Source organism: Oncorhynchus tshawytscha, linkage group LG08 (genome assembly GCF_018296145.1).
Source record: "Oncorhynchus tshawytscha isolate Ot180627B linkage group LG08, Otsh_v2.0, whole genome shotgun sequence".
Lineage (NCBI taxonomy): Eukaryota > Metazoa > Chordata > Actinopteri > Salmoniformes > Salmonidae > Oncorhynchus > Oncorhynchus tshawytscha.
Window position 1 is genome coordinate 35,162,223 of NC_056436.1, and position 72,089 is coordinate 35,234,311.

The following is a 72,089-nucleotide window of genomic DNA, read 5'->3' on the forward strand; positions in this document are numbered from 1 at the left end:
CCGAAACATTTGACCCAAGTTAAAGAATTTAAAGGCAATGCTACCAAATACTAATTGAGTGTATGTAAACTTCTAACCCACTGGGAATGTGATGAAAGAAATAATTTTTCAAATAAAGTAGTGATCAGACAATCAGACTCATCTGAAGGTAACCGGTATCGGTATAGAGGGTAGTTTTGTGCAACAACAAAAAAGATTTGTAACTTTGCAAGCTAACGTTAGCTTTGTTAGATTACATTAGTTAACCATTAGCTAGCTAACATGACTGTGTTTTATTTAGAGTCCAATCCCATCAACATCTGCAGAGGCATCAACATCAAGCTATGCACCAGACTATTGCAGCGAAGTCACCTTCTAAAAATCTTAATAAAATCGACAAAATCTTTCCATGACTCCATGATGAGCAAGGCATAAACATGGTCTTGTTGTTACGGTTGATGTGTTCACAAGTCAGCTACAACTACTACTGTAGTTCTCTGTATTATAGAGGTTTAGCTGATTGTTCCTGCAAGGCTTGAAGTGTAAACTGGAGAAAAGGAGGGATCAGTAAGGAGGGGATGGTGTGAGTCACTGAATGGTGTCTGTTGGGGTGGGTATTGTGTGTGAAGGTTAGTATGCATGATCTGTTGACATGAGGGGGGTAGGGGGGGTGAATATAGTATGAGTGTTTATTGATGGGACAAAGTAGTGACATGTAGGCTAATCACTGTGTGTTCAACAGACTAGTCCTGCTGTTGCTGACAACGACGACCTTGACATTAGCTTCAGTAGTACAGAGCCTGTAGACCCATTGGATGAAAGCTTTCAGCCGGGAATAAGCTCAAACTCAACATCATCTGACTTTGAAACAAGCCAGGACAGCCAAATGGATTTATGAAAGCACACTACCCTCTTGAGAAAACAAAATCATGAATAAACTACTGTGTGCAAGACAAAAATATATAAATGTAAGTGCTTCTCAATTTTTCACACCATTGCAGTCAGTTATTTGGCATGGAAGAGAGGGGCTGTTAGTACACTCTTCTACCCTATCCACTCTACTGTTGGCAGTGCTTGTCTACTTAACAGCACAAGTGTAGGTGCTCACCCACAACAATACACGACTAGACTGTCTAGAAGTCAAGCCCTCCTCAAATGTTTTATATCGTTGCCAACAGCCCATCTCAATGCCCCATTATTGAGTGTAACAAAACACATACCAGTTCTACTGTACCCTTCCTCGTTTACAGATGAACATGGTTTATTGTATGGTTACACATTCTCATGATCAGTCTTCATGTCTTTCCAGGAGACTTGCAGTACTGTACAGGCATACAAATCTTCTGCAAGAGGTCTAAGTAGTGGGTGGTGAAGAACATTGCCACAGCGCCAAAGCCTGCTAAACCAGGTGCCATTACCCAACACAAGAAGAGGTTCACCAGCTGAAGAACATTCTGGAACCTGCCTGGAACATTCAACCAATACGATTTAGTTAGACTGATGTTGTAGTATAGTATAGAGTGCCTAGTATGCACATAACTGCATTGTGGTATAGATATCGCTAGCTGTTGTACATACAGGGGTATGTATATAATGGTGTTTTATATAATCTTTTTTGAAGTGTACTGACATGAATAAACGATTCTAGCTGCATCAGTCTCGACTTCACCTTCTGCATCAATTCATTGTGATATTAATGAAATGCTAAAACAAAGGATGAAGGGAGTTGATGTATCATTTAAACTTTAATTTGTTGGCAAGTTAACATGTTTAAATAAAACAATAGATTAGTCTGTCAATGTAGCCAGTAAGCAGACATGGCTTATATTCAAGACAAAGTCTATTTGCTCTAGAGACCGAGTTATGGCAGTATATGAAATACAGTGCCTTCGGAAAATGTTCAGACCCCTTGACTTTTTCCACATTTTCTTACGTTACAGCCTTAGTCTAAAATGGATTAAATAAATACAAATCCTAAGCAATCTGCACACAATACCACATAATGACAAAGTTAAAACAGGTTTCTACATATTTTTGTTAATGGATTAAAAATAAAAACAGAAATACCTTATTTACATAAGTATTCAGACACTTTGCTATGAAACATGAAATTGAGCTCAGGTGCATTCTGTTTCCATTGATCATCCTTGAGATGTTTCTACAACTTCATTGGAGTCCAACTGTGGTAAATTCAATTTATTGGACATGATTTGGAAAGGCACACACCTGTCTATATAAGGTCCCACAGTTGACTGCATGTCAGAGCAAAAACCAAGCCATGAGGTCGAAGGAATTGTCCGTAGAGCTCCAAGACAGGATTGTGTCGAGACACAGATCTGGGGAAGGGTACCGAAACATTTCTGAATCATTGAAGGCCCCCAAGAACACAGTGACCCCCATCATTCTTAAATGGAAGAAGTTTGGAACCACCAAGACTCTTCCTAGAGCTGGACGCCCAGCCAAACTGAGCAATCGGGGGAGAAGGTCCTTGGTCAGGGAGGTGACCAAGAATCCGATGGTCACCAATTGAGCTCTAGAGTTCCTCTGTGGAGATGGGAGAACCTTCCAGAAGAACAACCATCTCTACAGCACTTCACCTATCAGGCCTTTCTGGTAGAGTGGCCAGACGGAGGCCACTCCTCAGTAAAATGCACGTGACAGCCCGCTTGGAGTTTGCCAAAAAGCACCTATAGACTGTCAGACCATGATAAACAAGATTCTCTAGTCTGATGAAATGAACATTGAACTCTTGGCCTGAATGCCAAGCATTACGTCTGTAGGAAAACTGGAACCATCCCTACGGTGAAGCATGGTTGTGGCAGCATCATGCTGTAGGGATGTTTTTCAGTGGCAGGGACTGGGAGACTAGTCAGGATCGAGGCAAAGATGAACGGAGCACAATACAAAGAGATCCTTGATTGGGGCCTCCCGGGTGGCGCAGTGGTCTAAGGCACTGCATCGCAGTGCTAGCTGTGCCACCAGAGACTCTGGGTTTGAGCCCAGGCTCTGTCGCAGCCGGCCGCGACCGAGAGGTCCATGGGGGCGACGCACAATTGGCCTCGCGTCATCAGGGTTAGGGAGGGTTTGGCCGGTAGGGATATCCTTGTCTCATCGCGCACTAGCGACTCCTGTGCTGGGTCGGGCACAGTGCACGCTGACCAGGTCGCTAGGTGTACAGTGTTTCCTCCGACACATTGGTGCAGCTGGCTTCCGGGTTGGATGTGCACTGTGTTAAGAAGCAGCGCGGCTTGGTTGGGTTGTGTTTCGGAGGACGCATGGCTCTCGACCTTCATCTCTCCCGAGCGGGAGTTGTAGCGATGAGGCAAGACCGACGCCATGAAATTGGGCAGAAAAAGGGGGTAAAAAAAGAGATCCTTGATGAAAATCTGCACCAGAGCGCTCAGGACCTCAGACTAGGGTGAAGGTTCACCTTCCAACAATTTTAGAATAAGGCTGTAACTTCACAAAATGTGGAAAAAGTCAAGGGGTCTGAATACTTTCCAAATAGAAATATACTACTAACTAATAATAAATACTACAGTTCTACAAAGGGAATACTTGCATATGGTGTGTTTGGGTTGTACAGCGAGGTGTTCGAAGTCCCTTTGATCCAACGGCATATTGTTCTTATGGGACCTTTCACATCTCTTCTTGAGAGTCATCAACTTCTTTGTATCCAAACGGTATTAGACATCCATGGACAATCGTTGTGCCTGTATTCCTACTGCAGCAGCACGGTGTTGAATATGAGACATCCCACAGACACAGGTTAGCTAACTACAGTATTTTTTATTTTGTTACAACCTGAATTCAAAAACGATTAAATACTTTTTTAGCACCCATCTGTACGCAATACCCCATGATGACAAAGTGAAAACATGCTTTTAGACATGTTTGTCAATTTATTGAAAATGAAATACTGAAATATCTCATTTACATAAGTATTCACACCCCAGAGTTAATACTTTGAAGAAGCACCTTTGGCAGTGATTCCAGATGTGAGTCTTTCTGGGTAAGTCTCTAAGAGCTTTCCACACCTGGATTGTGCAACATTTGCCCATTATTCTTTTCAAATTTATTCAAGCACTGTCAAATAGGTTGTTGATCATTGCTAGACAACAATTTTCAGGTCTAGATTTTTCCAGTAGATTTAACCCTCCTGTTGCGTTCCGGTCGAATTGGATCGTTTTACAAGTTCTCTCTCTGGAAAATGTAGTTAATTTAATCTGATTGTCAGATTACTTTGTCCACACAGGGCATCTGAACACACAAAATACATTATGATGATTTTCATTACAGGATGTTTTATTTTACTTTTGTACACCTGTGGTGTTCCCGGTTAAATATGACTGGTCATTAGAAATGAATGGGTGAGACTACAATTAGTGTATAAAATTGAGTTCAGGCACATGTCCATTCATCAGATGGAAACACTTCCTCTCCCAGAACCCCACATGCATGTGTGTTTGAGCGCACACACACACACACACACACACACCTCACTCCCTTCTTGGCTTGCATGGCAACCCCCACAGGAACCTTTCCCCAACCACACCTGTTTGGCATTCTCACAAACAATCGCTGCATTGTTTCAATAATATATAGAACTTTTCTCGCAGCTCTGGTACAAAGCTTTTTTTGAGGCCTTGCTCACAATTCATTCTGTGGCAGCACAATGACCAAGCGATATACTGTATGTGAGGCTCTTGATCAATCTTTGATCATGACTCTGGTGAGGAGGAGAGAGGCCGAGAAACTGACAGTGAAGATGCATTAGAGGAGGAAGTGTCAGAAGTTGAAGACAACACAGAATATGATCCAGACCAAGAGACAACCGATGTGGAACAATCCAGTGATGAGGAAGAGGGGCCTGCTGAGGTTGTTGTTACATTCCGGTTGAGAGGAGAGGTCTGCTGTTGGCTGAAAATATTATCAGGATGACCCCAGGGCCAACGAGATACGCTGCTTTGAACTGTTCCTGACAGAGTCAATTGAAACTATAGTGATAAACATGACCAACTTGGAGGGGAGACAACTGGAAGGAGGTAGACACAGACAACTGGAAGGAGGTAGACCAGACAGACATCCAAGCATTCGTGGGTCTCTTGATTTTGGCTGGTGTGTTCAGATCCAGAAACAAATCTACCACCAGTTTATGGGATAGAGAATGTGTCAGGCAATTTTGGGTGCCACTATGTCACTCCAGACATTTCACGTGTTGTCATGATTGAGTCGCTTTGACAACCGTGATACAAGACCAGGCCACCATCAACAAGACAAGCTGGCTGCGATCAGAGAGGTTTGGCACAAGTGATGGAGCGCCTGCCACTCATCTATAACCCAAGTCCAGACATCACAGTGGATGAGCATCTGGTCGCTGCCCATTCAAACAGTATATGCCAAGCAAACCGTGTAAATATGGAGTAAAGATATGGGCAGTATGTGATGCCAGGACAAGTTATGCCTGGAACATGCAGGTTTACACTGGGAAACCTGCTGACGGTGTTCCTGGAAGGAAGTAGGGGAAGCGAGTGGTCCTGGAAATGACTGCAGGTCTCCAGGGGCACAACATAACATGTGACAATTTCTTCACCTCATATGCTCTTGGTCAGGAGCTGCTAAAAAAATGACCATGATGGGGACGGTCAGAAGGAACAAGCCGGAGTTGCCTCCTGCCTTACTCACTACCAAGGACAGGGATAGTTTTTCCTCTCTGAATTTGCCTTCACCATTACACACACTCTTGTGTCCTACTGCCCAAAGAAGAATGTGCTCCTGATGACAACTCTGCACAGGGAGGACAAGAAACGCAACGCTGTCCTGGATTACAACAGGAACAAAGGGGGAGTTGATAGCCTTGATAAGGTATGTTACTTTTTATCTTTCAAGTCTCATGTACTTTTTTTCTATTACCAGATTGTTTTATCTGCACCATAAAAATAAGACATGTTGTTTGGTGAAATGCTCATTGAATTTTTGAACTGTATGGAGTCAATTCTATTCATTTGTTAGCTAGCTTGCTAAACTTGACTTGTAGTGGTATTAGCAAGCACCGTTATGGCCACATTCATCACCAAATTGTACTGTATTGAACAACTGCCTCCTGTAAAAAGAGAGGTCATATTGCTAGCTAGCTACCGACAGCAAAACAACTTACTAGTTTGTCATTTGCCCACCTGAGTCCTGGACTAACTTGTCTAAGCTGCCCCCGCTGCCTGCTGGTCTCGCAATTTCTTTCTCTCACTATCTCAACTCCTCTTCCCTGTATTCCGGCTCAAATAAATAGGGCTGTATGTTTCCATGTAAAATAACATTTAAAAACATAATAATTGTTGTCCAGCTCATCTTGGAAAGAGGAATCATCAGAAGCAGCCATTGTAGCTAATTATTTAGCAATCTCGGCGAGACAGTGCACGATAACATAGCTCCAGTAACTAGTAACCAGTAACTTGAATTTACCTGCAAAAAAATGAAATGCTAATCAAGGCAAAGGTAAGAATCTCTGGATTAATTGTCTAATGTTAGCGAAATGTAGTAATGAATAAATTGGCTATATTTATTTTAATTGGCAATTCTGTGAACTGTCTTTAAATTGACAATACCTGTTTAGCAAAGGTTTCAGCTAGAGATGATGTGCAGGAGCTTGCAGGGATTTGTAGTTTAGCATGATATCTACTCTGATGTTAATTAGCATTTGAATATGAGAGTAAATAGAGCCGATATATACTGATAAAAGTCACCTTGTCCAAGAAAGATTTATATGGTTATCAAAACGTCACATGTAAGTCTACATGAAACACAGCCCTTGTTTTTTATGTTTCTAAAATCCCCTGGGAAAACTGAATGGTGTAAAAAACGATTGGAACCATTTCCCTGTTTAACCGCTAGGTTTTATGGGTATTATGACTCATGCCGTGGTACTCTATGGTTCTATTGAACAAGGACAACCATATCTACTCTCTGCTAGCGTGATCGTGCAATCTGCGAAACACAAAGACACAATAATTGCTACAAAACATGACCATTCAGTTTTAGATCTGACAGCAGGGTCAATCAACCAATGACGTCATTGATTGAATTCTACCGGCTCGAACATTCTAAAACACAGCTGTAGTGCATAATTATGTCTGAAACACCCTCCATCAATCATAATTATGCAGGGAAACTGGAAAAACACCCTACATTATGTCTAGCAGTGAAGTTTCCCTTTAAAAATCTACCTAGAACCATGATTAAAAAAACAACAACATTTAATGTAAAGCCCAAAAGGTAGGCTACCATTATGTCAGATCGTGAAATGGTTGTTCAAATACGATTTTACCTGGCCAAATTAGATGGCCTGCAAAAAATAGGAACAACATTTTTTATGCACAAAACATCAACGTGGACCAGATTGACAGCTCTCTATTCCCACTCTTCATTGTCTGCAGTGAGAATTCACTTTCTTTCGATAATTATTTTGTCATTTATCTGCAGAAAAACGTTGTTTTTGAGCTCAAAAAGCAGTAGCAGCAGTATGCAAATCAGGGAGCCAAATTAACGTCTCTTTCACCGATGCTATTATTTTCCCTGCGTTCACCAAAAAGATCCGTTCGCGAACGACCAAATCACTATTGCATGCAAATAGAAGATCGCAATTATGCTCCTAGTGGCCATGGCCAGAATTGAGAGTTTACTGTATCAGAGCAGAATGGAGGAAAGTTAGGTGAAGTTGATAACGATGAAGATGCATTAAGTTCTGTTATAAAATACTTGTGACATTACATATTGGGGGTTCTCATGAGAGAAACAAGTGTATAGGTCTACTTCACCTTGAACAAGCGGAGTTGGTGCGTTTGGCTACTTCATCCTCTTTCGTGGTACGCACTCCCCGCATTGACAAAGAGGACAGATCCAGTGCGCGGTAGGCTACAGCGGGAAGGTAGGTGAGGAGGAGATACGATTGATTATATTTGCACGAGGAGGAAAAGAAAGGGATACAAATAAATAATTATACCTTAAAGTTTAAAGGGTGTGTAGGCCTACAGTTAATTTTTTTCTCTGATTAAAAAGCTTGATAAATGCGTCGCTGTTTGGATAGAAAGACGTGTGTCTCAGCTAACTTTCACATTTCTTTGAGACGGGTTTCGTGTTGGTAGAAAAACGAAATATTTTCTATTCTCCTCCCTTGTGTAAATATATACGTTGAGTTTTAGTATTTTTGATGGGACGACTGAGTTGCGCCTGTAAATTCATTGTAGGGGAAGGTGCGGTTCTGTAACTCTAGGGCTACATGCATTGAACTTAATTTGGCTATTAATCATCCAATTTAGATATGGAAATGGGCCTTCGTGTCTATTTAACATGGGAATCAATTCAAACGCCCAAAGCCACTGAGGTTTGAATGATCTCCGTCATTAGTCAGCTACAAATAAGAATAATTAAAGTTGAGAACCACCAGCACCCCAGTCACGTATTGGCACGCTTTGGACAGATCTCACTGACAGATTAAACGACCAAATTCATGATACGGGCACTGTTTTACTAAAGCTACAAAAATTGAGTTGTGGGATTCTATTGTCATCTGTTCTATCCCTCACTAAAATGTGCTTTGGTTTGTTGCAGACTTTTTGTTTTCCCCCGAAGGTGGTGCAACATTCAAATGAACATGGTGCAGAACTAAGACGTCTATCTAATGTTTAGTCTGGATATACACTCATGTCCTCTCTCTCTTACTGGGCATATGCAGGAGGGTCAGATACAAGTGACTGCTTTCCATGTGAAACAAGTAATATTTTCCCATTGCAGTTCTCTAATCACTTTTAATATAGATTGGTGTCTCACCAATCTATATCGAGGGGTGTCGAATTGCTGTGTGCGGGATGTGTTATTCATTGGTGCATAATTTCCTTTGTGGAACATTACATAACAGTGCAGTGCCATATTAGAGATGATTAATCGCACTGATTGCTGTTGTGCAGGTCTCCTCTGCAGCCTCAGCTCTGTCCAGAGAGCCAAGAAAGGCCAGGGCCACTGGCGTGTTGTCTACTTTCCCACTGCATCATGGGTAACTTCTCCAGCAAGGACAGCCATGGACCCACAGGTACCCTCTGCCCCCCTTACACACACACACTCCTCACTTAACCTGTCAACCCTCCTGATGTGCTGAACAGCTGCCTCTGAAGTCTTTTGACTTTTCCTTCAGAGAACAAAGACGGCATACCCAGAGGGATGCTCACATACCTATTTCAGCTTTTAGTCAATGGTGAAAAGACCGAATGGGGATGGACAGAGAGAGGCATTAATAGAGAGAAGGAATGAGACAAGAGGGAGTGAGGAGAGACTGGATCCATCTCTGCATTTGTGTTCCCCAATCTCCAGAGTGTGTGTGGGTCAGGGGGTAGGAATCTTGGCTTGGTTCCTGTGTGTGTGTGTTGCTCGGTGGTCATTCTCCTCGCGTCCCCTTGCGATTTGTCAGGCTTTGCAACCCAAGCTGTGATGAATCTGCAGAATTCCCCGGCTCAGCACAAGGGCAACGGATTAATCATGGGAAGCCTAATGCTGGCGGACTGACGCATACACACATTATGGCTTGGAATGGGTGAATAGAAGTCAGCAGTGGAAGTGGGAAGTTACGGCCAGTCACTGAATTTGCTGTGGGTTAGATTGACATGATTATGATGCATCACTTTCCATAACTTGTATTGTGGAACTCTATCAGGAATGATATGAATTAAGCCTAGAGAATATCTGTTTAAACCAAGGACAAAGGAGGATTTAGGGTCAGTGGTGGTATAGATCAGCAGCACAGAGCAGAGGAACGTCTGTCTCCTGACAAGCAATGGCCCATTCATCCTGAGAATGACGGCCTGAGTATTGTGGGGGGGTTGACGGTCCGGATTAGTCATCAAGGCAGCATTGCATGCCATCACACGATACATGCCCAACCAGTGACCACTGCACTCAATCTCTCACCCTCTCGTTGGCTGTCTGTCTGGCTGTGTCTCTTACTCACACTTGTGCTGTTGCTCTTATTCTCTCCAGGGCCCAACTTGGATGTGTTCCACACCCCCCCTACTTCTCCAGTGACCTCCACCCTGCCTGCTCTCACTCAGATCACACCCTCTACACCAGGCCAGCCGGTCCCAGCCACAGCTCCGGCCCCAGCTCCAGTCCTAAGTGGGAAGAGACTACTACCCTCCCTGCCTGTTAGCCCAGGCTACTCTGTGATTGGTCCTGGGCTTATCTCCCTGCAGGGCAAGACAGGAAGTGATGCAGCAGCGCCTGAAAGGCGGGTTGTGATGGGGCGTAATGGAGGCCCCACCTGCTCTACTCCCAGGAGTCCTGTATCCCAGGGGAATAGCTCAATGATTAGCCCCACCAAGAGTCTTCCATCTCTGGATAGCCCCTTGTTTTCACCCGGCCCGGTCAGCCCCTCTGACCATAGCTGGAAGGAAAAGGACAGTGGACTGAGCACATCCATGCTGGAGGTCCGTAGGACTGCAGACAACCAGGGAGAGCTGGAGAGACTGGTGGAGGAGTGTAGGACAGCACTGGGTCTCAGCCCCAGTCAGTATGCTGCTCTGAGCAGCACGGGTAAGAGCAGCACATACTGTACGTAGACATTAACAGACCCTCTTTCTAGCAATGCCTAAAATAATCCCACAATGCCATATTTCTGAAATGCATGATCCCATACCTCTGAACAAACACATTTTTCTCTTATCCCCTCTCACTTTCTTTTTCTCTCTCCCCATCTAGTAGATGTATTGAAGCATCTGCTAGTGGAACGTCAGAAGTTGACCGTAGAGGTCCAGAGTCTGAGGGAGACCATGCAGGTGAGAAAGATTAACAAGACATTCCAGTAAACAATGAACTGACCTGTTTCCAAATCAGGAAACAGATTCTACATAGTGTAACCCTTCAGCTTTAGCCTAGTCCCAGATTGACTTGTGCTTTAGCCAACTCTTCTAACTATTGTTGTCATGCCATGGACTACCTTTGGCATGACAACAAAGGAACACTGCAGAGAAGAGTTGGCTAAAGCACAAACAGATGTGGAGCGAGGGCCACCATTGCTACAAACTCAGACAATAGAACATGACAGAATCCCTTCCTTTAATCTAAGTACTAAGCTCAGGTGTGTTTTTAGGTTGGACAACTACTTTGTTTTAGGTGTTGCTACTGTTCTTTATTTAGCATTTGTCTAAGTATACTGAATAAAAATATGAATGCAACATGCAACAATTTCATTGATTTTTACTGATTTACAGTTCATTTGAGGAAATCAGTCTATTGAAATAAATTCATTCTTTAGGCCCTTATCTATGGATTTCACATGACTGGGCGTATAGATATGCACAATTGTCCTCTCAATGGATCTTGTCACTGTATTTTTGGGCATTCAAATTGCCATCGATAAAATGCAATTGTGTTCGTTGTCCGTAGCTTATGCCTGCCCATACCGTAACCCCACTGTCACCATGGGGCACTCTGTTCACAACGTTGACATCAGCGAACTGCTTGCCCACACAATGCCAAACACGTGGTCTGCGGTTGTGTGGCTGGTTGGACGTACTGCCAAATGATCTGAAATGACATTGGAGGCGGCTTATGGTAGAGAAATTAACATTACATTTTCTGGCAACAACTCTGGTGGACATTCCTGCAGTCAGCATGCCAATTGCACACTCCCTCAACTTGAGACATCTGTGGCATTGTGGTGTTTGACAAAACTGCACATTTTAGCGTGGTCTTTAATTGTCCCACACAAGGTGCACCTGTGTAATGATCATGCTGTTTAATCAGCTTCTTCATATGGCACACCTGTAAGGTGAATGGATTATCTTGGCAAAGGAGAAATACTTATTTACAGGGATATAAAAAATGTGTGCACAATTTTAGAGAAAAAAGCTTTTTGTGCGTATTGAACATTTCTGGGATCTTTTATTTCAGCTCAGGAAACATGGCACCAACATTTTGCATTTACAGCTGAAGTCGGAAGTTTACATACACCTTAGCCAAATACATTAAAACTCAGTTTTTCACAATTCCTGACATTTAATCCTAGTAAAAATGTCCTGTCTTAGGTCAGTTTTCCTGGTCATTATGGCCAAATAGTTTTTTATTTTGTTTCATCAGACCAGAGGACATTTCTCCAACAAGTACAGTCTTTGTCCCCATGTGCAGTTGCGAACCATAGTCTGGCTTTTTTATGGCGGTTTTGGAGTGGCTTCTTCCTTGCTGAGCGGCCGTTCATGTTATGTTGATATAGGACTCGTTTTACTATGGATATAGATACGTTTGTACCTGTTTCATCCAGCATCTTCACAAGGTCCTTTTCTGTTGTTCTGGGATTGATTTGCACTGTCGCACCAAAGTACGTTAATCTCTAGGAGACAGAACGCGTCTCCTTCCTGAGAGGTGTGACAGCTGTGTTGGTCCCATGGTGTTTATACTTGCGTACTATTGTTTGTACAGATGAACGTGGTACCTTCAGGTGTTTGGAAATTGCTCCCAAGGATGAACCAGACTTGTGGAGGTCTACAATTCTTTTTCTGGGGTCTTGGCTGATTTCTTTTGATTTTCCCATGATGTCAAGTAAAGAGGCACTGAGTTTGAAGGTCGGCCTTGAAATACATTCACATGTACACCTCCAATTGACTCAAATGATGTCAATTAGCCTATCAGAGACCGCATTATCTACCAAGAGAATTCTCTTCGATATATAATCACAGCCGATATATCAGACACATCGATGGCTCTGTACCATCACTTTATTTAACTCTCTGCAAAGCTGCATGTAGGCCCTGCCCCGCCCCATTGTTACTCAAATGAACTTCCTACAGACGCTAAAACTTAAAGCCATGACATACTTTTCTGGAATTTTCCAAGCTGTTTAAAGGCACAGTCAACTTATTGTATGTAAACTTCTGACCCACTGGAATTGTGATACAGTGAATTATTAGTGAAATAATCTCTGTAAACAATTGTTGGAAAAATGACTTGTCATGCACAAAGTAGCTGTCCTAAACGACTTGCCAAACTATAGTTTGTTAACAAGAAATGTGTGGAGTGGTTGAAAGACCAGTTTTAATGACTCCAACTTAAGTGTATGTAAACTTCCGACTTAAACTTTATTTTTGTTCATTGTACTTGGAGAGGTGTATTGGGGAGAGTTTTTGGTGGATAAGTTTAGAAACATAAACAGGAAATTACACAATCCCAGAGGTTGCAGCTGGGGTTTACCGCATGTAACCTCTTAGCTCAGGAGATAACAACAAAAGACATCCTGTCATCTCCACCCAGAAATGGAACAGAGCAAGGGCCTCTGGGAGACGCAGTCCTGCTAAATGGCCTCTTCCTGTCCTAGACCCCTCCTGAGGAGTCAAGGAGGAAATGCTCTAAGATAATCTTGATCTCCCCTTTATGCACAAACACACACACACTGTACATACTGTATATACATACAGTGCCTTCAGAAAGTGTTCATACCCCTTGGCTTAGTCCACATTTAGTAGTGTTACAGCCTGAATTCAACATTTATTTAATAGATTTTCTTGCTCATCTACTCACAATACCCGATAAGCACAAAGTGACATGTTTTTAGACATTTTAGAACATTTAATGAAATACAAAAATATCTGATTTACATAAGTATTCACACCCCTGAGTTTATACATGTTAGGCTCACCTTTGGCAGTGATTCCAGCTGTGAGTCTTTCTGAGTAAGTGCTTTGCACACCTGGATTGTACAATATTTTCACATTTATAAAAAATAATAAAAATCTTCAAGCTATTAAGTCTGTTGTAGATCATTGCTAGACATCCATTTATTTTCATGTCTTGCCATAGATTTTCAAGCCGATTCAAGTCAAAACTAACTAGGCCACTCGGGAACATTCAATGTTGTCTTGGTAAGCAACTCGTGTATATTTGGCCTTGTTTTAGGTCAGTGGTTCCTAAACGCTCTTGGTTAATGTACCACCAATGACATTTTTGCTCTGCATGGAGTACCCCTGAAGTACCCCATCGTGCATTTTACCAGTAAGCCTATGGTCTCATGAGTCTTCTCAAGTACCCCTGGTTGGGAAACACTGTTTTACGTTATTGTACTGCTGAAAGGTGAATTTGTCTCCCAGTGTCTGTTGAAAAGCACACTCCTCCAGAAATGTGCCTGTGCTTAGCTCTTAGCTTTGTTTTTACCCTAAAAAAAACTCCCTTCCCAGTGACAAGCATACCCATAACATGATGTAGCCACAACCATACTAGGAAATATTTAGTGGTACTCAGTGCTGTGTTGGATTTTCCCCGAAGATGAGGCTTTGTATTCTTTGCCACATTTTTTTGCAGTTTTACTTTAGTGTTTAATTCAAACAGGATGCATGTTTTGGAATATTTTACTCTATCAAATAGGTTAGTATTGTGGAGTTACTACAATGTTGTTGATCCATTCTCAGTTTTCTACTATCACAGCCATTAAACTCTAACTGTTTTAAAGTCACCATTGGCATCATAGTAAAATCCCTAAGTGGTTTTCCTTCCTTTCGGGCAACTGAGTTAGGAAGGATGCCTGTATCTTTGTAGTGACTGGGTGTATTGATACACCATCAAGAGTGTAGTTAATAACTTCACCATGCTCAAAGGGATATTCATTGTCTTTTTTTTTTTTTACCCCATCTACCAATGTGTGCTTTTCTTTGCGAGGCATTGGAAAACCTCCCTGGTCTTTGTGGTTGAATCTGTGTTTTGAAATTCACTGATCAACTGATGATTGTATGTGTGAGGTACAGAGATGAGGTAGTCATAAAAAATAATGGTAAACACTATTGAATCAAATCAAATGCAAGCCATTTTTACATCAGCAGATGTCAAAGTGTTAAACAGAAGCCAGCAAGCAATGCAGATGTAGAAGCATGGTGGCTAGGAACAACTCTTCTGGCTGTGTCGGGTGGAGATTATAAGACTACATGGCCATTAAAGCCAGATTGTTCTTCAAAATGTTCAAACGTTCATAGATGACCAGCAGGGTCAAATAATAATCACAGTAGTTGTAGAGGGTGCACCAGGTCAGTACCTCAGGAGTAAATGTCAGTTGGCTTTTCTCTCGCTTTCCTGCTCTCTCCCCAGTGCCTCTCGCTCTCTCTCGCTCCCGTGCCCGCCTCTCTTGCTCCCGTGCCGCTTTCTCGTGCTCTCGAGCGGCACTTGAGGGAGAGCGTGCTTGCTCCTGTGCTCTCGAGGCTCTTCTCACCACCCCTCCCTCCCTCACACTCAAACGACCTCACAACTGTTGCTCCCTCCTGATCCCACCTCTGCCCTTCGTCTTCCCTGTCTAGCTCCTCTTTCCTGTCCTTTACGTCCACTCCTCCTTCTCACCAAACCAATGTCCCGTTCATCCACCCGGTCTCTTTCCCTGTCTATTGCGTCTGTCCGTGTGGTTGGGTAGGTGGGCTGATCTTTTCCCGTGGATTAAATAGCTCTCAGATCTGCTCTGGGATCAGTTCCAGTTGGACAGTGCTGCAGTTTTCCAGGTTTGAGCTGGTTTTGGCTCTGAAACTGAGGTTGAATATGTTTACATGCCAAATGAAGGTTGTGTGTCAAATTTGCAATGCAGAATAAATGGTTGCGGCTGGGGAGAAGTTAGATATCCTGTGTGGGGGGGTAGAAGCACTGTCTTTGATCTAGATGTGTCTAGTGTGGGTGAGTGTATCCACAGGCCTTGTAGGGACTGCTGTTGAACTGAGTTGGTATCTTAATGAGTATCAGTGTATGGGAACTGGTTGTTCAATACACCCAAGTGAGTGTGGAAAGTTGCAGAAAACCCACGGCGAGTGGGGACACAGATTAGGGGGTCTGGGTGTGGAAGTGAACGGAGGCTTGGGGACAGACGGATGGTTCTCTCTGTCTCTCTCACACATACACCAGCTGAGATAGACACACAACTGGAATAACCACAACCCTCCTGGAGAGACTATGCGGCATGTGTCGGTGCATACGAGTCTGTGCCTGTGGAGGATTCCCGAGAGGGACTATGTTTGTGTCTAAGGGAGAATCAACAGTGTTATCTCTCTGTGTGTGAGGAGTGCCCCCTCCTGTTTCCCGTCTAAGACGTGCCCTATTTGGACACACTGACAGTTAGCTGTACAGGCAGGATGCAGATCAGAGGCTACTACAGGACAGGGTGGTTTAGTCTAATGGTTTCCCATTGTGTTCTTGTCTCCCATCTGGCATTATGAGTTGCATCATGTGTACTAATAAAAATCACTTTGTGTCTGCTGCCATAAGGCAGTTTAAACTCTGAGGCTTTGAATCAAAGAATGTAAGAACGGGTTGTTCAGTGGCCTAAAGTTTACTGTGTTAGAGAGAGCGGTGAACTTCACTTTGTGCTTGTGTTGGAAGAGAAATGACCAAGGAGAGGTGTGTGTCTCTGTCCAATGACGACATAATAGACCCCAGCTGTGGTCTAGAGTCGCTGGTCAGATGAGGAAACGAGCTGGCTCCAGTCTCTCCTCCTCCGCGTCTCTATCCATTCTTCATTTAATTACCAAACAAGGCAACCCCTCCACTCCTCCACACTCCCACATTTCTCTGCGGGGTCACATTGCAATGCTCGCACCCATTCTGCACTGATTCCATCTGTGCATGTTACTTTATGTGCTGTTGCATGTTTGGTAACTGGATAGTGCTGTATTTCGGCTGCTCTCAACAGATTTTTCTCAGTGTTCCTTATCATTTTACCTTTTGGCTCAGCAACTCTGCTTGAGAGCCTGTGTTTTATTTCTACCTTTTATCCACAGGGCAGTGTTTGTGCATGCTCTCAGGGTGTACATTTGTCGATAGTGGCGTTCTCACCTGGTCTCCTCTCCTGCATCTGCACTCAATAGAAAATAATATGTGAAGAAGACATGGTGGAAGTTTAGTGGTATGTTACGTCGGTGCAGTTCTTTATAATATCAGTGCACGCGAGGTAACACTTACGGACTAAACCGTCTCCACGCTTGCATCCGCCGGTTCTTTTTTTTGTCTATCCCCACCGGAAATGTTCGTGACACGCAAGTTAAAATAGCAAAACCAACTGTGAACCATCTGTATTACGCCTAACAAAAGATATAAACACAACATGCAACAATTTCAAAGATTTCATAAGGAAATCAGTCAATTGAAATAGTCATTAGGTCCTAATATGTACGGTGCCTTCGGACCCCTTGACTTTTTCCACATTTTGTTACGTTACAGCCTTTAAAATGTTCCCCATCAATCTACAAGCAATACCCCATAATGAGACATTTTTGCAAATGTATTACATATTAAAAATACATCACATTTGCTTAGGTATTCATACCCTTTACTCAGTACTTTGTTGAAGCACCCTTGGCAGCGATTACAGACTTAAGTCTTCTTGGGTATGACGCCACAAGCTTGGCACACCTGTATTTGGGGAGTCTCCCATTTTTCTCAGCAGATCCTCTCATGCTCTGTCAGGTTGGATGGGAGCGTCGCTGCACAGCTATTTTCAAGTCTCTCCAGTGATCTTCGATCGGGTTCAAGTCCAGGCTCTGGCTGGGCCACTCAATGACATTCAGAGACTTGTCCCAAAGCAACTCCTGCGTTGGCCTGGCTGGGTGCTTAGGTTCGTGGTACTGTTGGATGGAGAACATTCGCCACAGTGAGGTCCTGAGCGCTCTGGAGCAGGTTTTAAATCAAGGATCTCTCTAAACTTTGCTCCGTTCATATTTCCCTTGATCCTGACTAGTCTCCCAGTACCTACCGCTGAAAAACATCCCCACAGTATGATGCAGCCACCACCATGCTGAACTCTAGGGATGGTGCCAGGATTCCTCCAGACGTGACGCTTGGCGCTCAGGCCAAAAAGTTAAATCTTGGTTTCATCAGACCAGAGAATCTTGTTTCTTATGGTCTGAGAGTCCTTTAGGTGCCTTTTGGCCAACTCCAAGCTGACTGTCATGTGCCTTTTATTGAGGATTGGCCTTTGTCTGGCCACTCTACCATAAAGGCCTGATTTGGTGGAGTGCTGCGGAGATGGTTGTCCTTCTGGAATGTTCTCCCATCTCCAGAGAGGAACTCTGGAGCTCTGACCATCGGGTTCTTGGTCAACCTCCCTGACCAAGACTCTTCTCCCCCGATTGCTTAGTTTGGCCGGACGGACAGCTTTAGTAATAGTCTTGGTGATTCCAAAGTTCTTCCATTTTAAGAATGATGGAAGACACTGTCTTCTTGGGGTACCTTTTTAAAGCTGCAGAAATGTTTTAGTACCCATCCCCAGATCTGTACCTCGACACAATCCTGTCTCGGTGGTCAACGGACAATTCTTTCCACCTCACGGCTTGATTTTTCCTTTACATGCACTGTCAACTGTGGGACCTTATACAGGGGTATGCCTTTCATCACGTCGAATCAATTGAATGTACCACAGGTGGACTCCAAGTTGTAGGAACATCTCAATGATCAATGGAAACCGGATGCAGCTGAGCTCAATTTTGAGTCGTGTCGCAAATGGTCTGAATAGTTCTGTTTTTATTTTTGTGCATTTGCCAAACAATCTGTTTTTGCTTTGTCATTATGGGGTATTGTGTGTAGATTGAGGAAAAACAATTTTAATCCGTTTTATAATAAGGCTGTAATGTAATGTAATGTAATAAAATGTGGAGAAAGTCAAGAGGTCTGAATATTTTCCGAATACACCGTATTTCACATGACTGGGATTACAGATATGCATCCGTTGGTCAGATACCTTTTTATAATAAAAAAAAGTAGGGTCGTGGATCAGAACCAGCCAGTATCTGGTGTATCCACCATTTTCCTCATGCAGCACGACGATCTCCTTCGCATAGATCCGTTCTATTTTAACGCTTGGCTACGCATACTCGTTTAAGCAGTTAGGTCATGTTTGGTTTATTTTGCTATGCTTGCTTCACGCAGCGCTGTCAGTTTGGTTAGCATGTTAGTTGACGAAGCTACTTTGCGACGCACAATCTGGTATTGGTATCTTTTCTATCCACACTTTCTCGTGAGTTTACTGTATGTGATAGACTGCTGCATTGCTGTGGTATGATTTCTTCTCCCTGTGTTCAACTTGTGTGATTCATTAGAAATTCAGCAATAACCTCTGAATCATAGCCCCTTTTGAGTAAGGGCAGTAAACAACTCACACATTCCAGGTTAGTGGATCTGAGCCAGTGCACCTGAATGGGGCCAGGGCTGTTAACAGCAATGTGTTTGCACGGGTCTCGATGTGGCTCATTTGATTTGCTAGATCCACTCCTCTAAACATGCTAAGACTTGCCTCCGTCTCATCCCATCCAGCTGTTAGTTTATGAAGGCCAAATGGACATTTAATCATTTAAATCGTATAGTCTCTAGAGGTGCTGTGTATGATGTGATGCTGGCAGACAGGGCCTGATTAAGAAATCTTTGGCAATGTGGCGTAGGCTACAGTTCAGCAGAGGCGTTTTTAGGATTTCCACACATGAGGATTTTGATTTTAGTCTTAGAAAAAATCTGATTTTTAAAAATGCATTTCATGCAATTCTATGTCATTTACATGACAGGAGACATTAGCTGAATATTTTTTTAATACCACCTAAATGAGTGGCTACTCTGACAAACTGAGATCAATCTGGTCTTGAAGCGACACAACATTAGGAGGAGAGATATATATATATATATATATATATATATATATATATATATATATATATATACACATATACACATATATATATATATATATATATATATATATACACATATACACATATATATATATATATATATATATACACAGTTGAAGTCGGAAGTTTACATACACCATAGCCAAATACATTTCAACTGTTTTTCACAATTCCTGACATTTAATCCTAGTAAACATTCCCTGCTTTAGGTCCGTTAGGATCACCACTTTATTATAAGAATGTGAAATGTCAAAATAATAATAGAGAATTGATTTATTTCATCACATTCCCAGTGGGTCAGAAGTTTATATACACTCAATTATTATTTGGTAGCATTGCCTTTATGTTGTTTAACTTGGGTCAAATGTTTCGGGTAGCCTTCCACACCTTCACACAATAAGTTGGGTGAATTTTGTCCCATTCCTCCTGACAGAGCTGGTGTAACTGAGTCAGGTTTGTAGGCCTCCTTGCTCGCAAACGCTTTTTCAGTTCTGCCCACAAATTTTCTAAGGGTTTGAGGTCAGGGCTTTGTGATGTCCACTCCAATACCTTGACGTTGTTGGCCTTAAGACATTTTGCCACAACTTTGGAAGTATGCTTGGGGTCATTGTCCATTTGGAAGACCCCATTTGCAACCCAAGCTTTAACTTCCCGACTGATGTCTTGAGATGTTGCTTCAATATATCCACATAATTTTCCTTTCTCATGATGTTATCTATTTTGTGAAGTGCACCAATCTCTCCTTTAGCAAAGCACCCCCACAGCATGATGCTGCCACCCCCGTGCTTCACGGTTGGGATGGTGTTCTTTGGCTTGCAACGTTCCCATTTTTCCTCCAAACATAACGATGGTCCTTATGGCCAAACAGTTCTTTTTTTGTTTCATCAGACCAGAGGACATTTCTCCAAATAGTACGATCTTTGTCCCCATGTGCAGTTGCAAACCGTAGTCTGGCTTTATTTATGGCGGTTTTGGAGCAGTGGGTCCCTCTTTGCTGAGTGGCCTTTCAGGTTATGTCGAAATAGGGCTCGTTTTACTGTGAATATAGATACTTTTGTACCTGTTTCCTCCAGCATCTTCACAAGGTCTTTTGCTGTTGTTCTGGGATTGCACTTTTCGCACCAAAGTACGTTCATCTCTGAGACAGAACGCGTCTCCTTCCTGAGCAGTATGACGGCTGCGTGGTCCCATGGTGTTTATACTTGCGTACTATTGTTTGTACAGATGAACGTGGTACCTTCAGGCGTTTGGAAAATTCTCCCAAGGATGAACCAGACTTGTGGAGGTCTACAATTACTTTTCCGAGGTCTTGGCTGATTTCTTTTGATTTTCCCATGATGTCAAGCAAAGAGACACTGAGTTTGAAGGTAGGCCTTGAAATACATTCACAGGTACACCTCCAATTGACTCAAATGATGTCAATTAGCTTTAGAAGCTTCTAAAGCCATGTCATCATTTTCTAGAATTTTCCAAGCTGTTTAAAGGCACAGTCAACTTAGTGTATGTAAACTTCTGACACACCGGAATTGTGATACAGTGAGTTATAAGTGAAATAATCTGTCTGTAAACAATTGTTGGAAAATGACTTGTCCTAACCAACTTGCCAAAAACTATAGTTTAAGAAATGTGTGGAGTGGTTGAAAAACAAGTTTTAATGACTCCAACCTAAGTATGTAAACGTCTGACTTCAAGTGGGTATGTATGTATTGGACAGATTTCCACCGGTCTAATGTCCATTGCGCGTGTTTCTTGGCTGAAGTAAGTCTCTTCATCTTAGTGGTGTTATTTAGTAGTGGTTTCTTTGCAGGAATTCGGCCATGAAGGCCTGATTCACTGTCTCTGAACAGTTGATGTAGAGATGTGTCTGTTACTTGAACTGTGAAGCATTTATTTGGGTTGCAATCTGAGGTGCAGTTAACTCTAATGAACTTATCCTCTGCAGCAGAGGTAATGCTGGGTCTTCCTTTCCTGTCCTCATGAGAGCCAGTTTCATCATAGCACTTGATGGTTTTTGTGACTGCACTTTAAAAGTTCTTAATGTTTTGAATTGACTGACCTTCATGTCTTAAAGTAATGATGGACTGTTGTTTCTCTTTGCTTATTTGAGCTGTTCTTGCCCTAATATGGACTTGGTCTTTTCCCAAATAGGACCATCTTTTGTATACCACTCCTACCTTGTCACAACACAACTGATTGGCTCAAACACATTAAGAAGGATAGATTCCTTAATTCCACAAATACACTTTTAACCAGGCACACCTGTTAATTGAAATGCATTCCAGGTGACTACCTCATGAAGCTGGTTGAGAGAATGCCTGGAGTGTGCAAAGCTGTCATCAAGGCATAGCTGGCTCCTTTTGAAGAATTTCAAATATAAAATATATTTGGATTTAACACTTTTTGCTTACTACATGATTCCATTTGTGTTATTTCCTATTTTTGACGTCCTCACTATTATTCTTGAATGTACAAAATAGTACAAATTAAGAAAAAGCCTTGTGTCCAAACTTTTGTCTGGTACTATATGTAGGAGCCTCCACTGCTCAGATGAGGAAGGGGAGTTGTCCTTTTTAGTTAAAACTATACTAAATATATTCACGTCACCAAATAATTGGTTAAAACACAGTTTTGCAAAGAAGGTCTACAGTAGCCTCAGCAGCACTCTGTAGGGTAGCACCATGGTGTAGCTGGTGGACAGCTAGATTCTGTCTTCTGGGTACATTGACCTTAATGCAAAACCTAGGTGGCTCATCATTCTCATCCCCTTCCATAGACTTACACAGTAATGATAACTGCCAGAGGGTGTCCTCCAACTTATTAGAGCTCTTGCAGGGTGAACTGACATCTTGTCCACCCAATCAGATCATTAATCTAGTACTGAAAGCATAAGCTAAAGCTAGCTAGCAGTGCATAAAATGTTGTGAGTAGACTCAGATGGAGGGAAATTTTATCGCTACAGCATAGAATAACAATTCTGTGCTTCCAACTTTGTGGCAACATTTTGGGGAAGGCCCTTTCCTGTTCCAGCATTACAATGCCCCGTGCACAAAGCGAGGTCCATACAGAAGTGGTTGGTCGAGATCGGAATGGAAGAACTGGACTGGCCAGCCGGAGCACTGACCTCAACCCCATCGAACACCTTTGGGATGAATTGGAACGCAGAGTGCGAACCAGACCACTAACTCTCTTGTGGGTGACTGGAAGCAAGTCCCCGCAGCAATGTTCCAACATCTAGTGGAAGGCCGTCCCAGAAGAGTGGAGGCTGTTAGAGCATCAAAAAGGGGACTCCATATTAATGCCCATAATTTAGGAATAAGATGTTTGATGAGCAGGTGTTCACATACTTTTGGCCATGTGTATGTTTGTTTCAGCCCATCCCTAACACACCCAATTCAACCTATTGATTGTTCTTCATAGTAGGTCACTGTCTTCCTTTCTGCAGACTGAGAGAGGGGAGTGGCAGCAGTTCCAGTCTGACCTGCAGGTGGCAGTAGCGGTGGCCGACCGGCTGAGGGCCGAGGCCGAAGAGGAACTGAGCGTGCTCAGAACGGCTCAGAAGGCTACAGAGCGAGAGCTGGCGGCAGCTCAGCAGAGATGGGAAGAGACTGATGGGCAGCTGGTCATCCTGCGAGGAGAGCTGAAGGAGAGCAGGCAGAGACTGGCCCACCTCACCCAGAACCAGGGGCCAGGACAGGCCAAGACCCAGGGCAAGGAGGGTACCACTGGGGAGATCAGCACATCTGAGCCCCAGGAGGGAAGCCACCGGGGCAGGGAGAGGGGAATCAGCAGGGTGGGCCAAGGAGGAGATGGAGAGATGGGGAAGAGGAGCCAGGAAGAAGTGAATAAGAATGTGGCTGTGGAAGAGGCTAGGACTGACACTAAGGTCGTGGCCAACCGGTACTTGATGAAGGTGACCAATGAGGAGAGGAGTGCAGAGGAGGGGTGTGATGTGAGGGAGATGCGACGGATCCTCACACAGGAGAGGTCAAGGTGAGTACCAGGATGACTACCTGTTTGAAGGATTTCAACTATACATGAACTTAAATGAGTGTTAATGTCCATGATTTTATATAGATGGCTATTCTAGCTACAGTTGAAGTCGGAAGTTTACATACCCTCAATTAGTATTTGGTAGCACTGCCTTTAATTGTTTAACTTGGGTCAAACGATTTGGGTAGCTTTCCACAAGCTTCCCACAATAAGTTGGGTGAATTTTGTCCCATTCCTCCTGACAGAGCTGGTGTAACTGAGTCAGGTTTGTAGGCCTCCTGGCTCGCAAACGCTTTTTCAGTTCTGCCCACAAATCTTCAGTAGGATTGAGGTCCGGGCTTTGTGATGGACACTCCAATACCTTGACGTTGTTGGCCTTAAGACATTTTGCCACAACTTTGGAAGTATGCTTGGGCTCATTGTCCATTTGGAAGACCCATTTGCGACCAAGCTTTAACATCCTGATGTCTTGAGATGTTGCTTCAATATATCCACACAATTTCCTTTCTCATGAAGCAGTCTCTTTTGTGAAGTGCAGCAAAGCACCCCCACAACATGATACTGCCACCCCCATGCTTCACGGTTGGGATGGTGTTCTTCGGCTTGCGAGCGCCCTCTTTTTCCTCCAAACATAATGATTGTCATTATGGCCAAACGGTTCTATTTTTGTTTCATCAGACCAGAGGACGTTTGTAAATGTATGATCTTTGTCTCCATGTGCAGTTGCAAACCGTAGTCTGGCTTTTTTTATGGCGGTTTTGGAGCAGTAGCTTCTTCCTTGCTGAGTGGCCTTTCAGGTTATGTCGATATAGGACTTGTTTTTACTGTGGATATAGATACTTTTTTACCTGTTTCCTCCATCTTCACAGGGTCTTTTGCTGTTGTTCTGGGATTGATTTGCACTTTTCGCAGCAAAGTATGTTCATCTCTAGGAGACAGAACGCGTCTCCTTCCTGAGCGGTATGACTGCCTGCTGGCCCATGGTGTTTATACTTGCGTACTATTGTTTGTACAGATGAACGTCGTACCTTCAGGCGTTTGGAAATTGCTCTCAAGGATGAACAAGACTTGTGGAGGTTTACAATGTATTTTTTGTCCTGAGGTCTTTGCTGATTTCTTTTGATTTTCCCATGATGTCAAGCAAAGAGGCACTGAGTTTGAAGGTCGGCCTTGAAATACATCCACACCTCCAATTGACTCATCTTGTCAATTAGCCTATCAGAAGCTTCTAAAGCCATGACATTTTCTAGAATTTTCCAAGCTGTTTAAAGGCACAGTCAACATAGTGTATATAAACTTCTGACCCACTGGAATTGGAATATAGTGAATTCTAAGTGAAATAATCTGTCTGAACAATTGTTTGGAAAATGACTTGTGTCATGCACAAAGTAGATGTCCTAACCGACTTGCCAAAACTATAGTTTGTTAACAAGAAATTTGTGGAGTAGTTGATAAATGCGTTTTAATGGCTCCAGCATAAGTGTATGTAGACTTCCCACTTCAACTGTAAATCCAGACTGATTTTTGACTGCCATAATTTGTAAATCATAAACAGAGTTGCATAATCAGACGAATCGTTTGGAGGGTTGAGCGGTTGTTGGAATGGAACTTGTGTTCAGGCTGGACCCTTGAGGACATTGATGTGTAAAGAACCATGTTAAGTTATTGTACTACTGGTACTGAAAGCTGAGAATAAAGTGTTTCAACAATGGTTAGCTTTGCTATCATGTCTGACCCCTGATGAGCTGAACAACAAATGGTTCTTCTCTGATCAGTGTGTCTGTGTGAGTTGAGTTCATCCAGTAATATCAAAGGGCATTCCATGATTTCACAGAAGCCTTTCCAGACTACCTGCGTCTTCAGACTCTCCCACTGTACAGAATGGAACATCCCAGTCCAATACTGCCACAATAGTTGGGTCTACATTCAAGGTAGACCACTTAGAATTTGGGGTCCAACTTCTAGTCTGTCTCATAACCCTGCAGATATATAACCATTACTATTCCAGCAGGTGGCGTCACTGCAATAGTTAGAATGTGTTTCGTGATCGACTAACGCCTTCACATGCTTTTGAAATATTGAGGCACAACAATAAAATGTAAGGAATGTATGGCACAGTATGTAATAGCGTATGAATAGATATGGTCTATGTTCTCTCACTTCAGAACCAAAGCCAAACCAGAGGAAGAAGAGAGTTGGAAAGGCAAGGCAGCTGGTCCAGCACTCACACCGGTGTGTTTTGTGTTCCCCAATCAACCACGTGTCAGTGCGTTCGTTCCTACCACGACCCCGTGATCAGTAATATAGCAGGTAAAATACATTCTACTGTCGTTTGTGTGTTTTACAGGGATACAGGAGGAGGCATTGAACCAGTACAACTCTGCCCTGACAGACCTGCCCCCTAACAAGGCTTCTAAGACCAGGTCTCAGGACAGCTTCAGTCTGCTGCTGCGCCGCCATGGCGGCTCCAAGAGGAACTCTCTGCTGCGCTGGTGTCAGAACCGCACTCAGGGCTACAAGGTACCGTAACGCGGTGTTTGTGTTTTTGAACGGGGTCAGGAGAAAGGACGTTCGGTAAAGAGAATGTTGGAAAATTCCATATGTAATCAGTAAACACTCATTATGATACTTTCTTCACCCTTTTTCTGCCCACGCTCACTCTATTTACAGAATATTGACATCACTAACTTCAGCAGTAGCTGGGCAGATGGTCTGGCCTTCTGTGCTCTGTACCACACCTACCTCCCCTCACGTATTCCCTACTGCACCCTTAGCCCTGACAGCAAGGTGGGTAACACACATGCATAGCACACTTGAATGCATTGCACACACACTTATTGATTAGCCTGTCAATCATGGTGCTAATTCTTTTATCCATAGAGGGAGAACCTCAGCCTGGCATTTAAGACTGGAGAGAATGTTGGAATCACAACATTACTTGTGAGTCGAGTCTCCGTTAATCAGAAGCTGTGTTAGTGTCATGACTCAATAGTGAATGAGATGCTGGTGTATTGAAGTCCTCTGTGTTTTACAGACCATGGAGGAGATGCTGAGGGCTGGAGGACCAGACTGGCAAAGGGTTCTGGGATATGTGGAGAGCATGTACCATCACTTTGAGATGTAATGACTGTGTATGAGGGAGTTACACTCCCTCTCCTTCAACCAGTAGTAGTGAACTGTAACTCACCCTTCTACTAGTTGAGATGGTCATTAACCAGGTTTCCATCCAACCAATTCATGTGGATGAATTGCCTGACGCATGAAAATGACCGGGTTGATGGAAAGAGGAAATGTTGGTACAATTTCATAAATTTCGACAGACAAGTTTTGTTCAACATGGTGGGATACTTTTGTGTCGGTACAATTTAATTATGCGAGAAATGGTGTTAGAAACACTTTTTCTGTTCTAATATTGATATAATAATCAATCAATCATATGGTAAACATGGTCACGAAATGATATGTGGTGTGGTCGTCCCACTACGACTCGGGAAAGCATGCAGTTTATTAAGCTACAGATGAAATCAGTTATGAACTTCACAGGGGGGGTGAAAGTGCACCGTGATAAGCCTGATGCTCCTTTCCAATACATTTCGAGGGTCTTATTCTGATTGATGCTTGGCTGCCGTTTTGACAAATAATCTCGATCTTACCCATAATAATCTCATCATGTAGGCCTAGGCTAGCCTATACCCGCACTGTGTCTGCCAGCTATTAGCTAGCACACACGTGCCAAAACCAGAGTGGGTACTTTTGCTATATAACGCAACAGGTTTTGGACAAAACCATCGGTAGAGTTGAAAATGCAATGGGAAACCCATTACTTTTTTAAATTCAGTACATGGGAGTTTAAGCGCAAAATATATTTTTATATGTACTAAGGTCATCACGCACAGCATGTAATCCGCAACAAGTCAGTTTGATGGAAACACGTCTGTGGTGAGAAAATGTGCCTATTGTTTTCATACAGATTTTATAATATTCACATGAAACTCTGTGGCCAATTGGATGGAAACCTAGCTAGTGATTGGTATCTAGTGAAAGTTAGGGTTTGTTGGCACAACAGAGCCCCGTTGTGGTCAGGAGTGCAGGTGCCCTTTTTTCAGCAGTACCTTCTTAAGCTGCTGATTTGTGTGCAGTGCCTTTTTTAAAATATCAGTTTTCCATTCCAAAGATTTTCATGTTTTCTATCAGATTTTAGCACTCTGTAAATATGCACTTTTTATAAGCACTTTGATGATTGTAATTTAAAAGGAAAGGAATGCATATACACAGTCTGTCTTGCAATCCGTGGATGCTTATATGTAACTAAAATGTGATCGCTGACTACGTTGCCAAAGACTCAGAATAAATAAAATTGTCAATATAAAGCTAACATTGTTTGTTCCGTACAGTCTCCACGGAGACTGAATTGCTTTATCACAGTGATTTGACTTGGGATATCTAAATACATCTAATTATTGCAGGCTTGGTCCTCCATAATCAAAGGTGAGACCTTGTTTGGTCTTGCCTTTGTCTCCATCTACTGGTGTCTTCAAAGCTGACAAGCTGTACCCATAGGCGCACACACACACTGTACACACACGCAATGACCGTCTAGGACAACGTCACACATAGCCGCTGCCCTCTTGTCATCAAGATCACATCCATTAATTACTTATTTGAATTAATCATGACAACCTTGAGACATCTGAATAATATTACTCAATAAGTCATCCGCAATAGCTCTCGGCTAGGGAGTTGTTTTGCGCCAACCTAACATTCGTTCCAAGTGGGTGATACTGAAAAAAAGTTGATTATAATGTGTGCAATAAAATATGCTTTGATCAAATTCTTACAAGCCTATCAGAATTTGGCATTACGGGTGGGGTTGGTACATGACAGTGATGCAGGTTGGAGCCATAACGACATGTTGGTCTGGACTACAACACAGCAGAGAAGACATGGAGAGGATTTGGCTCCTGGGAGTTTGTGTGGCGCTGGCTGTCATTTCTGCTTCTGCCCAGGTCTCCTCCAGGTAATGCCCCTTGAATTTGAGCTGATGGAAACTAGACATATCTGTGATTTATTATTTGAAATATTTTGCCATGTCCATAAATTGCATTTCTCTGTCATGTAGTCTAGTCATTATTATAGGTACTCATTTCTGATAGTCATAACTCATAGGAGCCAAGAAGCAAACATTTTGGAATTTCAATCATGTAAAAAAAACATGTTGACATTTTACTGGTTGCTTGAACACTTAGTGTTTGTATCCCAGCTGATGTAGAAGTCTCTTGCTCTCTCTCTCTCTCGCTCATATGAGCACTACGTACCTGATCTCAGACCCCAGTGTGTTGTGTCCGGAGACCCCTACCTCCCTAGCTGTCACCATCCTCACGAACGACCCAATCAGGGTCGCAGCAGAGCTGACCAACTGCAACACCGGCCTGGTCCAGGCAGAGTGCGCTTTCAGAGGATGTAACAGAGGAATGTTATCAGTCTATAACATCTTTCAAGTTATCTTGAACTTTCTCTTTAAGCAACAAACATGGTTGCTGTTTTTTTCAAAGGTGTGTTCTTGATCTTTTTTTTTTTTTTCCGTGTATCAATTAATATATTGAGGTAATATCTGAGCTGGTCAGTGGTGGGTAAAGGACCATTGATGACACAAAGTATACATGTTAGGCCAAGTATGACTAATCTAGGTTATTACAGCCTAATTACACAGAAATAAGATGAACTCAATGACGCATGATAGTTTGTTTCTTTTCAATTTCCCACATGTTCTGAAGCCTTTTTTACACATTTCAACATGTGAGTGTAAATATCTATAGGCTTGGAATTTTCAACTGATTCTCCACAAGACAAGATGTAGGACATAGAATGCAAGCGACGCTTGACTCTCCCAGTGCCTGAGGGTCGAAGCAAATCAACTTTGATTTGTCACATGTTATTGCTGGTGTAGCGAAATGCTTGTGTTTCTAGCTCCGACAGTGCAGTAATATCTAACAATTCACAATACACAACCTAAAAGAATGGAATTAAGGAATATATAAATATTAGGATGAGCAATGTCGGAATGGCATAGACTAAATACAGTGGAATAGAAAACAGTAAATACATATGAGATGAGTAAAGCAAAAATATGTAAACATTATTAGTGACCAGTGTTCCATTATTAAGTGGCCAGTGATTCCAAATCTATGTATATAGGGCAGAAGCCTCTAAGGTGTAGGGTTACGTAACCGTGTAGAAGCCGCCCAGTGATGGCTATTTAACAGTCTGATGGCTTTGAGATAGAAGCTGTTTTTCAGTCTCTCGGTCCCAGCTTTGATGCACCTGTACTGACCTCACCTTCTGGATGATAGCGGGGTGAACAGGCCCTAGCTCGGATGGTTGTTGTCCTTGATGATCTTTTTGGCCTTTTGTGTGACATCAGCTGCTGTAGATGTCCTGGAGGACAGGTAGTTTGCCCTCAGTGATGCGTTGGGAAGACCGCACAACCCTCTGAAGAGCCCTGCGGTTGTGGGCGGTGCAGTTGCTGTACCAGGCGGTGATACAGCCCGACAAGATGATCGCTTGTGCATCTGTGAAAGTTTAATGGTTTTAGGGGCCAAGCCAACTTTCTTCAGCCTCCTGAGGTTGAATAGGCGCTGTTGTGCCTTCTTCACCACACTGTCTGTGTGGGTGGACCATTTCAGTTTGTCAGTGAAGTATACGCCGAGGAACTTGAAGCTTTCCACCTTCTCCACTGTGGTCCCGTCGATGTGGATAGGCGGGTGCACCCTCTGCTGTTTCCTGAAGTCCATGATCATCTCCTTTGTTTTGTTGACATTGAGAGGTTATTTTCCTGGCACCACACTCCCAGAGCCCTCGCCTCCTCCCTGTAGGCTGTCTCGTCATTGTTGGTAATCAAGCCTACTACTGTTGTCTGCAATCTTGATGATTGAGTTGGAGGCGTGCGTGGCCACACAGTCATGGGTGAACAAGGAGTACAGGAGGGGGCTGAGCACGCACCCTTGTGGGTCCCCTGTGTTTAGGATCAACGAAGAGGTGTTTCCTGCCTTTACCACCTGGGGGTGGCCCGTCATGAAGTCCTGGATCCAGTTGCACGGGGGGGGTTCAGAACCAGGGACCTGAGCTTGGAGGGTACTATGGTGTTGAATGCTGAGCTACAGTGTATGAACAGCATTCTTACATAGGTATTCCTCTTGTACAGCTGGGATAGGGCAGTGTCCATCGTCTGTGGATCTATTGGGGTGGTAAGCAAATTGAAGTGGGTCTAGGGTGTCGTCAGGTAAGGTGATTTGATCCTTAACTAGCCTCTCAAAGCACTTCATGATGACAGAAGTGAGTGCTACAGGGCGGTAGTCGTTTAGTTCAGTTACCTTTGCTTTCTTGGGTACAGGAATAATGGACATAATGAAGCAAGTGGGGACAGCAGACTGGGATAGGGAGAGATTGAATATGTCCGTAAACACTCCAGCCAGCTGGTCTGCGCATGCTCTCAGGACGCGGCTAGGGATGCCGTCTGGGCCGGCAGCCCTGCAAGGTTTAACACGCTTAAATGTCCTTCTCACGTCGGCCACAAAGAACGAGAGCCCACAGTCCTTGGTAGCGGGCGAAGAAGGTGTTTAAGGAAGATGTCTGTGTCCTCGTGGCTGGTTTTGCCTTTGTAGTCCGTGATTGTCTGTAGACCCTGCCACATACGTCTCGTGTCTGAGCCGTTGAATTGCGATCGTACACACAGAGTTCTATTTACACAAACAAGTAGATGCTTTTCCTCCCGGTGAATAGCGACTTTTCAATGTGCTTTTCTGTATACCACAGGAATGTCCATAGACAACAACTTTCAGGAACACTTTACATAGTAAGGGAACCACAGATATTCCTCTCAACAGACTGTAGCATAACATATCGGCGTCCATTTTACGTCACCAAAACTTGACATCAATGTCTCTATATGAATCTGATCTTTCACCTGAGGTGTACAGATGAAAATAAAACTGTTTTTATTTAATTTGATGTTCCAGATTGGAGAATCTCCTCCTATATCTGTAAAGAGCACTTCCCACCTTCATGAGCTTCATTATTTGGTAGGTTTTTCTCTTGGTTGGTGAGAGTGAAGAGTTGTAGTGATTCCTCTCTGCTCGTTGCGATAACCTTTTGACATCTGACCCCTGACCTCTTGTCATTGACTACCAGTTGACGCCCAGGGGTCAGGTGGTGGCTGCAGGGACAGCAACCTCTCCCTCCTCTCTAATCCCTGCAGTGTCTTGGTCAGCAGAGGCCTGTATCGCTGTGTACTACCTGATGGTGAGGACATCAATGCACTGCACATCTTTATCAAGCCCCATGTAGTCCTACAAAACAAGGTAACTAACTCGTATCACTAATAATGCTAATCTTTCTCATTTTTGAAATTACTCAGTGCATACAGTGATAGTATACTAAATGAATTATTGCAGTATGATGAAATGTATTCTGTTCTCCAGGTATGTCTCAGCTGGAGCCATCTGACGGCAAGGACAGGTGATGAGGTATTCCTCCGTCAGTGTGCTTGAACCTGGCCCTCTGGTCAGAATCATGGCGGTGGCGTGGAGGACAAAGACTCTGATAGTGTCATCTCAGATGAGCTCTTCAAGTGGTTCATCTTGTGATTGTAACAGTTTTAGGTCAGCAGTCAGGCTCTGTCTGTATCAATGGCTACGTGGTAAACTTCTGCGGCATCAGAACTGGCCCAACCTGCTGTAATGTAGCTAGTTGTTTTTGTTATGTCTAAGTGGTGGTGGCATCTCTAGTGTTGTGGGTGGGGGTGTGTTCAGTTGCTGGGGGAGATGACTGGATAACTCAAGGAGATAACCCATCACCACAGTGGAATGACTGGAGGGAAAGCTATCACGCTCTCCATTTTCACAGTACTGATGGCACACATTGTGCCTTGCTGAATAGACTACACTGAGCCTGGAATAACCCTAGGTCTCACCTCACTGTATCCCTGGGTTGATGTGGACTTATATCATGACTGTGACCTGACCCACTTCTTCATAGATGATAGTTGACTGTGATGTGGGGTTAACTGTATACATTTGGCTATGAAACAAGTGTTCTATTCTATTAATATTTTGCAGATAAAATTCCATAATGCAGGACATTTACAGCAAGTACAAATAGGCCTATAGTGTTTTGTGTACAATGTTACCAAAACTTTAGCTTGCTGCTTTTCAAATCTTAGACTTGTAACCTTGTGGTATGAACAGACACCAGTTTACATTAAACAGAAGACTGAATTGGGTATGAAATTAATTACACACACCACCATGTTTGGATAACTTAACATTTAAACAACTCGTAAACAAGCCCATATTGTGAGATCTACTTTCTGTTCCCGAAAGGATTATGAAATCAAGGGGTCCCTCTTGTGGAGATGTGGCATACTACATAAAGATTACATTACATTTAGGGGCGGTTTCACAGACATAGATTAAGCCGAGTCCTAGACTAAATTGCACTTTTAAATTGGACTAAATGAAAATGCATTTCTCAGACATGGTTTAAAATAGTCTCAGACTTGCCCTAGTCTAGATTTTTAAAGTCTGATTTCCAGAAGGACGATTAGAGTTCATTTAGATCTAAGTGTAGGCTTAAATTAAACCTGGCCAGAGGCAGGCTTAACTTCAGATTAATGGGTGTTGGTCCCCAGGTTGACCCTGGCAGTGGAGGAAAATTGATTACCTGGACTATTTTAATGATGATCAAATAGCACCACCAAGACATGACAGAATGGCGGTTATAGACAGGAGCAACCCACTGAATGATTTTGATGAAATCAATTACTGTGACCTTTTCTGTATTTACAAAGAAAATGCAGCTGACAAGAGTTCGCATCAGCCAAGGCTTTCATCTGACTCTCTGCCGGGAAGGCCCATCCCTCCTTCCCTACAAGTACTGATCACCTTGAGGTTTTTGGCACCTGAAACCTTCCGTCGTGAAACAGAAGATTTGGGTGGTCTAAGTGAACCGACTGTATGCAGAATAGTCCACAAAGTCTGCAGTGCTATATGTGAACTGAAAGACAATTGCATCAAGTTCTCTGATGCTTCTGCCCAAGCCAACTACACGGTAGAGTTAGTGTTAGGGTTCTGAGAGACAACGGTACAACCAAGCTCATATCCACACCAGAGGTTTAATGGAGCACATGATTGGTGTATGGAAGAGTCATTTCCAGTGTCTCAAACACATTGCGCTTTCAACCAAGAAGATGCTGCATTTGTCATAATTGCAACAGCAGTGCTTCACAATGACCTCAAACAGCATGGCTGCCCAGATCAATTACTTCAAACAGCATGGCTGCCCAGATCAATTACCTCAAACAGCATGGCTGCCCAGATCAATTACTTCAAACAGCATGGCTGCCCAGATCAATTACCTCAAACAGCATGGCTGCCCAGATCAATTACCTCAAACAGCATGGCTGCCCAGATCAATTACCTCAAACAGCATGGCTGCCCAGATCAATTACTTCAAACAGCATGGCTGCCCAGATCAATTACCTCAAACAGCATGGCTGCCCAGATCAATTACCTCAAACAGCATGGCTGCCCAGATCAATTACCTCAAACAGCATGGCTGCCCAGATCAATTACTTCAAACAGCATGGCTGCCCAGATCAATTACCTCAAACAGCATGGCTGCCCAGATCAATTACTTCAAACAGCATGGCTGCCCAGATCAATTACCTCAAACAGCATGGCTGCCCAGAACAATTACCTCAAACAGCATGGCTGCCCAGATCAATTACCTCAAACAGCATGGCTGCCCAGATCAATTACCTCAAACAGCATGGCTGCCCAGATCAATTACCTCAAACAGCATGGCTGCCCAGATCAATTACTTCAAACAGCATGGCTGCCCAGATCAATTACTTCAAACAGCATGGCTGCCCAGATCAATTACTTCAAACAGCATGGCTGCCCAGATCAATTACTTCAAACAGCATGGCTGCCCAGATCAATTACTTCAAACAGCATGGCTGCCCAGATCAATTACTTCAAACAGCATGGCTGCCCAGATCAATTACCTCAAACAGCATGGCTGCCCAGATCAATTACTTCAAACAGCATGGCTGCCCAGAACCTCACATTAAAGATGGGAATGACCCAGATGTTCCCATGGTTGAGACAGACAAATGGACAAGCCTGCAGAGATGCTTTTATTATGCAGCATTTCTCACAACAAAGATCGCTCAAGTGATCGATGCAAACAATATCCATAATTCACAAATGTAAATATCGGGACTGTGAACTGGTGCTGGTTGGAGAAGAACATGGGTGCTGCTTCATGTTTCCCTCCTTTACCAGCCAACTCATATCATGCTCTCCTTTTAAACAGTTTGCGCTCATGAAATTCCAATTCCATGGCTCCCTACGAGCAACAGCATTTGTCTTTTTGTGTTTTCGACAGGACCTTTTAGAAAGACAAGAAAATCTATAAATATATTAGTAATTATGTATGATATTGTTTGTGTTTACATTTGTCACGCAAATACATTTTGGCCAAACTGTGTTGCACAAGAAAACTAACATTTCAAAGTGACTCTGATTTGTAAAAGTGAGCCAACAATAAATACAGAATCTGACCTGAAGTAGTTGTAGCGTCCTTTCTGTTTACTTTTCATTTGAGTAGAATTCATTACAAATGGTAGTCCAGGCATTATTCTTGTTTTCTATTGATGAATCATGCTGTTTGTTTTTGATAATTGAGTGCTTTGAAACATTACTTTTTTTTTTCAAAGTCATTCTTTGAACATTTTCTTTTACTTCATTGTTTGGTTTAGGTGACTTGCTCCAAATCCACACAATAGTTATGTATTAGTGTCCCATCCCTGGTTTTTGAAGCCTTCTCAGGTCAGCACCAAGTGCACGTCGTTAATCTAATCAGACTCCCTAGTCTAGAACTAATTAATCTGAAGTTAAGCAACGTCTCAGAAACATTTATAAAAATCTGGATTCATTTAAGAAGAATTAGCCTATTCCTGATTTAAATTAACTCTATCCGTGAAACCGCCCCTTAAAGTTTAAAGAATGGTATATTTCATAGAAATTTGGAAATACTGGCCAGTTTTTCACAACACCATTTAAAATAACTCTTTAGAAAATGTCTTGGATCATTAAATCTTTTACTTTCTTCATTCTACTTCTTCCTATACTCTGCATCTCCCGTATCAAACCGCTTCTTGGATGTAAGTGACCCATCCTTAATTGTTTTCCCATTCCTCTTGTACTCCACAGGTCATCTTGGTGGTTGCTGAGAGTCAGCTCTTTGTTTGTCCTGGCAGACAATGCCCTTGTTTCTACACTGAACGCACATACGGTGGCTGTACAGAGCCAGGGCGGCGCTGCTGCTCTCTTTCCCATCAGGCCCCTTGTTCGTGGAGAGATAACTGTGTCTGTGAAAGCAAAGACTGGACTGAGAAAATTGGTCGTAAAGATCCTTGTGAAGGTACAACGTGGCTGATTAACTTCATAATACATGAGTTTTCTTAGTTACAAAGTGGATTCTTGATGGACGTAAAATTATGAACTCAGTCAGTCTTTTGATACAACCCCCTCGGTACCCCTCTCCCCTCAGAACACCCCAGACCATGACTAATTAACACTATATTGCCTCTTAGTACTCGTCCCGTAACCTCTCTGTCGGTCTGTATTCTCTAAGCCCCGAGGGCAACGAACGGCCTTTCTCTGGGACAGTGTTTCTGTCTGGACAGCCAGCTCCACTTCTCCTTCCCTCCAGATGTGGTGCCAGGCCGCGAGAGGGCTCACGTGGCAGTGGTTGGTATGTACCGTTCAATACTGTCTACCATCCATCTTTTGTTATCACCAACACAGCTCTGTTTAGGTTTACATGTCGTTAACTCAACCGCAGCGTACGCCTATGTTTCATTTTGTGTTTAGACAATGGGCATGATGCAGGCACGTGGTTGGCCAGTAAAAATCTCTCATTTTGGGTTGGGTGGTAGATGAAAGTCGACTCAGAGCAGCTGTGGAATTGTTTATGTTTACCAATCAGATCCAGGGATTTGTCATGGTAGAATACAAACCTAGCAACTTTTGTCGTTCAAGGCCAAACCGTGTGGTCTCTATTCATGTTATGTATATTATACAGGCAATCTTTTCTAAACACCAAGAGAATTCCTGTCTCTTCATCTCTGTCCTTTTGTCTCTCAGCCATATTCTTTTGTTTCCCCTCACCTTTTTACTCCCCCTCTTCAATCTATCCATCTCTCTCTCCCTCTGCTCTCACAAAGTGTCCCACTTCAACACCAACTCCACTAACTACCTGCTACATCAGAGCAAAGAGGTAACAGTCTTTGTCTCTTTCAAGTGGAACATATGACACATTATTTCAGTGATGTTTCACCTGACTGCATGCATCAGCCTAACAGCCACCATAATGTACAGTTCCAAGGCGACAGTATTAACAATTTTCCCAGGTAGACGATGAACAGGATTTACTCATTGATGTATTGATCTGCCTTATTTCAGGTATTCAGGTCACCTATTCATCACTGGATGTCTAGTTAAATCATAGCTATAAACACAATGTTCAACTTGTACAGACATTTATGATATGTGATGACTTAATTATGTCATAGAAGAAGGTGAGGTATAGGTATGCTCCTACAGGCAATAGAGGGGCCCTGTGTTTCAGGTTCCAGCAAGTCCGACACTTCAGATATAATGGCCATACGTTCTCAGTGTTGTCTCCTCACTTGCGTTCCATGTAATCCCAGAACGATGTCCAGTGTGAATGAAGGCAACAGCTGTGAATGATAGCTCTGACCCCACAATGCAGCGTGAAAACTGTGTTGAGATGCAGAAACATGGTAATTGACCACATTCATTCAGAAATGACCATCTGGAACACATACCGTCTGGTCCATGTTAAATCTGCTTAGATTGTATCGCAGATAGGATATGATGGAATGTTCTGCTTCCAACTGCCTTCAATTTAGTCTGTTACAGACCCCCTCTAAACATCTTTCTTTCAGTGTCCTCACCTGCCCTGGGGAGCCATTTATATGATGTATTACATTTTGGAAACAGTAAAAAAAAAATCCAGAGGATTTGGCCTTTTCTTCAAACACGTTCACTGTTTTCCTCTCAAATTGACTTAAAACAACAGAGCTTTCTGTTTTTTAATTTATTGTATTTTATTGAAACTTTTATTTAACTAGGCAAGTCAGTTAAGAACAAATTCTTATTTACAATGACGACCTACCCCGGGCCAAATCCAATTCATTGTAATTATTTGTTCTCATTGTTCTCTGTCCTTGACAACTATTTTGTCTATTGTGTTTCTGTTGCACATAACAAGTCATGTCTACTGTGCTGTTTAGAAGATCAGAGGGGTTGGGTTAAATGTTGAAGACCTATTTCAGTTGAATGCATTCAGTTGTGCAACTACCCCCTTTCCCTTTGTAATTACTACAGTAATTACTATTACAATTTCACTACACAGGCATAGAACCACTTCATGTCATACACTCACTTCTACCTCTCTTGTCAATCAGATGAATGTTTTCTACAACATGGAGGACCGAGTGCTGTCGGAGGAGCGAAGCTGACACAGAAGGCTGCTCTCTGGATGCTGAGGCGTTTGACGAAGAGAATGACCTGGACCATACGGTATCATGTTATCCATATGCCCCAGGTAACTTATCATCTCTATGGAGATATTTGGCTCATTTGTTTTCAACCTTATTCTTTGTCTGTTGCAAGAGTCAGTATGTGCCACTATTTTCTATTTGTCTTGACAGTTGTCATAATTATAACTCCACTATGTATAATCATGCAATCAACTTCTGTCTGAGGCTGTTAGAGAGACAGAGGAAAGCTCCGATAGGTAAGTTGCTGGTGGGTGTGCTCAATGGCCCGCTGTTGCCACGGGAGACCTGGTCAGAAAAGCTGTGGCTTCTCCTGGGAAAGTTAGCCTATATTTAGATTCAGTAAATTGACTTTTACATACTGTACGCCTCGCATTTTAAATACAAAAGCATTGATATTTCAGAGGTTGAATTGGGACAATAAATAATGCATTTGCTTTGTTGGAAGATTGATTTGTCATCATTGATTGTGTAGCTAATTCACAACGATTTTATTTGCAGTTTACCACAACAGAGGTGTGCATCACAATCCCAATGTTAAGACTTCAAAGTTTTTCATGTGCAAGATGCTGTGGTTCAAGTGTACGACTACTATGAACTAAGTAACCTTTAATATCAAAGCAGACAATCACTCAGTGTTATACTACGTCTCTCTAGTAATCAATACAATATTTATCAGTACAACATTTACCTCTTCAATATCTTATACGGCGTAGAGCAGTGAGGTTCTACAACTCTGGTGTGTTGCAAGACAGGGCCTCCTATGTCTTCTGGGGGAGAGACTGCAGTCTGCAGGCAAGAGATCTTAATCTCTGGCTCCTCCACCACCAATACAAAGAACAGCGCCATCCACTGGCTGGGATGTGTACTGGTTGCAATCATAGCTTTACTGTTATAACAATATAAGCCATTTTAAGAGCCACTGTCAGAAGGCAAAAAACTGTAGAAATATCTCATTATTATTCTAGTAATATATTTGATTTACTTTACCCTGAATCAGTAAATTGGTCAAATCTGAGTTTTATTAGCTTTGGGCTCCCCTGTGGCGCAGCGGTCTAAGGCACTGTGCTAGAGGCGTCACTACAGTCCCTGGTTCGAATGGTTAAAGGTAAAAAAAAGAAGCAATTTGATGCACTGGGTTGAATGTACTTTTTTGTATTTCAAAAACATCTATCTTTTTAAATGTTGTGAGGTATCCTCATTCATTTGAACACTTTGGTATAAAAATGTAAACAAACAAATGTAGGTGTACGTTCCAATTACGTGGAACAAATGCGTTCCAATTCCCCACTCTTATTTTCCCATATTTTTTTCATTTAATTTTGTATTGAACTTTTATTTAACTAAGCAAGTCGGTTAAGAACAAATTCTTATTTACAATGACGGCCTACCCCGGCCAAACCTGGACGTAGCTGGGCCAATTGTGCGCCGCCCTATGGGACTCCCAATCACAGCCGGATGTGATACATGGGTCTGATATACCGTTATGTTAATTAATTGCGGACTGAATAATTTATGATCTAGCTGACATTCTGGATATTTGGCAACCGAACAGATAAAAGTCATTGGCTTTCATCCTCCACATGTGTCTCTGACCCTTTGGAAGAACATGTTTAGCTGAGGCAGTAAAATTCTGAATTAAGATTTATTCTGCCAGCACTCAACTTGATTCCCTGCAAATTAATCACTTGTGGGTTCAATGTGTTTAAGCTCACAATGATATATTCAGCGTCTATTTTAATAAAGTTGCACTGGACTCTTCTGTGAGTTTGCATACATCTCGCCACTTTTGGAGAGATGACACTTTAAGCTGCTCTTGGGCAAGTAGAGGCCATGGTTTCTATTGCTAGGGTCAGTCATCTCTCGTCTACCACAAGGATGAAAGGAGTTTTAGAAGTGAAACTGTTTCAGATGCTGAATGTCTATCACCCTGTTTATTGCCTCTAGACTCTAAAGTATCTGCCATTGGGATATCTCTCATCACATCTTTAGTGTGATGTAGCTCAAAGCTGCAGAGTGACTCGTTTGATGAGTTCCTGCTCTCTGGCGTTCGCCCTGTACTACCTCTCTCATACTGTACTAGACAACACCACTCTATGCAAATCACTGTTACTCAATCATCATAAACCTTTGTAGCCTTAACTACAGCCAGCTGAATGGGGATTGTTAGTGTAGTGGCCAACTAGACTTCCTTAGCTGTTTCCATTCACAGACAGATGGACGGACAGACCAATATGTTCAGGGCAATTCGTATTATTCTGGAAGTAAATCTGTATCTCCATTTAGTGTGATGTATTACGTTACATTATGAATGGAATAGTGGTCAGACAATATAAGCAATAAGGCCAGAGGGGGTGTGGTACATGGCGAACATACCATGGCTATGGGCTGTTCTTATGCACGACACATCGCGGAGTTCCTGGACACGTCCCTTAGATGTGGTATATTGGTCATATATCACAAACCCCCGAGGTGCCTTATTGCTATTATAAACTGGTTACCAACATAATTAGAGCAGTAAAAATAAATGTTTTGTCTAACACGTGGTATGCGGTCTGATATTCCATGGCTGTCAGCCAATCAGCATTCAGGGCTCGATCCACCCAGTTTAATATACGAATTATAGAACGTGTAGTATGATATGTTTTACCCGGTCGTACAACTGCATACAAATTGGATGGTGTACATTATCATATATCTTGGAGGACGTATAGTACCACACATATTTCTCTGAGTCCAGATTGCTTGTTGCGCTGCAACAAGTGATAATTAAAGGTAGAATTTACGTTGGCAGGGGAGCTAACGACAGGTTAGGATAATTTTATTTAAAAGGTTAGGAGAACTAACACTACAAAGTTTAGGAGAATTTATGTAGCAGGTTAGGTGAAATATAGGTTACGTTTAGAATAAGGGTTAACTAAAATGCTACAGTTGCCAGCTCTGCGACTTGAACACGCAACCTTTGCTCATTGCTAACTGGTTAGCAATCCAATCGCCTCATTCACTGGGCACCCATGACAGGCCATGCGCCTGCCGTTCACGTGGCAGTGGTTAGCTGGAAGGTGACAGGCCGAATTTGAGATGAGAGATTCCTGCCTATTGTCTTTCAAATTAACTCATGGCTAGATGGCTTGCCTAGGACGAATAGCGTCCTCTAAGTGGATGCTGAAAGCCAGATGGAAAAGCGGCCTGCGGAGGGCTTATAGCTGTCCTCTGAATGTGGGCTACCCGCCAGAGATACAAATCAATTCTTGAGCAGGAAACTCGCCCGCTGGCTGTAGGAATGTATAGCCTTGTCCGTAGCGACGGGGGGACATTTTTTGCTATCTGGCTTGATGGTCACGGATTACGCCCAACCGTTTCTGTCTAAAGTAACTTCACCATTAGTCCTGTAGGTATCATACATCTGGGAGGTGCTCAGAAATACATAGTGTGTTTCTTATTGGCTCTGAAGGCCAGGTCTGAAAGACCCCAGACCAGACAGAACAGGGCCTAGCGAGGGGCAGCTGCTGCAGCAGGACTGTTCCAGGATCTATACACCAATACCTTCCTGTTAGAATATCACAATTCTCAGCTATTGTCATTCCAACTCATATCATTCCCAGGATTTTTCTGAGAGTGACAAATTGACAATAGCTTTGTCAAGACAATTTCTGTCCGTACATAAACATACTAAACAATGTAAGACTATAGTCCATGCAACCCGTCAGTCTCTAGCTAGTTTGCTGTGTGGCCTCATGTAACTCACAGTGGCACAGAATGTCCCCGTATCACACAATATCGATCAGAAACAGGTGTCATCACCCGAGGACTAACGTGTGATTGCTAGTACATACAAGACAGACCTGATGCACAGACACGCCTTGCTCCTCACAGTTAACAAAGACACCTCCTTAAATATACATGTTGCTCAGTCAGCTGTGACGGCATACATCTACATCAGTGGGCCTGTGGGAATGTAAACTATGCATATGTAATATTATAACTTTAGACCGTCCCCTCACCCATACCCGGGCGTGAACCAGGGACCCTCTGCACACATCAACAACAGTCACCCATGAAGCATTGTTACCCATCGCTCCACAAAATCCGCGGCCCTTGCAGAGCAAGAGGAGCTACTACTTCAAGGTCTCAGAGCAAGTGACGTCACTGATTGAAACGCTATTTAGCGCACACCACCACTAACTAAGCTAGCCGTTACACATATGAGGATGGTACACACGCGCACACACACCTAAGCACATTTTAAAGGAAAATGGACTAATTCATCATTACTCAATAGAAACATGTCAGGTCGCCGTGTACACAAACGCGGTACAATTATTTTTTTGTGCAACGCCAATTATTATAGTTATGGGCTAGCGGCCATAGCAATGTCTGTCAAACATATACTTTCCATCTATAGGAAAATGTGCTCTGAAACAACAACTCCTTGTTTTATACATCTTTTTTTGTTGTTCTGAGTGCAATTCCTCAGTACTGCAGTGGTCCACACTCTGTGTAACAGTAACATGCACAGAGATGGGTGCCGAATGAATTGATTTAAATTGACTGATTTCCTTATGAACTGTAACTCTGTAAAATCTTTGAAATTGTTGCATTTCTATTTTTTCAGAATAGGCGAAGATGATAAAGTGCTTTTGTTTTGTGATGATTGGAATAGATATTCATAGCATATTGCAGAAGCAACAATGTAATTGCATTTATTCACAGGGGATGAAAATGAATGATTTGTAGGCTTATGGTCATGGAAAATGCAATTATTTTCAATAACCAGCTGTTGAAACTTGCAATCACAGAAGGAATCTCTGAATTTGGCTGGAGGGACAGATGTCTGCACCAAACCAAATGGTTGATTTCAGAGTTTCTAGACAACATCATGAGGTTCACATGTAACCATAAATCATGACCATTGAGACTGGTGACACTGATTAATATTCAATAACGTCAAAGTTGCTGAGAGATGACGGTTTGTGAAGATGCTGTCACCATGGGGATGTAGATGAAATAAACAAAGTAGGAGACTAACTTATGTTCCCCACTCCCTAACGGAAAGCCTGGTGAGCAACTAGAACAACATGTACTGCTGTTATTGGAGAGAGATCTGACACAAGGAAAGACAAATAGTGTTCACTTGTACAACAGATAATCCATAGTGACTGCATGGGGATGAGTTAGATGGTTGAATTCATTCTGCATATGATTTTTCATATGAAGTTGTAGGCCTATTACAGTGCTGTGGATCAAGCTGGAGTACTATATCTGGTATTTTATAGAAACTTTGGCATGTTTGGTTCTGGTATCAGAGATGAAATGATTAAAAGGAATTCAATAACAAAAGGCAAACAAAACAAACATCCCATAGTTGGTAACCTAGTAGAGTTTGCTTTATGAAAGACAACGGGGGTCTCCTCAATAACAAGAAGACCGATGAGAGACTCCCTAGGATGGGCACCTACTTACACATCGTCATGGCAGGCATCACAGAGGCTATGTTTGACAGGCCGTGCTCCAGTCATCAAGGAGAGTCATGGAAACTCATTTGAGCTTCCATCCCACCCAGAGTGTGTATTTACACAACCCAGTGAGCTGCTCTGCACTATCTCCTCAGTGACCCTCCACATCCCCATATCGACAGCTCTGCTGTCATCTGCTGCTGGCGGCTGATCTAACCCAGACACAGAAAGAGACGTAAGGGATTAGAGAGAAACTGTAAGGACAAAGAAACCTGAGCTATTTGATTTAATCATCCCAGACAATTGACACCCCAATCTCACTATAATGCTTCCACGTAGAGGTACTTAAAGAATCTAGAAAAATCTGTGTCACCACAGCCTGTGGTCAGGAATCACTGGGAATGATGGTGTGTGTGTGGGTCTGTGCATGTCTGGAACACAAGGTTGCCATTCATGGATGATCAAATATTAAGAAAGTATCACAATTCAGAAATATTCTCCCAGTCAAAGTCATCATGACCCCTTCTCATGAGTATGGACCCTTCCACTCTGGCCTGGCCATGCAGAGAGGGGCGGAACCACCTCTTTTTAAGCCCCATTTGGCTTTTAAAACTAATAAAATAAAGCCATCTCGGTGTGTGAAAGGGGAAAGCATGAGGAGCTGAGACGTTGTAAATGGAAGTCTGTGTCTTTTAGATTTATTCCACCTGACCCATTTTGGGGCCTTTGAATCAGAGCCTCCGCTGCCTCTGTGTGTGTGATTAATCTGGCCTGATGCGTTGGCATAACTCTCTGAGTCAGTGAAGCCCGGTGAACCGAGGCTGTGTTAAACCTAACTGGGTGTGTTTGAATGAGTGACTCACAGTGGGGGATCATACCTTTAACTGTACTACAGTATTATGCTGCTGTTGCCCAGGAAAAGCAACACTATACTGTCACTAGACTAGCTACAGTACTTCACAGTTCAACCAAGATGCAAACTGTATGTGAGAGATGTTGAGCCACTCTTGGAGAACAATGGACATTGAATAGGAAAATGCTTTGTGTGTGCTGTTTGATCCCCCAGTGACTAGGAAAGCACTGTGAGCCCAATGTGATTTCTGTCTTCTTACTGTTCTCCACAAATGTTTACCTTGTTCAGTTTTTCTGGCACAGACTGACAGCGGCCACACATTTCCTCCACCACAATAGTCAATTAGTCTAATCAGAAAGAGTTAAGTACTGTGCGGCACACCATCGCTGTCTGTCTGTGTGTGTGATTGGCATGATATTTATATAGTACGGAGGTAGCCGAAACCATGGAAAATGTGGAGGCTCCTATAGGCTTGATTGGGATCTGTCCAAATATTGCTGTTTGACGTGTCTTGGTTAGGGCTGGTATGATCAGCTGCTTTGATAGTTCTGTGGTGGAAGGAAAAGAAACCTGGGTCTGACTTCCCTGACTTCAACACACATGAAATATATATGTGAGCAGTAGCAGGGAGGGAGTGTGGGACTGGTGAAGGGAGGGGCTGTCAAAATAAACCATCACTCTCTGTTATTAAAGTGACGTATGCCCCGATGATAATCAAGAGTTACAAATCGCCAAATGCTTGAAAAGAGATTACAATGGATCTGCTCTGCTAGAAGCTACCATTCTGAATATCTCTGCCTCCCTCCAACCCTACGTCCCCATCCCCATTCTATGCATATTCTTCTGGGTCCATTGGTGTTCTCTGAGACTGACAGTGCTGAGCTGTTATCTAAATATTTCCTGGAACAGTTTGAAGACTTTTGTAGGATGGTTGATGGTCTAAAAGTCAGGAGCATAGTTTTTACAGCAAATGGGCTCTGGGGGAACTTCTGGGCTTGGTACGTGTACAAAGGCCAGTCTGACAAAGGCCAGTCTGAGTTATAGAGAGGCACTGTGGATATTCACACTCTGTATATACACACCACACCCCCTATAAGTGTGTGAGGAAACTAACACAGAGTCCCAGGTTGCCAAGTCAAGAGAGTGTGGGTCATATTTAACTTGACTTCTCTCTCATCAAGAAGGGAAATATCCCCTCTTCGATTTAATAGGGTATAATATTGCGTAAGTCAAACAGAAGAGGCCTTTGAATGTTTGGCTTAAACCATTTGGCTTAAAGGAGCGAATAGTACTCAGTTCTCAATATCTAGTTCCAAGTATCTATCTCAGATATGTTGCCTTTTGATGACTTCCCTTCGAAACACCCCATTTATGCCATTGGCCACTCGTCCCAGCTGTTCTATTTCATACATATTTATCAATTAATGACTAAAACATTGGATCAGAGCTAAAAAAAGGACATTTAATTAGGAAGTCATATGTGAGGCTGCATCTCTATCTCATTCAGACAGCACAAAAATCTCTTTCCCAATTCAGTGCTGGTAAAATATGAGCATGTTTTTTTAATGGACTTGAATGGGGGCACACACATACACATACAAAACCAAGACTCTGGTCACAAAAACATCACAAAAGAGCCATCTATATCTGCTATTGAGATAATTTGACACGTTAATCAAAATGACATTCAAACAATCGTACCTCCTGTAATGTTATGATTGCTCCATGTCTCAGTGTGTGTCCATGAGATAAATCATAGGTGTGTAAACATGTGATTGCCCCAGTTGTCCACTACTCTGCCCTGGCCCCTAACCCCAGACAGACGGCAGCTGCACGGGGCACTTTTGTATGGATTATGGACCAGTGGAGTCCGTCCACTCCTGCACTCTGGAGCCTCCTAACACACACAGCACAGTATTCGGAGGAATGTAACTCACACCCTCAATATGGTGGTCTCAATCCATACACAGTAAATCTTCTCAGGCATTGCAGCTCTCTCACTGTTAAAAGAAGAAAGAATGAAAACTAAGATGAGCCTTAGTGTTTTTTGAGTGTATTTTCTGAGCTGGAACCAGAATGTCTAAGTCTAAGAGGTGTACATAATACGATCCCAGCCCAACCCAGATGGTTGAGGTCAGTGGCCATGTCACCTGAGCAGTCAGTGTGCTGATAGAGATATGGGAGATGTATGGTTTCTCACTTATTTTCGTTCCATATCCCTCCTCCCCTGTTGGAAAGCTATATGGACTGTTGACAAGTCAAAGCATGCTACATGAAAAAGCTGGCCTTTATTACATTAAATGGTCGCAGCAACTGCGTGCATGTTGAGAAACTTAACCCAAGACTTATTTTATTATTCTGGGTGAAATCACATGCATGAAAATGTGCTGTTCATTTGAGAAGATATAAAAATGTTTTACCTGTGTAGGGAAACGAGTCCAAGTTATACCTAAACATAAACCATGGCCCAGACATATCATCAATCCACTTGTCCATGTTATAGCCCTACCTAATGAGGACCATGACCACCTTTTACCTCTTATAACATCCTGATAGTGATTAACTCCAGTGTCTGAGAGGTAATGGCCAATCATTATCCAGCCATGTTGAACTCTCTACTGACAGACAAAGTGTTGGACATGTTTTTATTCCAGGGGGAGACTCCATATTCTCCCTCTGATCCCCGCCAAGAGAATACGAAATACCACGAAACTGGAAGCTTCTGCTAAACTATGGGTTCCATGGAATTTCCTTTTGATGGCTCACTTCAAACATTTGAGTTCCACATGAGACGAGTCATCTGCTTTTGGATATTGGATTTTGCCCTGGATCCTCAACACCGGGATACATATGCCATTCGCACGCATCACATCCATCTCCACACATCTAAGGAATTACTGTGCAACGTCCCTGTCATATGTACTATGGAAATTACAAACAAGAAATGTTCATTAGTCATGCAAAAATGATACCTTAGATTAATTTAATTGTCAGACCCTCTCATGACACCTGAAAATGCTTGCAAGACATTCGGGCCTGATCTTTTCCATACACAGAACAGCGGATTTCTTATGGTTTTGATTAATACTTTGTGGTTCTACTGTATGTAACGCATGATGAGGATGATGGCTTTTATGTTGCCATAAAATTATTAACTAGAATGATAAATTCCTTGAGACAGAAAAGGGATACCGAACTAGACACGAAAGTCATGTTCATTTCACTGTCTGTGGTTTATGATCGATTATTAATCAAGCCTTATACAATCACTGACCAGTTTGTTAGTTACATCACCCCGTTCTCAAAAATGGATCGCTCTTACAGACCGTGATTCACATGGTTGGGGCTTTCCATATAAAATAGGCAGATGGGCATTGAGGCATTGTTACAGTTTGATTAGAATGGGCAAAATGAGTGGCCTAAGCGACTTTAAGCATGGTATGACCATCAGTGCCAAGCATGCCGGATCCAGTATTTTAGAAATGGTCCTCAGGAGCTTTTCACGCACGGCAGTGTCTAGGGTTTCCCGAGAATGGTGCGACAAACAACAACAACATCCAGTCAGCGGCAGTCCTGTGGGCAAAAACAGCTCGTTGATGAGAAGTCGAAGGAGAATGGCAAGAATTGTGCAAAACTAACAGGTGGGCCACAAACAAACAAATAGCGGCGCAGTACAACAGCGGTGTGCAGAACGGCATCTTGGAACGCAGAACTCGTCAATTCCTTGTCCCAGATGGGCTATTACAGCAGGCGACTACACCGGTTCCACTCCTATCAGCTAAAAACAAGAAGTGGGAACATGATTACCAACACTGGGCAATTAAGTATTGGAAAAACATTGCTGGATCCAACGAATCCCAGTTCCTGTGGCACCATAATGATGGTAGAGTCCGGATTTGGCATAAGCAGCATCAGTCCATGGACCCATCCGGCCTGGTGTCAACAGTACAGGCTGGTTGCAGTGGTGTGCTTACGGCCAATCTGCGCCAACGTCCCTGTAGAACGTTTCCGACTTGTACTATCCACACCCCGAAGAATTCAGTCTGTTCTGAAGGAAAAAGGGGGGTCCGATCCTGTACTAGATGGGTGTACCTAATAAACTGGCCACTGAGTGTATGTCAGATGGAGTGGCAGGTTTTGGCAGCAATGATAAACAAAAAGCCAGAGGAGCCCAACATAAATATATTTTACTGCCTGAGTCTTCCACGCCCCAGACATATGGACAAGATATCAGGTGGAGATGCTTGCCAAACTTTGTCTAACTCACTGGGTCTGACATGACAAAGAGTTAGGGCTCTATTCAACCTGTATCGGTGAAGGGTTACAGATGTTTGTTTACAAGCATTGGAGTAAATCAAGCTTATATTTTCGGTTCTGATGGGATACTACAGTTGAACTGAGCTCATGAGGCATTTATAAGTAATATTATTCAAGAATCAATAAATACATGTCCATTATTTACAAGTCCAAAAATGGATGTAGCAACTGCTGATTGCCCCTTTAAGTCCAATGCAATGTGGGTCATACTCATGACCTGAAATCAGTATGACAATGCTTCTGGTGAGGACACAGTGACGGGCATGACATCACCCTATACCCACAGGGCCATCTCTCAAATCAAAATCAAATCAAATTGTATTTGTCACATGCACTGAAAACAACAGTTGTAGACCTTATAGTGAAATGCTTACTTACTAACTAACAATCCTTTAGGAAGTTTTATGAAAACAAGTGTTATTAAGTAAAAATATAAAATAAAAGTTAAAATAATTAAACCGAAGCAGTAAAATAACAATAGCGAGGCTATATACAGGGGGTACCGGTACAGAGTCAATGTGCGGGGGCACCGGTTAGTCAAGGTAATTGAGGTAATATGTACACTACCGGTCACCTACTCATTCAAGGGTTTTTCTTTATTTTTACCACTTTCTACATTGTAGAATAATACCGACGACATCAAAACTATGAAATAACACATATGGAATCATGTAGTAACCATAAAAGTGCTAAACAAATCAAAATATATTTGAGATTCTTCAAATAGACACCCTTTACCCTGACAGCTTTGCACACTCTTGGCATTCTCTCAACCAGTTTCACGAGGTAGTCATCTGGAATGCATTTCAATTAACAGGTGTGCATTGTTAAAAGTTCATTTGTGGAATGTCTTTCCTTAATGCATCTGAGCCAATCAGTTGTGTCATGGCAGGAGGGGTATACAGAAGATAGCCCTATTTGGTAAAAAAAAAACAAGTCCATACTTTTCCAACAGTCTTGAGTTCCCACATATCCTGAGCACTTGTTGGCTGCTTTTCCTTCACTCTGCGGTCCGACTCATCTCAATTTGGTTGAGGTCGGGTGATTGTGGAGGCCAGGTCATCTGATGCAGCACTTCATCACTCTCCTCCTTGATCAAATAGACCTTACACAGCCTGGAGGTGTGTTGGGTCATTGTCCTGTTGAAAAACAAATGATAGTCCCACTAAGCCCAAACCAGATGGGATGGCGTATCGCTGCAGAATACTGTGGTAGCCATGCTGGTTAAGTGTGCCTTGAATTCTAAATAAATCACAGACAGTGTCACCAGCAAAGCACCCCCACACCATAACACCTCCTACTCAATGCTTCACAGTGGGAAATACACATGTGGAGATTATCCGTACACCCACACAGCATCTCACAAAGACATGGAGGTTGGGACCAAAAATCTCCAATTTGTACTCCAGATCAACGACAAATTTCTAGCGGTCTAATTTCCATTGCCGTGTTTCTTGGCCCAAGCAAGTCTCTTCTTCTTATTGGTGTCCTGTAGTAGGGGTTTCTTTGTAGCAACTCGACCATGAAGACCTGATTCACACAGTTTCCTGAACAGTTGATGTTGTGATGTGTCTGTTACTTGAACTCTGTGAAGCATTTATTTGCGCTGCAATTTCTGAGGCTGGTAACTCTAATGAACTTATCCTCTGCAGCAGAGGTAATTCTGGGTCTTCCATTCCTGTGGCGGTCCTCATGAGAGCCAGTTTCATCATAGCGCTTGATGGTTTTTGCGACTGCACTTTCAAAGTTCTTGAAATTTTCCGTATTGACTGACCTTCATGTCTTAAAGTTATGATGAACTGTCGTTTCTTTTTGCTTATTTGAGCTTATTACAAGGCACACCTGTTAATTGAAATGCATTCCAAGTGACTACCTCATGAAGCTGGTTGAGATAATGCCAAGAGTGTGCAAAACTATCATCAATGCAATGGGTGGCTATTTGAAGAATCTCAAATAAAAAATATATTTTGATTTGTTTAACACTTTTTTGGTTACTACATGATTCCGTATCTGTTATTTCATAGTTTTGATGTCTTCACTATTAATCTACAATGTAGAAAATAGTAAAAATAAAAACCCTTGAATAAGTACGTGTTATAAAACTTTTGACCGGTAGTGTACGTGAAGGTAGAGTCAAAGTGACTGCATAGATAATAAACAGAGTAGCAGCAGCGTAAAAGAGGGGTCTGGGTAGACCTTTGATTAGCTGTTCAGGAGTCTTATGGCTTGGGGGTAGAAGCTGTTAAGAAGTCTTTTGGAAAAAGTCTTGGTGCTCCGGTACCACTTGCTATGTGGTAGCAGAGAGAACAGTCCATGACTAGGGTCGCTGGAGTCTTTGACAATTTTTAGGGCCTTCCTCTGACACAACCTGTTATAGAGGTCCTGGATGGCAGGAAGCTTGGCCCCAGTGATGTACTGGGCCTTTTGCACTACCCTCTGTAGGCCACAGCTCAATCTTTCCCCCAGGTAACCTCCTCTCAGCATACACTGCTTCCTGCTGGTTCACCCTTTCTGCGTTCTTCTCTCTGTGGATCTCAGGAAGCCGACCAGCCCCTCTCCCTTTGATACCCCCTGCACGATCATGCCACCACTCTGCTCGTCGGGTTGTCTTTGAAAACTTTCTGGGAGAGAGAGTGGGAAGAATGGAGAAGGAGAGAGAGAAAGTGAGGCCCAGCTAACATGGACCCTGTTATTCTATGGCAGAGTGGGGGCCATTATCTTGTCTTGACTAGACAGCCTCTGATGTATGATAGTGGGACTGGACCGCAGAGCCCCGGGGGGGGGGGGTTCATCCATACATCCATCTGCATCAGGCCCCATCTCCTAACCCCCTGGCCCAGGCATCTCTCCAGCAGACGCCACGGAGCCGCTGCCAGGACACCAAGAGCTGCGCTTAAGTCATGGAAAATATGGAAGGCTTGTAATTGGACAGCCTCACTCTCCCTCTTCTCCTATCTTTTCCATAGGCCCCGGGGTTCAAACACTAACCAGAAGGCTCCGTTTGGGGCTGTAGAGAATGGGCCTCGTGTCTCTCTGTGATTTGTGGCTGTCTGACTCGGGCCTTATTCTGGCCCTCTCTTGTCCCTAACCACAGGGTTGATGTGCAACACTGTTGGTCATGGAGGGTTTGGCCTGAGGGAGGTGATTTGTGTCTCGTCTCGAGTGAATCAGACAGACTGGGCACCTCCCTTTTGCTCTAGACGTCAAGTAGTAAAAGTGAAACATGGTTTGTGGTGAACACGATTAAGAAGACTCCTCAGCAACAGAGAATGGAATAATTGATAGCTTCATATGTTTATTAAGCATCATGTGATACGTCTGTGTGGTCAGCTATTACTGATAAAGCATTGAAAAAGTGACCAAAATATATATCAGTGTCCTTGTTTAAACAGCACTATTACCAATGCTGTACCATTCAGTGTTTTGCAGTACGTTTACAAATACATCTGATATTTTTAGATTTGATTCCATTTGCTGTAAGAGCGTTGAAGGGCCAAATAAGATGTAATACACATTGGCATTGTAGAATGTTCACACACTTTCACTGTGGGGTACTGTGCTTTTATGTCACGGCCCTATTCATTGCTGTATGGCAGCTAGGCAATTCACAGCTCTCAGGGGCTTCTCTTACAGTAATCTTTACATCCGTGTATGCTTGGCCTGCAGAACACCCAGGTGAGTGAGTATAGCTTGTCGCTGGCCAAGTCATTATGCCAGTTGAGCGTTGAAGCACTATGAAACCCACCAGACCCTGCAGCCCTGGAGGACCAAGCGGGGCCACCCCCACACTCACAACAATGGAGGAGCTGAATAGAAAAGGGAGACCATCAACTTTATTTCCTTATGAAGGTGCCATGGGATGGCTGCTTTTCTGAAGGAATTGTAATGGCTTGTGCAAGGTAGGCCAATAAGTGCAGTTGAAAGGTTTTTCAATGCTTAGAGAACAATGGCTGTAGTTGTGGTCATATTGGCCTGTATATGTCTAGTTCTTGCTCTACTGTAATTCTTAACAGTGTGAAACCTTGACAGATGACTGATCACTTAAGTTACTTTTTTAATTGATTAATGGTAGACTTACCGTACATTCTATTTAGGTAACCATGACCTGAGCTCCAGTGAAAGCCAGCAGCTACATTAGCTCTCCTCTCCAGAATGATTACAAGTCCTTGGCTGTCTGATGGCATAGCCAGTCACTTACTTATTCTCACTGGTCATAAACCTGTCACACTGCTGGTTGCCAAATACACATACTTCATGTTGTCCTATAGTTTATCACTGCTATAACCGTCTGTGTCGATCAAAATTGTAACACCTGTTGATGTCATATAATTCCTGCTGTTACGATCTTAACAATAGACTGCAACACAAAAAAATGCAGGAGTACGAACTGCCAAAGAAGTTACGACTTAAATTTGAATTACTTTGCTTAGAAAAGCCTTTCGTATTTTTGTCTTTTTGATTTTGAGAAAAATAAAAGTCAGACCCAAAACCACACGTTTTGACACATTTATATCCATTGTAAATGTCACAGGCTGTAAAATGGAATGTTTTGTGTCACACTGCTTCCAACTTTGTGGCAACAGTTTGGGGAAGGCCCTTTCCTGTTTCAGCACGACAATGCCCCCGTGCACAAAGCAAGGTCCATACAGAAATGGTTTGTCGATCGGTGAGGAAGAATTTGACTGGCTTGCAGAGAGCCCTGACCTCAACCCCATCGAACACCGTTGGGATAAATTGGAATGGCAAGCCAGGCCTAATCGCCCAGCATCGGTGCCAGACCTCCCTAATGCTCTTGTTGCTGAATGGAATCAAATCTCCGTAGCAATGTTCCAGCATGTAGTGGAAAGCCTTCCCAGAAGAGTGTATGCAGAGTTTGTTGTGATAGACTAGTGGCATGGCCAGACCCGTTTAAGCAACAATCAGACCATTTAACACAATAGCTCTAAGGATGTCTGTGAAAACGAATGAAGAGAAAGGTGCTTTTCACCTGACAAAAATATTTTGACTTCATAATGCTCATGAACAGTTTTTGTTGCTAACACAGGCCTTTCATTGAGGAGATTATGTAAGGCTCTAGGTCTACAGTATGTACCATATGTTGCCTTGTGTTAGCTTTGAAATGGTGATATTTCCCCATCTGTGCACACGTGCCGTAGTATGGTGGTGAACTGAGTTGGATGAAACCCTGCAGAGTGTGGTCACCAGGCCTCTCTCTATCACCCACACGCTTATACACTCATGCCAGCATTAAGCTATTTCCTTCTGTGAGCACGTGCTGGAGACCCAGTACGAAAGAACACCGTGGTGTAGAACCAGGAACCCTACAGTCAGTGGTCACCAATCTCCTCCCCCTCTCATCGCCCTCCCCACCACAGACAGCATGGGGCTTTTCCATTCGCCAATGGCCTACCCGAATACTTTCCTAACCAACAATGCAAATATAGCTCCGGGCCTTATTTTCCGCTTGTTAAAAAGAGCCCCAAACTCACTCAAAGCAAATCCCCCGTCATCAGATTTCTCCCTAAAATAATATGGAGATGTGTGGACTCAGCACTACCCCTCTCAGCACTACCCCTCTCAGCAGCCTTCCTGTTCCTCTAGTTGCGTCATTTTACTGACTGTTAGGAGAGAAACTTCAGAGTGTGCATTGCTGAGGTTCTGAATTACACTGCGCCAAGCCATGCAGTGTGGTGGTCCGTGAGAGCATGTTCCTCGCCCAGGAGGAGATGTGTTTCAGGGGGGGCACCAGGGTCACTGGCGGATATCAGTGGGAGTCTGTCTTTCGCTGCCAGATGTACTTCCCAGCATTTAGTTTTGCAGGTTTTGATTGCTGTTTAGTAACGGTTTTATGTTGAATGTGAAAATGTGACTGACCAGCTCAAATCGGTCTTACGTAGCAAAATTTGAAATGTTTTTTTTTTTTACATTGGATAAAAGAAGAGATTCAGAGCTACAATATGGTATATCATACAATGCAATTGAGGAACAATGGGAAAGTAATTCTGCTGTGAAAGTTGATCAACTTGTAAACTCACTTTTGAAAAAAGGGCCTTGAAAGTCTTGGTACCTACTGGAGAGCTCTCCTTTGTCTACACCCATTCAGCACAGTTCACATCCTCTTAAACCAGCCCCACCCATCTCTTTAAGGATTCACATGTGAGGTCATGTGCTAAACAGTGAGCAGTGTAGTAAAGATTAAGACTAAAAGTGGTAAAAGTAGTAGCCTACAATAAGGAACAATTCCAGGTAAACAGAAAGTGTCCAGATAAAAATGTTATAAATATTAGACACTTACCCAGACACACTTGTCTAAATTGATGGGTCATGTGAAATAAATGCTATAGCCCCAAGCCACATCCAGTGGTGGAAAAAGTACTAAATTGTCAAAGAGTAAAAGTATAAATCATTTCAAATTCCTTATATTAAACCAGACGGCACACTTTTTTAAATTGACGATAGCCAGGCTCACACTCCAACACTCAGACATAATTTACAAAGGAAGCATTTATGTTTAGTGCGTCGGTGAGATCAGAGGCAGTAGGGATGGCCACTTGGTAAGTGTGTGAACTGGACAATTTTCCTGTCAAAATGTAACAAGTACCTTTGGGTGTCAAGGAACATGTATTGAGTAAGAAGTACATTTTCTCTACTAATGTAGTGAAGTAAAAGTAGCCCAAAATATAAAATAGTACAGTAATGTACAGATATGACAAAAAAACGACTTAAGTAGTATTTTTGCTTAAATACTTTATACCACTGCCCAAATGCCTTCACAACAGTACATTAGCACACTTTATGTACTGTTACACATGCACTTATCACTGTCACGACTTCCGCTGAAGTGGGTTCCTTTCCTTGTTCGGGCGACGCTCAGCGGTCTGTGTCGCCGGTCTTCTAGCCATCATCGATCCACTTTTCATTTTCCTTTTGTTTTGTCTTGTCTTCCCACACACCTGGTCTCAATTCCCTCATTACATGTTGTGTATTTAACCCTCTGTTCCCCCCATGTCTTTGTGCGGAATTGTTAATTGTAAGTGCATGTGCACGTTTTCTCTGGTGCACGGTGGGTTTTGTAAGCATTTGTTTGTTGTTCTGGTTTCTGGGGGTTTTATGAATAAAACTGCTCCGTTGATTACCCAGTTTTGCTCTCCTGCGCCTGACTTCCCTGCCACCAGTTACGCACTCCCTTACAATCACATAGTATTCCATACATAAGTTAAGGCCATATGCAAACTGAGTTGAAACCTGAGTGAGGTTTGTGTGGTGCACACTTGATACGGTCACATGATATTGTTGTGGTATGTCACAAAATCCTGTTACAACCACACATCAATATTCATTATATGTCAATATTTTGCTAAGTGGATGGTCTCTACAGAAGGTGTAAACGGTACAGCCAAATGGATACTTGCATAGTAGCAAAATCAGAAATAGATAGTGTCAATATATATAACATATACAGTATGTACAAGAACAATATCAAAAACGATATCAGTGATAGACGAGGTAGTTATACGCATACAATCAGGGGTAAAGTGGCTGAGCAACAGAATAAAAAAGAAATAGTAGCAGCAACGTGTTAGGAGAGAGTCATGGGAATAGAGGCACTGCAGATAGTGGTGATGACTAGTCCATTCAAACCATGCATGAACAAGGGAATCTATATTCGGAGAGCCTGTTTCTGTCCTGCCCTTGACTTTGGTGCAGGGCATGTGATGTCCATAGCCTCTTCGTCGCAAAACTTCATAATCTTGTCAAAATGATAGTTTGTCTAGCTGTGTCCAATCCAGGTGGTGCTTTTACAGGCAGCTCCTTCAGCTATTCTCACTGCGAAGGCTGTCACCAGGAATACTTGGTATGGCCCCTCTCAAAGGGGCTGCTTCCTGTCTATTCTCCCCAGGGACTGGATTGAGTGAATCACCTTCTCCTGTAATTCACCTGTAGTGCATAAAATCTTGGACATGCAGGTTTGGTTAACAAACAGTTTCTCATTTGTTGTATCTTCAACTTCTATGTCTACTTGTTAGCTAGAATTTTTTAAAATTTGTATTAGTTTATTATCCAATAGGCCACAAAGTGTCCTATCCTAGGCCCCCCTAGGCCCCGTCCTATCCTAGGCCACAACTACCCATCCCCCATTTGATACCTGGCTCTGTCCAAGTAACAATACATCAGCCTATTTAAACTGTAACTTAGGTCAAATAGGTAGGTACCCGTTGTGCCAAATTCCTCCTTTATCAGCGGCTCCCATCTTAACCCATCTAATAACTTCCTTAATCGGAGCTCTAAGCGGACTTTCCTTCAGTAATTCTGTGTCAATACTAACTTCCTCTTTCAAATAAGAGTCTGTGTGTGGGTGTTGCTTTCCGGCTGCTCTCTTAGCTTCCTCATCTGCCCTTCTATTACCAACTCTTATGGTGTCCATGCCTTTCGTATGTTCTTCACATTTACAAATGGCTACTTTCTTTGGTAATAAAACTACCTTTTAGTACATTCAAAATTAGATGCGCATGGGTAATGGGTTTACCCGCCGTGGTGACCATACCCCTGTTTCTCCACTGAGCTGCAAATACATGGACGGTGTTAACAGCATAAGCACCATCCGTATGTATCGTAATGCATTTACCCTTCCCCAATTCACAAGCCCTGGTAAGGGCAACAATTTCAGCTTGTTGAGCAGAGTCATTTTTTGGTAATGCTTCAGCTTCCAACACCTCAGTGTCCAACTACAGCATATTCTGTCGCATTAGTGCCATCGGGGTTCTTTCTGGATCAACCATCTACAAACATAGTCAGTTACCCATCAGATAAAGCAAGGTCAATTAAATCGGGTCGTAGTAAGACAACTTTCTTGGTTTCTGTTACATAATCATGTGTGCTGCCATCTGTTGCAAGAGGAACTAATGTGGAGGGGTTCAGAGTAGTACAACGCTCCATTGTCAAATTAGTCATGTTCAAAAGGATTATCATACAAGACAGGTGTCTAGCTGGTGACATGTAAGCCATTTTATGTTCTAACAACAGAATGGATACGGCATGTGGAACCTTTAAAGTCAAATCATGATAAAGCACAACAGATGCTGAGTCCTCAACTGCCTGAGCTGTGACTTCCTCTTACTCACTTTATGACCTTGTTCTGCTAAAAAACTAACAGAGCTAGAGTATCAGCTTTACAGCCCTCCGGTGAGGGATTTGTCACCAATATTTTGTCTACATACAGTGGGGAGAAGTATTTGATACACTGCCGATTTTGCAGGTTTTCCTACTTACAAAGCATGTAGAGGCCTGTAACTTTTTATCATAGGTACACTTCAACTATGAGAGACGGAATCTAAAACCAAAAATGCAGAAAATCATGTTGTATGATTTTTAAGTAATTAATTTGCATTTTATGGCATGACATAAGTATTTGATACATCAGAAAAGCAGAACTTAATATTTGGTACAGAAACCTTGGTTTGCAATTACATAGATCATATGTTTCCTGAAGTTCTTGACCAGGTTTGCACACACTGCAGCAGAGATTTTGGCCCACTCCTCCATACAGACCTCCTCCAGATCCTTCAGGTTTCGGGGCTGTTGCTGGGCAATATGGACTTTCAGCTCCCCCCAAAGATTTTCTATTGGGTTCAGGTCTGAAGACTGGCTAGGCTACCCCAGGACCTTGAGATGCTTCTTACGGAGCCACTCCTTAGTTGCCCTGGCTGTGTCTTTCGGGTCATTGTCATGCTGGAAGACCCAGCCACGACTCATCTTCAATGCTCTTACTGAGGGAAGGAGGTTGTTGACCAAGATCTCGCGATACATGGCCCCATCCATCCTCCCTCGGCCTGGACATGCGCTGGCTTGAGCGGGGGGACCTTTTAATCCATGAGGGTGTAGTGTGTTACTAATGGTTTTCTTTGAGACTGTGGTCCCAGCTCTCTTCAGGTCATTGACCAGGTCCTGCCGTGTAGTTCTGGGCCGATCCCTCACTTCCTCATGATCATTGATGCCCCACAAGGTGAGATCTTGCATGGAGCCCCAGACCGAGTGGGATTGACCATCATCTTGAACTTCTTCCATTTTCTAATAATTGCTCCAACAGTTGTTGCCTTCTCACCAAGCTGCTTGCCTATTGTCCTGTAGCCCATCCCAGCCTTGTGCAGGTCTACAATTTTCAACCTGATGTCCTTACACAGCTCTTTGGTCTTGGCCATTGTAGAGAGGTTGGAGTCTGTTTGATTGAGTGTGTGGACAGGTGTCTTTTATACAGGTAACGAGTTCAAACAGGTGCAGTTAATACAGGTAATGAGTGCAGAACAGGAGGGCTTCTTAAAGAAAAACTAACAGGTCTGTGAGAGATGGAATTCTTACTGTTTGGTAGGTGATCAAATACTTATGTCATGCAATAAAATGCAAATGAATTACTTAAAAATCATACAATGTGATTTTCTGGATTTTTGTTTTAGATTCCGTCTCTCACAGTTGAAGTGTACCTATGATAACAAGTTACAGACCTCTACATGCTTTGTAAGTAGGAAACACTGACGATTTTGCAGGTTATCAAATACTTGTTCTCCCCACTGTATATCAAAATTTAGCTTACACATGGATGATCTAATTTTTATTTTCTTTCCCATTACTGTCAATAGTTTCAACTGTTCTGCCTTATTATTATTCGACCATGCTGGTCATTTATGAACATTTGAACATCTTGGCCATGTTCTGTTAAAATCTCCACCCGGCACAGCCAGAAGAGGACTGGCCACCCCACATATGCTCCCTCTAATTCTCTCTTTCTTTCTCTCTCTCGGAGGACCTGTGCCCTAGGACCATGCCCCAGGACTACCTGACATGATGACTCCTTGCTGTCCCCAGTCCATCTGACCGTGCTGCTGCTCCAGTTTCAACTGTTCTGCCTTATTATTATACGACCATGCTGGTCATTTATGAACATTTGAACATCTTGGCCATGTTCTGTTATAATCTCCACCCGGCACAGCCAGAAGAGGACTGGCCACCCCACAGCCTGGTTCCTCACTAGGTTTCTTCCTAGGTTTTGGCCTTTCTAGGGAGTTTTTCCTAGCCACTGTGCTTCTACACTTGCATTGCTTGCTGTTTGGGGTTTTAGGCTGGGTTTCTGTACAGCACTTTGAGATATCAGCTGATGTACAAAGGGCTATATAAATAAATTTGATTTGAATACCAGATAAGGTTTCTGTTTCCAAATATTGACTTTCTCCTTGTTTGCACTAATGAATTTAATAGAAACATTTCTATGTAGTAATCTATAAGATAGTTCAACTTAATTATGTAATTATCTCGATACTCTCAATGATCCTGGATCACAACAAATGCCATATCCTTGTCAACTTTCTACTATTTAAATACAAATCTTCTAATAATTAAATAAAGCCAAAACGACTGCTAAACATAGCATACGTTTTTCTGTACTAATGAAATCTCTCCTTCGGGAGTCTACTGTATTTTATCTAACAATAACCTGAGTTAATCTTAAATCAGTCATCAATAATTTTATATATGTTGCATAGTGTGGGATCCATTATCTACAGTAATTTACCATCCTTAAGAACTGCAACATAATTAATTTTAACGCTTATAAAATCACTATTTTTCTATCTTCATCTTTTTTCCTGCCCTGTTGGCTTAAAATATGTCCTAAATACTTAACATGAGTCTACCATAATTAACTTATCCTAGCTCATTTTCTCACCGTATTCATCAAAGAAAATATAATAACACCATAATATCAATTTCACAGCGTTGTATTAAATGACCTTAAGATCAGTATTACAAATGACCTTAGATTCTTTATCCAAATGGCTTTCCAATGAGGCTGATCAGACCACAAAGGAAAGTTATGATAGAGGTCATGTCATACCACCCCTTCAAAGAAGTGTTTCTTACTGCATTAAACAACATTCCTTTATCAAAATAATTCACGTATTTCATTAAAACTTCAAAAATTCCATGTAACTCACTCACTCTCTCCTCTCATTGTCTCCCTCTTTACACTTGCCTTCCTGCTGCTACTACTTCTCTCTCTTTCTCCTTCGCCTACGTTCCCTTTTCTGTCTGTCTACTGTTCCTTGGTGGGACCTTACAATCCTCTGCCATGTGTCCTGTTTTATCGCCGTTGTAGCACTTTCTGTCCTCGGGTTCTATCCACTATCTTTTTAAAATCTTTCCTGCAATTTCCCGCAGAGTAGCAATCAAATATTTGATTTCGCTCTCTCGCTCTTGCTCTCCAGCCCACTGTAAAACAACCGCTGCCCCCTGTCCTGGGGTCCAGTCTCCTTTTACAGCTGCCCAATCCTTTCCTACTACCTGTCTGACCTTTTTCTGGCTTCAGACAACCACACCCTAGCGGTGTCTAGCCCCTCTACCTGCTGTTTATCTTTGTCTACACATGCCTTATGTATCTGTTTTTATAAGCAATTCTAGCTTTTCTACATCCAGACTTCTTTCTCATTTTTGGATGTTCCTTTTATCTTTCTGCTTCATATAGCGCTCGTCTTGCGTTAATTCAGGGACCTCCTTTGAGGATTTACTACCCATGTTTGATAAATCCTTGCTGTCACTTGTCGCTATGGTATTTATCACTGTCTATGTGGATATATTTCTATGATCTATGTATGTGCTGTTTACCGTTACCTAGTTACTATAGTTGCTCTCCTGACTGACTGTGTGTCTCTAATGCTTACAATCTGTGTATGGATTTCTATGTGTTTTTCTCCTTTCTGGAAACTATCTATAGAGGTGTCTGTCGATTGGACATTAGATCTCACCTGTATACAATTATAAGCAATTGTTCCTTGGGACTTTCGACATTAATATCTCGTATCTCACTCCTCTATATTATTCCCTCTCCTCTGTTTTTGGATATTATTTTCTTTCAGTATTGAATAGGTTAAGTTGTTTGCATAGAATTACCTTCCTTTCTCACCAAGCCTAGTTTATATCCTCACCTATTTTAATATATCTACTGCTACTTTTCATAGTCGGACTACTTCCCATATACAGATAGACTACTTAGGTCAGGACTTTATTTAGGTATGTCTTTTGAATTGATGGCTGTCATATTTATTCAAAACGACCGTCCTGTCTAACACCTATATCCCTTCCTTCCGTTATTTTTATTTGTGGTATTGCACGTTACCTCAGGTCTTTTCGGACCTGCCTTCCTTCCTATCGATTTTGGTTAAACTACTAAGTAGAAACCTAGTGAATCTGTTTGGAATGCCCAATGTCACGAACCGGCTCAAAGCCCGTAACAAAAGGGAGACAATGTGGAGATAAGGAGTAACAAAATATATATTTATTAAATAAGTAACTAAGTACAATATACAATGGAGTGTGTAATGAGTAGTGTAAGTGAGTGTTTTGCATGCATGAATGTGATAATGCAGGGTGTTGAAAGGTGCCAAAGCAAACAACCAAAAGGCCACCAAGATACACAACAAAATCTGTAAAGGTGCCTGCATGGAGAGTCTCTTCCATGAATGTGGAAGAGGTCTATTTATCCTGGGACACACTGGGCCCAGGTGTTTCCCATGTAACTGACGACCCTCCCAACTCCGCCCACTGGCATCCTAATAAGGAAACAAGAACAAAGAGAGAATATGGCAGACAGAGTGGGAGGGTCGTCACACCAAGCTCCTATTATTGATCATTTCTAAGCATTTTAGAACATAAAATCCAAGATATCTTAAATCATTGCCCCCAAATTCGAGAATAAAGACTACTGACCTGGTCTCGCAGACTGGGAAAAGCAATGTCTGTTGGATCTAGTCACCGTTCCTGTCAACCTGGGGTGTATACCGGCCTGTTATAGAGCCCCAATGTCAGGGGCAGGGCTTTATTTTACGGGACCACGGCCCGCCCGTGCGTGGTTCTCGGCTTGTTACCTTCAGATGACAGGGACAGATATTTAGATCCGGCTCGAAGGACCAATTGTTAGGAGAATTAAGTTCTCAAGGTTCATGAACTGAACTTCAATTAAAATACTCAGTCTGTACCCAGAGTTTGTATCTATATAGGGCTCGTCTCGGCCGGTTCCCCTCTTCCCACTGGGATTCTCTGCCTCTAACCCTATTACAGGGGCTGAGTCACTGGCTTACTGGGGCTCTCTCATGCCGTCCCTGGAAGGGGTGCGTCACCTGAGTGCGTTGATTCACTGATGTGGTCATCCTGTCTGGGTTGGCGCCCCCTTGGGTTGTGCCATGGTGGAGATCTTTGTGGGCTATACTCAGCCTTGTCTCAGGATGGTAAGTTGGTGGTTGAAGATATCCCTCTAGTGGTGTGGGGGCTGTGCTTTGGCAAAGTGGGTGGGGTTATATCCTTCCTGTTTGGCCCTGTCTGGGGGTGTCCTCGGGTTGGGGCCACAGTGTCTCCTGACCCCTCCTGTCTCAGCCTCCAGTATTTATGCTGCAGTAGTTAATGTGTCGGGGGCTAGGGTCAGTTTGTTATATCTGGAGTACCTCTGCTGTCCTATTCGGTGTCCTGTGTGAATCTAAGTGTGCGTTCTCTAATTCTCTCTTTCTCTCTCTCTCTCTCGGAGGACCTGAGCCCTAGGACCATGCCCCAGGACTACCTGACATGAGGACTCCTTGCTGTCCCCAGTCCACCTGGCCGTGCTGCTGCTCCAGTTTCAACTGTTCTGCCTTATTATTATTCGAGCATGCTGGTCATTTATGAACATCTTGGCCATGTTCTGTTATAATCTCCACCCAGCACAGCCAGAAGAGGACTGGCCACCCCACATAGCCTGGTTCCTCTCTAGGTTTCTTCCTAGGTTTTGGCCTTTCTAGGGAGTTTTTCCTAGCCACCGTGCTTCTACACCTGCATTGCTTGCTGTTTGGGGTTTTAGGCTGGATTTCTGTACAGCACTTTGAGATATCAGCTGATGTATGAAGGGCTATATAAATAAATTTGATTTGATTTGAGTTTGTAATGTTCTGGGGGAAATGAAACAGACGGAGACCAGTCAAAAATAGTCAGAATGTTTATTCTCGAGTGCTCTGCCCATCATTTCATGTACATTGGTTTATATACCTCTCATTTCGTCATAAATGTCCCTCCTCCTCTCAGACCATGACAAAGCTGCTTTTCAATTGCATTCCAACACATACATATTGCTTATCATATGCTTCCACATGTTACAATCTACTGCATGCCCAACTGTTTCTCCCCTCCCTGGTTGGGGACCAGACATCTTTCCTGTTGTTAGTTTCACTGTGATCACAAGTTGTCTGTCAAAAGTTGTCTGTTAACACTTCCTCTTTGCCTATGTACAAACATTCTTCATCAGACAGGGTAGAATTCCGTTAGTTACAATCCTGCGTTAAATGTATACATAATTTTGTCATTATTCATAAAAATCCCATAACAATTCGTGATTAACTAATCAAGTAATTGGGAAGTCGGGGCACCAAGGAAAATATTCAGATTACAAAGTTATTATTTTCCTAATATAACTTAAAGACATTTTAATATCTCATCAATTAGTCTTCTAATTAATGAATTAGTCTTTCTCACGTTAGTCTCATTCCAAACGTCGTAAATTGTTGGTTATCTGCACGAACCTAGTCTTCACTACGAATCATCCATACATCAATTGTCTCAATCATTTATTTATTTAACTAAATAATCACAGGAATGCATAAACAAACAACAAAGTAGATATGGTTACAAGGAAATGATAGGGGATGTGTGCTAAACCGGCATGGTGGGTTGGTAGACAAAGGGACTGAGAAGGGCACAAAAGACACTACAGAGTTGATCATTCTAACAATTGAAATGCTAATCCTTTGCACATGAACACTCACTCATTTGGGAATAATTGCAATCAATATATATATTTACACTGAGTGTGTCGTAATCTCTGTTGGAAAGTTTGTTTCTGTTGGAGAGTTTTGTCCGCCCTTTCTCTGCCCTCCCTGGAGTCTATGGTTAGAATGGCTATTTCAGAGTAACATTCAGAAATGTTGTTATAGAATAGGTGTTTCGGCGGTTGTCGGCCTTCGCATTCACGGGTACATAATTTCTAGCTGCAGACTAGTAATTAGTATCGAAGAGTAGCTCTTATTCTGTCAGATCGATAGTCTCAGAGTTTATCCACGTGGTATGGTTAAAAGATTCAGCAATCTACTCAAACCTTAGCTCCCTCTATGATGAGGTACTGGTCTCTACTCAAACCCTCTCATGGTAATCGAGGTAAGCTGGTCTAAAGGGAAATTCTTTAGGGTGGGGTTTTATTCTGAACAGCAGAAACGAGCTGTCCCATGATGCCAGATCAATGTCTGTGCTCATGGGGCAGGCCTATGACGTAGTTTAACTCCAAAAGGAATTGGAGTTTCCTTCATTAACAGTTTAAAATCACATTACATAATTTCACAAATAGTTTCATCTTTACTCATTAATTTTATATAACAATTAGATGCAAGCCTCACAACTGAGACTTTGTATAAACAGAGTTATGGTAATGTGGCTGTATTGTCTCTGAGTTTCACAAACATTAAACGAAATGGACCGGTCGTTGCTAGATTCTCCCCCGACCGTGTACACGTTCTCCAAAACCTGGACATTGTTCAGTTCTCAAGTTCTGTGATGTGGCAGAGGTTGCTTTGTTCTCCTGTGAAATTCACTCTCTCTATACTCTGGCCATGAGGAGAGAAACCTCTAGGAATTTATGACCTGCCTAACAGAGCCTGGGTGTAGGGGGAAGAGAGAGAGGGGGGATGGTGCTCACTGTACCCAAAGAGGGCCACGTCATGACAATGGCGAGACAGCCTGCAAGGAGGTGAGGGCACTCAGAGTGTAGTGTCAGGAAAACAACCTCTCACTCAACGTCAACAAAACAAAGGAGATGATCGTGGACTTCAGGAAACAGCAGAAGGAGCACCCCCCTATCCACATTGAAGGGACAGCAGTGGAGAAGGTGGAAAGTTTTTAGTTCCTCGGCGTACACATCACAGACAAACTGAAATGTTCCACTCACACAGACAGTGTGGTGAAGCGCCTCTTCAACCTCAGGAGGCCAAAGAAATTTGGCATGTCACCCAAAACCCTGACAAACTTTTACAGATGCATAATCGAGAGCATCCTGTCGGGCTGTATCACAGCCTGGTACGGTAACTGTACCGCCTTCAACTGCAAGGCTCTCCAGAGGGTGGTGCAGTCTGCACAATACATCACCAGGGGCAAACTACCTGCCCTCCATGGCATCTACAGCACCCGATGTCACAGGAATGCCAAAAAGATCAGGGACATCAACCACCTGAGCCACTGCCTGTTCACACTGCTACCATCAAAGATGAGGTCAGCACAGGTGCATCAAAGCTGGGACTGAGAGACAGAAGCTGTATTTCAATCTCAAGGCCATCAGACTGCTAAACAGCAATCACTAACTCCGAGAGGCTGCTGCCTACATTGAGACCCAACCACTGGCCACTTTAATAAATGGATCACTTGTCACTTTATACAATTCACTCTAAATAATGCCACTTTAATAATGTTAACATATCTTACATTACGCATATCACATGTATATACTGTATTTTATACTATCTATTGCACCTTGCCTATGCTGCTCGGCCATTGCTCATCCATATACTTTCATTTATATATTCTCAGTCACCCCTTTAGATTTGTGTGTATTAGGTAGTTGTTGAGGAATTGTTAGATTACTTGTTAGATATTACTGCACTGTCGACACTAGAATCACAAGCATTTCACTACACTCACATTAACATCTGCTAACCATGTGTCTGTGACAAATACATTTAGATTTGTTTTGAAAAGGTACAAGGTAGGCCTCCCGGGTGTTGCAGTGATCTAGGGCACTGCATCGCAGCGCTGGTTGTGCCACCAGAGACTCTGGGTTTGCGCCCAGGCTCTGTCGCAGCTGGCCGCGACGGGGAGGTAAGTGGGGCGAAGCACAAATTGGCCTAGCGTCGTCCGGGTTTGGCCGGTAGGGATATCCTTGTCTCATCGCGCACCAGCGACTCCAGTGGTGGGCCGGGCACAGTGCGCGCTAACCAAGGTCGCTAGGTGCACGGTGTTTCCTCCGACACATTGGTGTGGCTGGCTTCCGGGTTGGATGCGCGCTGTGTTAAGATGCAGTGCGGCTTGGTTGGGTTGTGTTTCGGAGGACGCATGGCTTTCGACCTTCGTCTCTCCCAAACCTGTACGGGAGTTGTAGCGATGAGGCAAGATAGTAATTACTAACAATTGGATACCACGAAATTGGGGAGAAAAAGGGGGTAAAATAAAAATACATTTAAAAAAGACAAGGTAAGTGGTGAAATGTTGAAACTCGGCAAACAACATTTTATCCTAATTTGCCACTTCAAATTCTGACTTGAAAGGTCTTTCAAGTGAAACTTCCCAGGCAGAACTATGAACTTCTGATAACTCCAATAACATATGAATGCAGCATATGCTGAAGCCCAAAGTTCTGGTTCCTGTTCTGTTTAGGCTCAATTGTGCATTTCTTTTCAAGACAGGAAGTCAATAAACTTAAACAGGCTTTTGTTCAAGCCAGACAGAGGAACTGCTTGGAAGTGCTTTATGGAGGAACTTGTGAGTGCGGCTCACAGATGTTGATTTTATCCAACAAACAGTAGAAGGAAAGTAAAAGTGGCGACTGATCTGCTGCTGGATTGTATTTGCTAAAATGTGCTATAGTTCCTGGGGTGTTTCAAATATTTTTGCGCAAGAGCTGGCTGTGGTGCAAAGGACTGGGTTTTGATGAGTTAATAAGTTGTATGTGTGTCAAGGCTTGACCCCTCATTCGACCAAAATTCGACTTGGATCCTTTGTTCAAACTTGCTGAGGCAGCTCCATTCATCCCGGGAGCTGGACCAAAATGCCGACGCCGGAGTACAGGAAGAAATGGGGCCCTAGTCAGAATACCATAGTACTGTTTCATATGATACTGCTGACTTTTTTTCAGCCCTACCAATCTAAAGAACCTGCTGGCGCCTGTTATAAAATGTATAAGTACATTTTGTTTATAAATTCAGTTGAATTGAAGAAACAGCCACTAGTCTCTTCTATGTGGAGGTCCAATATTATCCACTTCACTTTAATGAGCATACAACGTGTGGCAGCTGTAATCAGCCAGCTGCATCTCCTACTAACCTTACCAGAATGAAGGCACTGTATACACATAACATGGTGCAAAAAACCCTATGCTTGAAAATATGGAGAGGGGTTCTCAGTAACGTGCTGTATTGGATTTGCATCAAACATATTCAGGACAAAAATGTAATTGCTTTGCCACATTTCTTTTTGCAGAATTACTTTAGTCTTGTGTTTCAAACAAGATTCATGTTTTGGAATATTTGCATTCTGTACAAGTTTCCTTCTTTTGACTCTGTCAATTAGGTTAGTACTGTGGACTAACTACTGTGGTATCACAGGAGGCCTATCCCGGGGGATGGTAATAGAGGGGAGGTAAGTGAGGCGACGTTGGCTCCCTCTGCTGGGAATACTAGAATTGGGCACCCCGACACAGACAGCTCTAAGTGGAGGTAATTAGAGGAAAGTGCCGACCAGCCGTGGAGTCCAAATAAAAGGAGCACGGTGGCACACCACGAGAGAACAGGGAGAGACCGACACCAAGCGAAAGGAGAGAAGAAGGACTGAGCCAAACCTCAGTGATTTTCTATATGTTTATTTTCTGTTTTAGTCTGCAAAAACAACTTTACTAAAGCCTCCCTGTCTCTGTGTCAATCTCTGCCCGCTCAACCCAACCCTGTTGTTGATCCATCCTCAGTTCTCCTATCACAGCCATTAAACTCTAACTGTTTGTAAAGTCACCATTGGCCTCATGGTGAAATCCCTGAGCGTTTTCCTTCCTCTCCAGCAACTGAGTTAGGAAGTAAACCTGTATCTTTTTAGTGACTGGGTGTTATGATACACCATCTAAAGTGTAATTAATAACTTCACCATGCTCAAAGCGATGTTCAATGTCTGCTTTAACATTTGTTAACCATCTTCTAAAAGGTGCTGTTCTTCACAAGGTATTTGAAAACCTCCCTGGTCTTTGTGGTTATATGTGTTTGAAATTCACTGCTCGACTGAGGGACCTTACAGATAATTGTGGGGTACAGAGATGAGGTAGTCATTCAAAAATCATGTTGAACACTTATTGCACACAGACTGAGTCCATGCAACTTATGTGACTTGTTACGCACGTATTTACTCCACAACTTATGTAGGCTTGCCATAACAGAAGGGTTGAAGAGTCAATAAATAAAGACATTTTATTTTTTAAGTGTTTCATTAATTTGGAAACATTTCAAAAACATAATTCCACTTTGACATTATGGGGTATTATGTGCAGGCAAGTGACAAAAAAATCTCAATTTTAATCCATTTAAATTCAGGCTGTAACACAAAATTTGGAAAAGGTCAATGTGTGTGACTACCTGTGCTTTCGGAAAGTATTCAGACCCCTTGACTTTTTCCAAATGTTACATTATAGCCTTATTCTAAAATGGATAACATAAAATGGATCAACACACTATAGACAATAAAGAAGCAAAAACAAGTTTTTAGAAATGTTTGCAAATGTATAAAAAACAACAATTATTATACTCTCGATGTTACAGCTGTAGAACCTTTTGAGGATCTCAGGACCCATGCCAAATCTTTTTAGATTCCTGAGGGGGAATAGGCTTTATCGTGCCCTCTTCACGACTGTCTTGGTGTGTTTGGACCAATCTAGTTTGTTGTTGATGTGGACACAAAGGAATTTGAAGCTCTCAACCTGCTCCACTACAGCCCCGTCGATGAGAATGGGGACGTGCTCGGTGCTCCTTTTCCTGTAGTCCACAATCATCTCCTTAGTCTTGGTTACGTTGAGGGATAGGTTGTTATTCTGGCACCACCCGGCCAGGTCTCTGACCTCCTCCTTATAGGCTGTCTCGTTGTTGTCTGTGATCAGGCCTACCACTGTTGTGTCGTCAGCAAACTTAATGATGGTATTGGAGTCGTGCCTGGCCATGCAGTCGTGGGTGAACAGGGAGTACTGGAGGGGACTGAGCACGCACCCCTGGGGAGCTCCAGTGTTGAGGATCAGCGTGGCAGATGTATTGCTACCTACCCTCAACACCTGGGGCGGCCTGTCAGGAAATCCAGGAACCAGTTGCAGAGGGAGGTGTTTAGTCCCAGGATCCTTAGCTTGGTGATGAGCTTGGAGGGTACTATGGTGTTGAACGCTGAGCTGTAGTCAATGAACAGCATTCTCACATAGGTGTTCCTTTTGTCCAGGTGGGAAAGGGCAGTGTGTAGTGCAATAGAGATTGCATCATCTGTGGATCTGTTTGGGCGCTATGCAAATTGGAGTGGGTCTAGGGTTTCTGGGATAATGGTGTTGATGTGAGCTATTACCAGCCTTTCAACGCACTTCATGGCTACGGACGTGAGTGCTATGGGTCTGTAGTCATTTAGGCAGGTTGCCTTTGTGTTCTTGGGCACAGGGACGATGGTGGTCTGCTTGAAATATGTTGGTATTACAGACTCAATCAGAGACATGTTGAAAATGTCAGTGAAGACACCTGCCAGTTGGTCAGCACATGCACAGAGCACATGTCCTGGTAATCCGTCTGGCCCCGCAGCCTTGTGTATGTTGACCTGTTTAAAGGTCTTACTCACGTCGGCTACGGAGAGCGTGATCACACAGTCATCCGGAACATCTGATGCTCTCATGCAAGCCTCAGTGTTGCTTGCCTCGAAGCGAGCATAGAAGGGATTTAGCTCGTCTGGTAGGCTCGTGTCACTGGGCAGATTGTGGCTGTGCTTCCCTTTGTAGTCTGTAGGTAGGATATTCGTGATCTTACCTCGTCTAGTTCATTGTCCAATGATTGCACGTTGGCGAGTAATATTGACGGTAACGGCAGCTTTCCTAGTTGTCTTCTGCGGGTCCGGACGAGGCATAATGGCTGTGATAGGAGAAAACTGAGGATGAATCAACAACATTGAACTTACTCCACAATACTAACCTAATTGACAGAGTTAAAAGAAGTTAGCCTGTACAGAATACAAATATTACAAAACATGTATCCTGTTTGCAATAAGGCACTAAAGTAAAACTGCAAAAAATCCAGGTTCTGGCTGGGCCACTCAAGGACATTCAGAGACTTGTCCCGAAGCCACTCTCACATTGTCTTGGCTGTGTGCTTTCCTGTTGGAAGGTGAACCTTCGCCCAAGTCTGAGGTCCTGAGTGTCCAATGGCTCTATCCAACAAGGACAAACATATCTACATGCACAAAAAGGAATAGGGCGTTCAGTATAACAGAGCGAAATGCCAGAAAGCAGGACATTTATTTTTAGATCTCCCCCCTCCATCAAAACACAGGAAGCCGTCATAGGGTGTATCATTTAGCACGCGAAGCCCAGACCTGCCTTCCTCCTGGGCAATTATGTGTGAAACACATCTCACTGTTCTAGAAATGCCTCGGATGTGAAGAAAACAAGCCCAGATTCGCCCAGGGTGACATTACCCTTTAACTGCTGGCTACTCTTCTTCCGTGGCTTAAGCCAACGAGAGAAGGTCACAAGGGTTTCCCTAAAAGCTGTCAGGGTTTAAACATCTTCTATTGTTCAGAAAGTGAATAGCTTAATCAACTGATAGTGACAGAATTAGATTACTTCCCAATCAAAGTCAATTGTTTTGTCTCCTCTGCTATAGAAGATTATAGCTCAGCCTCTGAATGTCAAAGAAACTAAACATATCCCCATATGCATCAGAGTCTTTCCTGGGTATTTTACAGCTTGTTTCTAGCTTAAAGGATCTCGGACTAAAGCAACGTTATAGATCACTTTATATAATCGGATCCGTTATATTGTCTTCAAAATCTTAAGCTAACAAGGGGTAGGCCTGTGCTTTTTGCCATTTTCTTTAAGAAAAGTTAGGCCTATGGCATACCCTCTCATACCCCTTCAATTCGAGTCTTGGTTTTTAACCTAACAGCCTTTCACTGACACGTAGGTAGGCTATTTAAAGAGTGCATGGTGGGTGGAGGAATTGACCGACAAAATCTATGGATGTAGCAGCTATAGCCTAATATTGTCTGTCGGCCTACCTCTTGTTTCATGAATAGGAAGAAACCGGCTTCAACATAAAGCCCTATTGTTGTTAGTAAAGTCTAATTAAAATGATGGT

General features: G+C 42.9%; 1 protein-coding gene across 5 annotated transcripts; it reads left to right on the forward strand.

Moving 5' to 3' along the window:
• The first annotated feature begins 5,654 nt into the window (after positions 1-5,654).
• Positions 5,655-28,014, forward strand: LOC112256560 (cytospin-A). Of its 5 annotated transcripts, none has more exons than XM_024429885.2 (11): positions 5,655-5,844; positions 8,940-9,061; positions 10,003-10,554; positions 10,720-10,796; positions 23,092-23,639; positions 25,474-25,570; positions 25,805-25,871; positions 25,987-26,159; positions 26,310-26,426; positions 26,520-26,579; positions 26,674-28,014. In XM_024429885.2, exons 2-11 carry the CDS (start codon positions 9,022-9,024, stop codon positions 26,761-26,763), a joined length of 1,821 nt encoding a protein of 606 aa, XP_024285653.1. In that variant the 5' UTR covers positions 5,655-5,844; positions 8,940-9,021; the 3' UTR covers positions 26,764-28,014. The 5 variants fall into 5 exon arrangements, with proteins under 5 accessions (XP_024285653.1, XP_024285649.1, XP_024285648.1 ...); XM_024429881.2 differs by lacking the exon at positions 5,655-5,844 and adding an exon at positions 7,135-7,248 and having other exon boundaries at positions 10,723-10,796; XM_024429880.2 differs by lacking the exon at positions 5,655-5,844 and adding an exon at positions 7,136-7,248.
• The last annotated feature ends 44,075 nt before the right edge of the window (positions 28,015-72,089 follow it).

What these genes read in the sequence shown, in the direction of transcription:
- LOC112256560 (XM_024429880.2), top strand. Translation starts at nt 7,208, where the DNA reads ATGATTAAAAAAACAACAACATTTAATGTAAAGCCCAAAAG. An exon ending in GGACAGCCATGGACCCACAG is followed by an intron (nt 9,062 to 10,002) that starts GTACCCTCTGCC and finishes TATTCTCTCCAG; the next exon opens with GGCCCAACTTGGATGTGTTC. An exon ending in TTGGAATCACAACATTACTT is followed by an intron (nt 26,580 to 26,673) that starts GTGAGTCGAGTC and finishes TGTGTTTTACAG; the next exon opens with ACCATGGAGGAGATGCTGAG.